Here is a 52,177-nt window from a genome sequence, read left to right as displayed (position 1 = left end):
AATAACTACTGAGCACCCTGGCTCTACACTGGAATTATCCAAGTAAGAGAAGATTTAGAGCATGGCCATAAGCAAACATTGTCTTTCTTTTTGGGGTGGTGCCGGGTGTTTGAGGAAAGTAAGAGGGTTGTTTGAGGAAAGTAAGAGGTGTTTTTGAGGGAAGTAAGATACATATAAGAGTTGTGTTAGAGCAATTTTAGAGCATGGCAATGTGCACTCATTTCCATCATTTTTGGGGTGGTGTGTAAGCATTTGGCTGGTGGCTACTGGGGGCTTGCTCCACCACAATATACCCGTACTCTTGTGCCAAGTAGTACATGTGGATGCATGCACTACCACACCTGGAGAAATAGCCACAGTTGCAGGCAACCAATTGTCCTTCCGTAAGACCCATGGGCCGCACGAGTTCAACAAAATAGCCCCGCAAGCCCAGATTGGAAAATGAGTCAATCCAGAACTTCATAATCCGGTCAGTTAAGCTTATACTATGTATGATTGATTGGAAACAATACTGAACTCATGTAATTGTTGTGCTTGACAACCTCAACCCCGATTTGCTGCAAAAAGCTTTTGGTAAAACCCCTTGCGCAATCCTTGGCCGGCTGTTGAAACTTGTTGGTGCGTTGTTTGAGGAAACCCGTGTTCACCTGGTGATCCTCCCTTCAGTACCAAGGCTCAACATTGTTGCAGAATACCTGAGTAAGCTCATTGATTTGGAGTCGTTTGGTGGGAAATAGGTACTTTTTTTCAATGTTTTGTGCCAGGATTCTGTGTAGTTATCACCAGGAAAAAACAATGATAACTTGCCTACAAGTGAAATGAGAAATTACAAAGCCCCCTTTTTACTTTGCTATGTCACTTGCAGACAAGTGATGATTGTTTTCTCCTGGTGTTATTTGTATTAGTCCCTTTATAGGCAGTCTGAAAGAGAAACAAAAAAGTTGACACTTTCACATGTGTCATCAGAAAAAAAAGACTCACAGCAACGGTGGGCCAGCTACGCTAACCGTAGTGTTAGCGTGGCGTAGCGTAGCAGAATTCCGCTAAATTTTAGCGTAGCGTTAGCGGAATTGCGCCTTTCTGCGCTAACGCTACGCGCAAAGGGTGCGCAGCTAATTTAGCTGTTAGCGTAGCGTTAGCGCAGATGCGCGCAATTGCGCTAACGCTACACACGCAGGGCGCAAAAGAGCGCGCGCTACGGTGCGCCACAGTGCTTTTAGCTGAAAAAAAGGCCTTTTTTTCCGCTAAAAGCGCTGTAGCGCAGCGTAGCGTAGCGTAGTGACTGTAGCGGCGCGCTAACACTAACAAACAATTGGTGCGCTGTTAGCGCCGCTGAAACGTAGCGCAGCGTAGCGGCGCTAACAGCGCGCTAATGCTACTCAAAATGGGCGGGCGCTTTTTGCCGCTACGCTAACGCTAAGTGGCCCTGTAGCGTAGTGTAGCGTAGCGGCCCACCGTTGCTCACATTCTGATAGTACAATGAACAGTATTTTATGTTGCTGTACCAATGATTGTGCACATATTCCGCAAAGGCAGCCTTGATTTGCCCCCATTTGCTCAAGAAGAGCATCATGCGGCCCCTTGGGCAGTTAGCGGCACACAACATTGCTTGGAAGTCCGCGACAGCCTTGGGTGCTTGTTTTCCCAAGTGTATTATTATTTTAGTACGCAAAGCCTTCATAACATGGAACAAGCACCAGTAGTGTCTTGGTGCTTGTTCCCCAAGGTCACCATATGTGAGCTGGACTGCCTTCTTGATTGCAAGCGTGCAATCACTCATGACGGTGTTGTTGAGTATACTACTCAGGTTTTGTATTTTTTTCTGCTTCTCCCATGTCCTGCACCTTTCACACACATGTCACAAGATGTATGTAGTTTATCTGAGGCAGCAGGCGTGGAAGGACCCCTTCCTCATCCTTCCACGGCTCTTGAACACCACCCGGTTCTGTGCCTGCTGTCCTCAGGTCAGTTTCTCATTTCTCTTTCTTGTGTTTCCTTTCTTTTCTCTCTCTCTTGTTTTTCATTCCATATCATTCTGATCTGCAATTTATCCTTCCACAACTATCAAACACCGCCCGGTTCCGTGCCTGCTGTCCTCAGCCCTTTTCACTCTCATCAGGCATGGGGCACAAGTCCAGAGGAATGCCGTAGCCATGATAGGATCTGTTCAACCGGTGGCCAAACTTTTGGCGGCCATGGCATCAGTCTTTTTCAGTCATATTGGAGGATCCAGGATCAAGACCTCATCAAGACTCCCTCAAGAACCCTCAAGATTAATCAGCGTAGCGCGTGTACAAGGCTCAAGGCGTTTCAGGATCTCCTTCCCCCCTTTCCCTGCTTTTTGTCTGTTTTGTCTCTTCCTTCTCTTTCTTGGTTTGTTTGGTTGTGTTCTGTTCTCTTTTCCTTCTTGTTGTTGCGCACACAGAGGCGCGCAGGTGTATGATGAACTGTCCATACATGTCACAGTCCCCAGATTCTGAGTTCATCTTGAACTCAGATGATGGGGCGGCATGGGACTTTGTATGAACCATCTCAGATCACTCATCAAGATTCCAGATTCCAAATTGATTGATCCTACCCCGCAGCTTCTGAGCTTTCTTAGTCTCTCAGCCGCCTCAAGTCATTCCTGAATCCCTTTAAGATCCCATCTTCCAGCCCGTTGTGGTAGCCAGACCGGTACAGGACTTCACGGACAACAAAAATCCTCAAAATAAACTTCGCCTCCTCCATATGAAACCACCCACCCCAGATCCTCAGTCCTCTGCACAGACTCCATTTACTTTACTCCACGCTTTCCTGCTTTACTCTGCCCGCCTCCGCTTCCGCTCTTTTCCACCTCCGCCTCCGCCGCAAGTTTCCCATCCCATTAAATTATTTCCCCTAGTTCTTTCTCTGACATTGTTTTCTCTTTTTTTCCCCACCCCTCCTTTCCCTCTTTTGGTTGTCTCCGCAGATGATCTCCACATCAGGATGTTCCTTTCCCATTTTTAGTTTGATTGCTGAGTGTCGCGCGGTGGTTGCTTTGGTTGTTCTGGTTATTTTACGATGCTTGTTGTTGTCATAGCGGCGGACGTGCGTTGGACAAAAGGTTCAGGCGCACACCACTCATCTTAGACTATAAGTTCAAGCTCCGCTGGGCTTGGAAGAGTCCCCCATGCAATTCCATCACCTTTTTCTGATCCTCTGGCAGTATCCCCAGCATCCTTTCTGATCCCTGGCCAAGTGGCCTGTATCCCTCTTTGAGTTTCATCACCGGCAGTATCCCCGGTCTTCTTTCCATATCTTTCCCTTACTCCGCCGAAGCTCTGTATCTTTCCCTTACTCCACACGCATTCCCTGATCCTCAAACCTTGTTTATCCCGCTCCGCTCTTGGTTGCGGACTCTACTCCGCACTCTTGATTCTTTCTCCTCTTAACACAACCACCAAGGGTATCCATCCCCCTTTCTTTTATCAACAGATTCCCCACCACTCCGCTATCCAGATTTGATCCCTGATTTCTGCTTAATTCAACGGACCGCCACAAGGGCAGCTTTCCAGCACCATCCGCTCACAGCGCTGCCTACGGTCTGACACCGTAGGAGCTCCATACCATCTTTGCCAGACTCCTTTTTCTTCAGATCATCCAACAACAAACCACCGCCGACAAGGATTTACTCCCGTTGTCTCCCAACAAATCCCCCTCCAACTTCTGCTATCTTGATTCCTCATCTCTTTTCCGGACCACCGCAAAGGCAGCACACAGCGCACTCTCCCTTCCAGTAACTGCCAACGGGCCAGCACCAGTCGGAGTTCCACACCGGCTCTCTAGAAATGCAAAGGTGATCAGTATATTGTGTCAATGTTGCAGAGGAGAAATTTATAGTGAACCACTTACATCACAAGGGAGCCGCTTTGGTGTTCAATTCCTGTGAATACTTCCAATACCAATCAATCCTCAGGTTATCAGTGGCAATGTGATGTGTGATCTCAAATCTGGTGTCGCATCTGCTGTCAGCTGGCTACTATGTCAGAGCCACTGTGACATAATATCAAAAGAAAACATAAAAAATCATTACCTATGAAAGAGAAATTATTACTGTCTCTTACAGAAGTAAAAGTTTGAATATTATTTTATATTCTTAATCTACGCCTAAATCAACCTAGGGTACCTCACTTACATGTACCCTTAATTCTCACTGCTTCATTGTGTAATCACCCAATTAGCATTTACAAGGTACCCTGGAATTGAGAAACCTGTATGCTTGTATACATATGTACATATGCTTATAAAAATTCAATAACCATGAAACTGAAGTGTTATGTTTAGTTTAGAAGATAGCCCAACTTAGGTTGAGTTAACTCTAAACCCTAGTGCTGCGCACTACGCCCAAAGACAGCACAGAGCTCTAAACATGAATGAAACCCCAAAAGGGCTGCCTGGACATTACAGCACGCCCACCAGGGAAGTAATGACATCAAGTCTGCCCCTCCACGTGAAACACTACACACATTACATAAGCTGTACATATGTAATGATGTCACATGGATGTAAACAGAATATTCCTGACGCATTGAAACAATTCAATACCTAATGCATTCAGACCAATTGGGAAGCACTGTGGCCCATTTGAATAAATATGAGACATGTAACAGCTCATCTTCCTGGATGATGCAATCCTACCTGTTATGGCACAAGCAGCTCCACCAGAATCTTGAACTGTAGGCGCCCACAAATGGCTAGTACATATTCCCAAAGAAGACTAGCTTCTATGGTGCCATCATCCAGGCTGGAAATACGCCTGAAGGCGCCCCAATTAGGCTAGTAAGGGCCTGTACCATAGGTCATGAAAATTGAAATTTTTCAAATTTATTTCTCCCAAGATTTGTTAGAAACAAAACTGACCCTAGCCAAAATGTAGTCTTGAGCCCAAATATGAAGAATTTCAACAATTGAACCCTCCCCCAGTTTTTACTTTTGGTGTAGAGGGCAACAAAAGTCAGAATTTTTCAAAATTGAAGCCCATGGTACAGGCCCTAAATCTTCCCAAAGAAGAATTAGCCCTTGTAGCGTCCATTGCCTGGCCCAAAAGCGCCCACAAGTTGGCCAGTGGGCCTGTAGCTCCCCCAGGCGCCCCAGAGAGCTGCCACGGGTATTTAAAGGGCCCTCTGGCCGCCCCAAAAGTCCTTTCCACACGCTTTTACATACCTACTATAATTTACCCACCTTCAACACGAGCTCAATAGCCTGTTTCTAGTCTGGTAAGTCCCTTAGTAGTTGTTTTTAGCCCCATTTTTCCGCCAGAAACTGCCCAGTGTCCATTCAGCCTTCAGAATCAACCTCTTCAAGCGCTTCCAACTGCCCAGTTTCTACCCTGAAGAACCTCAAGACTTGAAGGGCTTTTTACTAGTAAGTTTAAACCCCTTCTCTTGAGATTCTCCGCCATTCCTTGCTGGGATTTAAACCACCCCTGTTTACAGGCCCCAGTGTATACTTTTGAGGGATTAAACACCCCTGATTTTATCAGGCCCCTCTTTGATTTAATTACATTTTCTCATATTTTTACGCCATAATTACCAATACATCCATTGGTATTATCCCTTATACTTTTGTCTTAGAGTTTTATACTCTTTTATCTTATTTGCACCACGTGTAGCTAGAAGGATTTGTCCTTGGCATAAAGTTGATGTAGGCTGACATCCGCATCTCCGACCGGAGGCTGCTTTGCGGGAGCTGATTGGAGCTTTGTTGAGCCATGTTGGGGACAGGCAAAGTAGAGTTTAAAATAGTACTTGAATGGTGGGACATGTTTCTTTGGCTGATTTGCAGTTGGGGGCTTGGGTATGATATTGTGAAAGCAGTTTTGCATGGTCCAGCAAGCTGTGGCCTTCATTGCTTCTTTGGTGAAATCGTGGGCATCCCCCATGGTACAGCCAGGAATTTTAAAGCAAAAGGGGTAGCTATCAAAAGCAAGGGTGGCGCTGCCAATCCAATGGACCATTTGCAAGCTACATGGGGGAAGTATGGCACCGTGCAGGACTGGAACCACGGAGGTGGCCAACTCAGGAACAACATCATGATCAACGTCTGCAATAAGAGGATAGTTTTTGGGAGTTGGCTTTGAGGTGTGGGTAATTCCAGCTGAGAAGAGTTGAGCGGCTTCAGGAGATTGAAACATCCGAGTTGTATAGGCAGCTTGATGAGATTGAGCGGTAAAAGGTATGTAGGCTAGATGGGCCGGTAGGTTGAGGTGGGAGGGAGGAATGGTGGAAGGGTGGTGACCGGGATGCGGTGGGGGAGGAGGAGGATGGCGGATCTGAAGGAAAGGGGTGGGATATCAGGGGATGGGGTAGTGGAAGATAGCAAGTGTGTTGAAGTGTGTCAAAGTAATGCAAACAGTTTCCTGATTTGTGAATCAGCCAAAACATTGAAAATAAAACTTGAGAAGCAATTTGGAAAAGGGTATATGGCGATGCCGGATGCATGCTGGGGGGCTCTCTAGTTGTTTGGTCAAAGTAAGTCTGAGCTTCAACAACCTCAACCCTGCTCCTTGGTCCTATCTGTTCAACTCAAGATAGACCCCCCTTTTCTTCGCCTCCACTTGTAGAGCTGAAATCTTAACAGGGAAAAGCGTGTTATCAGCTTTGCAGCTATAATCAGCAGTTAGCTGATTTCTAGCGCAGCGTAGCGGCCCAGTGTTGGTTGATTTGTGAGTGTACATATGATAAATGAAAAATTGTGAAATGGGCTAGATGGGTAACCATAAAGCATACCACACCGTGTGCCGTGTTGGGTGCCTGCTTTTTGGGGGAAAGGTGGTGTGGTACTCGGGTACCGCTGCAAGTACCGCTCAGCAGATATCAAAAATGTTGATCCGCAAGCTCTATGTTCCTCCAGTTGGGTCCCGCGACTCATTGAATCATGATTGGGTCCTGCGACTCAATTAATTATGATTGGGTCCCGCAACTCAATGAGAGTTATGGCACTGTACATGTGGTTGGTGCGCCTGGTAGCGCTGCCACGTCACAACTGCGCATGCGCGCCATAACTCTCATTGAGTCGCGGGACCCAATTGTGAGTTCCACAGTTGTTGCCTCTTGCTCCTCAACCCAGCGGGGATCACCCTTCAACCCACCAGCAATAATGATGGCTCCCAACCGCAAAAGGCAAAAACTGCAATTATCCGGGACATCTCCATCACAAGATAAGACAGACAAAGATGACACTCCAGCCCAACCAGAAAACATCACCTCTAGTGATTGAGTTGGACAACAATTGATCTATGCCTAACACAAAAAAAAAGGGGGTTGATAAACGTACCCGGGTATTTCCGCGTTTGTACCCGGTTTTTGTGTACCCCCTTTTCCGCGTGCGTACCCGGTATTTTTCTGTCATTTCTACGCAACGCAAATAATACCAAAATTCATCTAAAATGATGAACATAATTATCATGCAATCAGAATTTCAAAAAACTCAATTTCCAAAGGATTAATTAATTTGTACCCGGTTTTTTGCGTACCCGCTTTTCTGGGGTAAATACTAAGGGGATAAATTTTTTGTTACATGCCCCAGCCGCACAAAAATTTCAGGGCACTTATAATTTTGGATATTCTAGATTCCCTGAAATTTTTAGGATTTTCAGGGAGTGCGCAGTGGGCTTAGTAGGAAATTTCCCGCTAACTGAATAACTTTTTTGTTACATTTCCAAACAAGCTAAAAATTTCAGGAATATTTAAAATCTGTATAATCTCCGTGTCATGAAATTTTCAGCAATTGTGTGGCATAAAAACATGAGATATAAGGGGTGTGCGGCAGTCTTAAGGGGAACAATCCGGCTAATTGAATAGCTTTTTTGTTACATATCACAGCAGTATAAAAACTTGAGTGAACTTTCAAATATGCATCTTCTCCGTGACCTTGAATTTTTAGCAATGTTGTGGCATCAGAACATGAGTTATATGGGGTGCGCAGTAGTAGGTATTATGACTACCGTGCATCCCTTACATCTCAGGTTATGATGCCACAACATTGCTAAAAATGTCAGGTCACAGATTATATTCACATTTTAAATCTCACTCAAGTTCTTAGACTGCTGTGATATGTAACAAAAAAGCTATTCAATTAGCCAGATTTTCCCCCTTAAGACTGCTGCACACCCCTTATATCTCATGTTTTTATGCCAACCCATTGCTAAAAATTTCAGGACACAGAGAATTATACAGATTTTAAATACTCCTGAAATTTTTAGCTTGTTTGGAAATGTAACAAAAAAGTTATTCAGTTAGCGGGAAATTTCCTACTAAGCCAACCGCGCCCTCCCTGAAAATCCTAAAAATTTCAGGGAATGTAGAATATCCATAATTATAAGTGCCCTGAATTTTTTTTGCGGCTGGGGCATGTAACAAAAAAGTTATTCCCTAAGTATGTACCCCAGAAAAGGGGGTATGCAAAAAATGATTAATTAATTAAAATTGGTTTTTTTGGTATTCTGATTGCATGATAATTTTTTTCATCATTTTAGACAAATTTTGATATTACTTGCGTCGCGTAGAAATGAGTAGAAAAAACCGGGTGCGCACGCGGAAAAGGGGATACGCAAAAACCGGGTACAAACGCGGAAAAACCGGGTACGTTTAGTAACCCCCCAAAAAAATTGCTTGATTGATTTTTTACATAATGGCCTCTCACAAATGGCCCTTGATGTCTTGTGTTGCCCAGGTAAGATTGTGCTCAAGTATCACACCAAAAATTGGGTTTCTTATCGTGATTTCTGTTTATTTATAGCAACAACAGTTGATATGGAGCGTACCTTCAACTTTGGGCGGGAATATGTCTCTTCCAGGAGACACAACCTCCATCCAAAATCAGTAGGTCGAGGCATGGCCTTGTTGTTCTATTCAAAGAACGACAAGATTCCACCTCTTGCTCTTCACAAATACTTAGAAAAGCGCCAAAACAAGTTGAAGACCAGCCTAAAGGAAACTATGGTGACAGTGGAATGATACGCTGTCACCACAGTGATCGCATATAGTAATAAAATATTTGATATTTTTTTTGTCTAAGCGCGTTTGGAGGGGCGCCTGTCTGCTGATACCCGCCCTTATATATGTAGTAATAAAATATTTATCTTTCTGTCTTAAGCGCGTTTTGAGGGGCGGGTATCTGCCCATAACAGCGGGTATCTGCCATTGGATGCGGATGCCCAGAAATGGGGAAAAAACGCTGCGGGTACCCGGATTCAAAGTGATCATCTCTAGATGTAATAGAGTCTTGATTTGTATGTAATTGTTATGTAATAAGGGTAAAAACACAATATAGTGGGGGCTAATACTGTAGAGTGAGCAAGTGTTGTACTGTTATGGGGTAAGCTGAGTGCAAGTAGTTTGCTGAGAGAAATTACAACTGGGGAGGAGGAGAGCCTCCTTAAATAGAAAAGGGTGAGGGATTTTAGCTCCAGGGGAACCAAGGAATGAGGGATTTTAGCTGCCCTGAGCTGTCAAATGAGGGATTTTGGCTGGTGGTACAGCTTAGATGAGGGAATTTAGCCCAATTGACAGGTCACATGATGTGATGATGAGGGAATTTAGCTGGTGAGAGGTTTGAGTTTCATGGACGTATGATTTCATTGGGTCATCTGATCATCTGTACTGCCCTGTCTGTCACCTGCTGTCAAATGATGTCATACAAGGCAATTTAGCTACAGTTGCGCAAGGCATCCTACCGTACAGCCTTGCCCCCAACAAGACATTTCAAACGCGGGCCGGACCTACGACTCCGCATATGAGCATTATGTCATGTAAATGACATTTTTGAGCTCTTTAGAGGTTGTAGATTCCAGTTCTATGAGGGCTAAGGTTTCTGACCAGCCAATTTTTTTCTTTTTGGGGGGGGCCTCACATTACGGACACTGGCCCAAATACATACTGTAAATCCATATTGATGGGCTTACATATGGTAAAGCCATATGTATGTATGTGTTACACCTGTAATACCATAGATTAGACCATCAGAGGACCTCTGATCCCGGTGATGACCGGTCAGCCAGTCATCGCAGAGGCAAGGATGCAACCTCTTGATGACCGGCTGACCAGTCATCAAGAGGGTTTATCCTCTTTGATGTCCAGCTGAGCGGTCATCAACAGGGATACAACCCCTCCCAATGGCCGTCTGTGACCGATCATTGACAGGGATATAACCCCTCTTGATGGCCGGCTGACCGGTCATCAACAGAGATACAACCCCTCTCAATGGCCGGCTGACTGGTCATCAAGAGGTTTTACCCTCTTCGATGACCGGCTGACTGGTCATCAAGAGGTTTTACCCTCTTCAATGACCGGCTGACTGGTCATCAAGAGGTTTCATCCTCTTTGGTGGCCGGCTGACCGGCCATCAAAGAGGATACAACCTCTCAATGACTGGTCAGCCGGTCATTGAAAAGGGTAAAACCTCTTGATGACCAGTCAGCCAGCCACCGAAGAGGATAAAACCTCTTGATGACCGGTCATTGCTGCGGATCTTGGCCAAAAAATACCGGGGAAAATTAAAAACTCAGACCCTGGAATTCCGGACGGGGGTCCCCTGGGGGTATTTCTTGTACGGTAGGATGCCTTGCGCAACTGTAGCCTGATCTGTCAACTGATGTCATGTGCAAGCTGCATAAGGGGTTTTTGCTAGCTTGACACCTGCATGAACTACAGCCCCTATTACACTAGTCTGGATGTGCCTGCATAAGACTGCATCCGCCTGCATAAGACTTATGGTGTTCAAAGTTGGTTTGCATAAGTTTATGCATTCATAAATCATAAAATCATAAAATAGTTTTTGCAGGGGATATGACTGTCTGATTATGTAATACAAAATTTCCTCACCAGAATATTTTTATGATTTTATGATTTATGCATGCATAAAATTATGCAAACCAACTTTGAACACCATAACTGCATAAGCCTGCATCTAGTGTGCATGACACTCCATAGCACTATGTAATGAGTGCAGCTGATGAGGTAATGCACATGTAAAGGGTAGATAAGTTGTCAGAGTGGTCCATGTAACAAATTACATGGTCCTGGGTAAGGGTGATTCAGGTAACGGATTACATGACCTGAGTATGGTGTTTTGTGTGTATGAAACTGACTGATGGTACCTTGAAGGGGTTTGTATCTTCTGATCAAGAGGGGTGTAAGGTGTGTTGTCCATGGTGTCCTGTGTAGTTTCAGTTGTAGAATCCAGTGGTGCCGCCGTTGTAAGACTCGAAAGTGGTAATGAAACCCTTTTGCTGAATGGTGAAGGGTATGATGGAGTTGCAAGCTCTGCCCTTCTGTTATCAGTCAACAAGACCCACCAAGCTCAGCTTGGCAAGTTTTATTAAGTGATAGGTCTGGTCTGTTCCAGATGAAATCTGTTTGACTGGCAACGTGTAAGTGTTTTAATTACTTTGTTATAAGGGTTGAATTATGGTTATAAGGGTTGGGTTATTGTTATAAGGGTTTTAGGATTTGAGTGTGGATGAGTGTTGGGTGACTTGTGAGTTCTGGGTGAGGAACTGGGGAGCAGGCCACTGGGGGTGGAGAGATCTCCTTTTATAGACAAAAGTGGAGCCCCAAAGGGGCTTGTGGGTTAGGGTTTCAGCTAATCTAGACAACAGGGTGAGGGATTTTAGCTGGTGGGAGTAGATACAAATTATGTCATAACCCCTCAGGGGTGCATGGATGGTGTCAGAATATACCACAGAACATTCTAAATACATGATGTCAGAATATAAAACAGAACATACTAACACCAGGGGAGATATGTTCCCACTCCCCAGGGAGTGCCTTACCGTAACTTTTTTCCATAACTGTGCTGGAGGCCTTTGGTAAAGAAATATTGAATAGGTATGAACAAGACTAGAAGTCAGCTTGAAATCAGTTGGAAATCATCCTGAAATAAACCATAACTCGCCAAGGAATAATCCAGAACTCATCTGGAATTCATCCAGAAGTCATCCAAAATATAGGCCTTTCTTGGCTCCATGACCAGTGTGTCCTTTTCATGGGGATGTGAAAGGTGTAGTATGTCATATTGTCCCCCTCATGTACTCGCGTACATCAGGGGGACAATTGGTGTCTCAACACAAAGTTTTTACTTTTCATGTGGCTGTGAAAGGCCCGTCCTGTGATATTTCCACCTCAATGTACGCGCGTACATTAGGGTGACTATTAGCAAAGTGCAAAAAAGCTCACTTGCATGTGCACATGTGGATTTTGAAAAGCAAAAAAAACAAAAAATCACACAATCATTTTTGTGAAGAGGCCAGGATATGTGGCCAAACTGGGGTGGCACTGCAATCCAACCTTGACTTACCTCAGACTTTCACCCCAATACAATAGTTTATCACCATTTTTTTAGCCAAATTCAAATTAATTACAGCATTTCCAAGAAAATGGCTTTCACTAATTTTACTGCAAAATTACCACATTCCAAAATTATAAACCCAATAATACCAAGTTAACTTTTACTTTAATTTTGTACATGAAGGCATATAATGTTAATTACAAGAAACTCATTTTTTTTACAGGAATTACATTCAAGAATGTAAATTTTCTTTCCTATCCTTCAACATCATCAAACAGGAGCAATTGATGAGTTGGACTTGGGTGAAATATCATTTCATCATATTTTTTCCTCTAGTTGTACCTAGAAAACAAAAGAATTCTACACAAAATTGTGTTGACTCCCAAATCAATTCTGACTGCCTTTTGACTCACTTCTACATCCACTTCAATTCATTTAGGGATGAGTTACTGATGCACATCAGGCTCACATCCGACTAAAACTCACATCAAATTCAGCTCTGGCACTCCCTGGGGAGTGGGAACATATCTCCCCTGGTGTAAAGCATGCATAAGGTGACAGTAGACTGCATGAGCTGTCATACAGGGGTAATTAGTGTATACACAAAGTCTGAGGCTGCAGAAACAGTGTAAATGATTTCATACTATGTATATAAAGGAGTGTATGTAGTTAATATGTAATGAGTGTAGCATGACAGGGAGATGTATGTTTGTATCCTATGATATGTATAAGTGTACTACTGTGAAACTTGGGTTGAGGCAGGTGACAGCTGGGTTACTGGGGCTGGCCCTGTGATAGGTGTCCATGAGGTGTAACTTCCACACTAGAGGGTGTCCAGGGATGCTTCCAGTGGGAACTAGGGGTGAAATTGGCCGTAGAATCCATTTCTGGGGTCCATTTGATGGTATCTTGAGGCCTAGTATGAGTAATTATGTGGCATAGAAAAAACTTTTTATTTTTCCACTTTTCCGTCTACCACACCGTATTGGTTGATTTGTGAGTGTACATGTGATAAAATGGAAAATTTTGAAATGGGCTAGATGGGTGACCACAAATGGGCTAGATGGGTGGTTACCCATCTAGCCCATTTCAAAATTAGCATGCCACACCATCAAGAAAGTAAGCTTCATGATTGAGGGGACGGTGTGTTGTCTTGGTGACCACAGCAGTCCCTTATATATGTGTGCGGGTCTACTTGCGCAGTCTCCTTGGGAGGATAAGACTTAGAGTTTTTCTCAAGTCCAAGGTCTGTGGCTAGGGATTGTGGGATGGTCTTCATGATTCCCAAACGGGATACACAAAAATTCTGGTTACAGCATACATATTCAATCTCTTATGTACAGGTGCTGTTTTTTTACGTCTGATAACCATGGAGATGGGGGAATTGTTTAGGCTGGATTCATCCCAGCAGGGATACTTGGTAAAATATGAGGGATATGCATTATACATCATTTTATGTCCTGTAAAATATTTTTGCATGTCCAGAAAATTTCTGTAAATTCTTAACTTTTCTGTAACTGTTGCTGAAAGGAGCAGTCCTGCTGTAAAAATTCTGTAAGGTACAGAAAACTTACAGAAATTCTACATCAAGTTACAGAAAATTTATAGAACAAAAAAAAGTTTATACTGGATATCCCTCATATTTTATCAAGTATCCCCTACTGGATATCAGGCAAGGGTGGTAGTGAAACTGTTTTCTGTGAGGAAAGTTGTTTTCCGTCCAAAAAACAGCTTTTTGAGCGCCTATGGTACAGGCCCTATGTATCCTTGTCCGCAGGGGGCTAGGGTTAGGTCACCAGGAAAATAAAATAGTCAGTTGATGACAAGTGACATCACACCATCTCCAGCCAGTCAGCCACCCACCATCTATCCAATATCTATCCACTATCTACCCCAATCTCCCAACCATCTCCTCAACTTCCAAAATTTACCAAGGAGTTCCTGTTCAGTTTTTGATGAGCCCAACTGATTCTCAGTTCTGTCCAGATCATACTCAGCTTTGGTACTCAGCTCATACTCAGCTTTTTTGCTCAGCTCATACTCACCTTTTTCACGCAGCTCACTCTCAGAATTGGAATAAAGCCTTTTGACCAGTGCTTGCCCAGGTGATGCTCAGCTTTGTACTAGTCCTGGCACAGCTGATGCTCAGCTTTGTACTAGTCCTGGCACAGCTGATGCTCAGCTTTGTACTAGTCCTGGCGCAGCTGATGCTCAGCTTTGTACCAGTCCTTTCTCAGCCTTTTCCTAGTCCTGTCCCAGCTGATAGAGAATGTCAACCGGTACCTGTTGGGGGGTACCCCACACCCTTGGGCAGGTACCGCCCGCACCTGCCCCGCACCCGTCCGGCAGTGCCGGATGCAGTGCCGGGTGCCTGCTTTTTGGCAAAAAGCGGTGCGGTACCTGGGTACCGCTCCAAAGTACCGCCTTTCCCCCGGGGGGGACCAGGCAGACCCCGCCCCTGGTCCACTTTGAATATGGATATGTAGATATGTGATGTTTCTCAGCCACTAACTCCGTCCACCAACCCTCAACCAACGTCATGCCTCGCACCTGCAAACAAACAACATCGACGCAAGACCATTCACCCAAGGAGGAAAACAACCCAAACAGCTCTCAGGCCGCATCAGTGATTTTTCCCGCTAAGAGATTGACTGACAAGGAAGAGCTGAGTACGTTTTTTATCTCAATGATTAAATCCAACCAAGCCTTATTCTAATCCTAAGTTCTTTCCATGTAGAACGAGCTCAGAAGATAGCTGCAAATTCTGTCAGTTCAAGCTACCAGTCATATCATGTACCCAAACTTTCCCGCCAAAAAGACAAGTACGGCCAGAGGATGATTGCATATACTTGCAAAATGTAAGTGAAGATTTTGCAAGTATATGCATATTATTCCAAACTGATGACCAAAACAAAATTCAGATGCGGCTCTAAGATCAACCGACCTACCTCAGATTTGTCTTGTAGCAATCTCGTGAAACACACATCAATTTGCCAACGTAAAGGAAACAAAAAGTTGGCTGATCTAGGATTTACAGCAAGTGGGAACATCCATCCAAAGGAGGTAAGCACTTCCCTATAAAACTCCCTAATCAGAATTTTTAGATTTGAGATTGATCAGAGATTTTTGGATGATCTAGGTGCCCCAGTTGTGTGCCATCTGGTGCGCCAAAGCCGCACGGCCATTTTTGGCCTTGACAGACGCAAGCCATAAAGCTATCCTTCATCATACGGTTGTCAAGAACTTACTGACCCCACGCGGTGCATCGAATGACATCCATATGCTCTACTCGGCTATACAAAAAAACTACCGCGATGTTTTGAATGTTTGTGCTCCCATTTCTTTTCATTTATCTAAATTAACTGACAGGAATGTTTTTAATTTTTGTAGGTGCATAATGGTGCAATTTATTTGGGCGTTGACGAATGGCAATCCCCAAACGGATTTGACATTTTAGGCATTGTCATCTACTGATTAGTCGAAGGATCTGGCCCGGTCAATTCGGAGGCAATGCCGTTAGACTTCATTCGCTTGTCTAAAAGCCACACTAGCAAGTACCTGGCCAACACGGTACGTTTAGTTGTGGAGAAATTTGGAATCAAAGATAAGGTCAGCCAAGATTTACTGGATTGTCTTGTTCTATTGGAATGCTAATATCTTTCTATTGACCAATAACTCTTCTTCAGATATGTGGAATTGTGACCAACAATGCCAAGAATAATGAGGTAATGGTCAGGGAGCTCAAGAAGCTCAAGTGGCATCGCTTTAAAGGTGATGCACAATGGATCAGGTGTTTTGCTCATATACTAAACCTTATTGTCCAAGCTATAATCCGCCCTTTTGGAACTCAGAAAAAGAAAGGCACTACTGATGATCTGGGATCAAACTCTGATGGGAATGATTCAGATGATGACATCGCCAAATCGCAAATTAAATTGTAACTTTCATTTTCAGTTCTTGTATTGTATGATGCTGATTTGTCTCTCAAACGCTAGACTTCCGCGCGGGTACAATGCCATGACCTTGAAAGATTACGAATCCTTCAGCTGTTCTGACTCAAATTCCGAATCTGAAGACGACACCGAATCCCTCGGTGAGGCTGATATCAAAAATGCTAGTGAAGAAGATGAGGATGATTGCTACACATCTGTCTCCTGCAAAAAGAGCCTAGCAAAAGTTTGTATGTTTCAAACTATATGATTTATCCATTTCATTTATTGTTTAATTTACTACAGTTCCGAGTAATCGCTAAGAAATTGAGGTTTTCGCCAAATTCCAAAGCCAAATTTGTCAAGATCTGTCAGGAGAAAGGTTGTGCAACCCCTCACAACATTGAAAGGGATGTGCGAACCTGATGGAATTTGACCAGTGCACAACTAAACAGCATAATTAGATGTGAAGAAGCATTGTAAGTCTTCCTTCCTCCCGGGTTTCATGTGGAAGAACTGACAGTTATATGCATTGATCAAATCACCAAACACCTTTCGACTGTTATCAGCGAGAAGAATTACCCAGCGGCTTTGAGGAACGCCTGCCGACTTGGACTGAAAGTTACAAATAAGTATTATAGTTTGATGGATACATCTCCTCTTTACAGGATAGCAATTTGTATGCATCTTTATCTTCTTAATGAGCAGTTCATTACTGATACATTTTTCCAGTGCTTCACCCGTCGTTCAGAGAAGAGTACTTTAGGTTGGCCAACTGGGAGCCCGAGTGGATCTTGGAAGCCATACGACTAGCGCGGGACATGTGGATATCATTTTACAAGCCAAAACCAATGGCTCCTTCCTCCTCTGCACCTGGACCAAGTGCACCTTCAAACTCCAAGGTAAAAAGACTGGTCTAATCTTTACTGGGCAAGTATAAAATACTGAATAATATTTCTCCACTTCTCACAGCCCAAAACCGGGATGCTTGCCGGACTGGGAGTTGCTGCAGCTGCCCAAGGGAGGGAATCCTCGTCCAACCCATTGGACACGTGGTTCGCAGGTGGACTTGTCCTGAACAGTTTGGACCCGGTGAATCCTCTTGGACCCGGTGAATCCTCTGCAGTGGTGGATCCAGCATAGAGAATGTCAAAACGGACCCGGGTATAAATTACACCGCCGGTACCCGCGTGTTTTTTCCCAAAAACAGGCACCCGGCACCGCATCCGGCACCGCCTGGCGGGTACCAGTGGTCTTTTTGGCGGGTACCGCGGGTACCAACTGGGGTTTTATTTCATCAATGCTTGCGCACAAGTCCGCAGGGACTTCTGGATCACTTGAAATTTTTTTTATGTCATTTCTATCACTTATATAGGGAAAATAATATATAGCTAATTTATTTTATTGAGATTTTAAACATTTGCTAAGATGAATTTTCATCCAAAACTATAATCTTTCTTTTACCTTTCTGCTTGATTTGGTTTTTGTCCTTCATACCTTGTTTCCACTTTTGCAAGGCACCTTCTTCAATCAAGTTGTTCTTGGAGTAAAAGGCGACGGTCATCCCATGAGTTAATGATTGAGCGGCAAGTCTGTGCCTCTTTGACGAGACATAATCGCGCCCAAAGCTAAACGCTCTTTCGACATCAACTGATGTTGCTAAAAATGCAGTAAAAGTGAGTTCGGATGGAGTGACAATTGGGATCAGGTAGATGGCCGGCTCACCAGGACAGCTCAAGACATCCAAAGCCATATGGACTAGGCCGCCGTGGCTGTTCCCAGAAGATTTCTGTTGTATCCACCACTGCAACGGATTCACTGGGTCGGTACCGTTTAGTATAAGTCCTCCCGCTAACCATGCGTCCAATGCGTCAGACGACGAATCCCCCCCTCGGGCAGCGGCAGCCTCTCCCAGGCCGGCAAGCATGCCGGTCTTTGGCTGTGAGGAGACAAGAACTTTTAGTACTTGGTTTGCAAATATAAAAGCAGTTATTTTACCTTTGAGCTTGCAGTCACACTTGGTGCCGAGGAGGAAGGAGCAACTGGTTTCGGCTTGTAAGTTGATACCCACATTTCCCGAGCTAGCCGTATAGCTTCGGCGATCCAGTCAGGCTCCCAGTTGGCCAACTTGAAGTACTCATCTCTAAAAGAGGGGTGCAGCACTGAAAAACGGTTTCAGTAAGAGGAATCTGAAAATAATAAGCAAAATAGACATACATATCGCAATCCTGTAAAGAGGGGATGTATCTGTCAAGCTGTAATATTTGTTCGTTATTTTCAATCCGATTCGGCAGGCATTCCTTAATGCCGCTGGGTATTTTTTATCGCTGATGAAGGTTGATAGATGTTCCGTTATTTGATCGATGTATAGAACTATGTTTGCTAATCGAGTTGATCCGGCAACCAAAAGTTGAAGAGTTATCTCATTGAAAACATTCAGGACCTCGACCAAATTGTGTGCCAAGTTGAAGTCACCTTTGTCCAAGTGATTTTTACAATCTAAACCATGCCGCTTATGACGCTGCCAAACAAGACTTAAAAAGACCAGTTGTTAGTAATTTTACATTACACTGCAGTGGAAAGATGACTTACATGGCATCTTCACACCTGATTATGCTTTTGAGTTGTACATTTGTTGAATTCCAACGAGTTCGAACATCTCTTTCAATGTTATGAGGAGTTGCGCATCCTTTCTCCCGACAGATCTCGACAAACTCAGCTTTTGAGTTTGGTGAAAATCTCAACTTCTTTGAAATCGATCGGAACTATATCACAATAAAGATTCAGGTTGATGAGACAAATGGACCATCTGATTAACAAATATAACACTAACTTTTGCCAATGTCTCTTTGCAGGATTGAGTTGTGTAGCAATCATCGTTGTCTTCATCGCTAGCGAGTTCAATATCGGCCTGGGTGAGCGTTTCGGTCTCGTCTTCATGCTCGTCCTCGCTCTCATATCGGTCTGATCCGCCAATTGATTCAACATCACTAGAATCTTGCGAGGTGTCATGGTGCCCTGGAGAGAGGCTATCGTTTGAAAAGCAAATCAACAATCAACACATTTTCCGATTAAGGAATTCCAGAGATACTTACCATCTAATTTGCCGCTGCGGGGAATCATCATCATCCGATCCTTCTTCATCAAACACAAATGCGCGACCCTTGGCAGTGCCTTTCTCCCGAGTTCCAAACGGGCGGAGTATCGCTTGGACAATTAAGTTGAGGATATGAGCGAAACACCTGATCCACTGAGTGTCGCCTTTAAAGTGAAGCCACTTGAGCTTTTTGATCTCCCTCACCATCACCTTGTTATTTTTGGCATTGTCGCTCACAATACCAAATATCTAAACAAAAAAATGAGTCCGCGCAGAAATTGAAACAGAAAACAAACTTGGCCTACCTTATCTTGAATTCCAAATTTCTTGCAAACTAAACGGACCGTGTTTGCGAGGTACTCACCAGTGTGGCTTTCTGATAAGGTAACAAAGTCTAGAGGCATTGCCTCCAATCGGACATCCCCAGCATCTTCGGCTAATCGATAGACAACGGTACCCAAAACATCGAAACCGTTTGGAGATTGCCATGCGTCAACACCTAAATACAATGCACCTTTGTGTGCCTACAAATATCAAAGGTGTCACAGTCAGTTCATAGAAAGGATATGAGAATTGAGGAACCCACACTCAAAACCTCTCGGTGTTTGTTTTGTATAGTAGAGTAGAGCATATGAATGTCCTTTGAAACAGCCCGCGGGGTCGGTAAGTGCTTGACGACCGTTGGATGAAGTATTGCTTTATGGCTTGCATCTGTCAGCGCTGAAAATGGCCTCGCGGCCTCGGCGCACCATATGGCACATAGCTGGGGCACCTAGATTTTCCAGTAGACTTCTCAAAACCAAGAAAACATGTGGTTAAATTCAAAGGGCTCACCTCCTTTGCATTGATTTGCCCACTTGCAGAAAATCCAAGATCGGCCAGCTTCTGATTTTCTTTGATTTCTTGATGTTTACGTTGACAGATCGAGGTGTGTTTGTTCAGGTTACTACAGGATGAATCTGAGGTAGGACGGTTGATCTTGGTGCCGCATCTGAATGCAGTTCCAGTCATATTCATAAGCAACAAATCAATAAATTGAAGCGATCCAGACTTACATTTTGCAACAATAGGCAATCATCCGCCTGCCATGCTTATCCTTTTGTTCGGAAAGCTGTGGTACGTGATAAAATTGATAGGTTGTACTGATAGCATTCGCAGCGATTCTCTGAGCTCGTTCTGTATGAAGGAACCTATTAATTTAAAATGGTTAGTGATGTGAGTTGAGAAAAAAACTTACTTAGCTCCTCCTCATCAGTCAATGCCTTGGCTGGAGCAGTTCCAGATGAGGGGGGAGGACTGTTGGGGGTGCTGTCGCCTTGGGGTGTATGGTCCTGGGTTGATGGGTGTCTCTTGCGGGGGCGTGCCATGTTGATTTTTCCGGGTTGAGTGGCAGGTTGGATCAACAAAGGACAGGATATGGCTACTCTCCGAAGCGGACCAATAGCCGGGCCTACCCGGTCTCTCCCCCGGGGGTCTGGCGGTACTTGGGGGCGGTACCCGGGTACCGCACCGCTTTTTCCAAAAAAACGGGCACCCGGCACCGCATCCGGCACCGCCTGGCGGGTGCGGGGCGGGTGCGGGCGGTACCCGCCCGCGGGTGCCGGGTACCGGTTGACATTCTCTAATCCAGCAGAAAGCTGCAGGGAACACCCATGGCGGCCTGGTGCATGTGGCTCTGGATGTCTTGAGCTGCCCAGGTGAGTTAACCATCTACCTGATCATAATTTTGACACAATCTGAATAACTTCTACTTGATTTTTTAGCAGCATCGGTTGACTTCGAGAGAGCATTTAGCTTCGGACGCGATTATGTCTCATCAAAGAGGCACAGACTCGCGCACCATTCCTTAACTCATGGCATGACCGTTGCCTTTTACTCGAAGAATAATCTGATCAAGGAAGGTATCTTGCAAGAGTGGAAACAAGAAATCAAAGAGAAAAACCAGACAAAGCAGAAGGGCAAAAGAAAAATCATAGTTGTTGACGATGAAGACTAGTCAAAACCAGCTGCTGAATAGGTCATGTGACATGTACATGCTCAATATTAATACATTTCTTTTTTTTTAAAGTATCTATGAAGTCCCTTAGGACTAAGTGAGAGGTTTTCCAAAAAAAAAGAACGGCAGGTACCGCAGGTACCCCCCAAAAAGACCGCTGGTACCCGTCCGGCGGTGCCGGATGCGGTGCCAGGTGCCTGATTTTGGGAAAAAACGCACAGGTACCGGCGGTGCAACCGGTACCCGGGTCCGTTTTGACATTCTCTACCAGCTGATGCTCAGCTTTGACCCAGTCCTGGGCCATCTGGCCAGCTCATGTTCAGCTTGCTGAGTATCAGCTGAGCCAGGCCAGGGAAAAAGATGGGAATCAGCTTGGACAGGACCAGAGCTGAAAATCAGCTAGGCTAGGGCCAAAGCTGAGTATCAGCTGAGCATCAGCTGTGCCAGGGCCCAAGATGATCATCAGGTGGCCGGTGCCAAAGCTGAGCATCAGGTGGCCGGTGCCAAAGCTGAGCATCAGCTGGGCCAGGTAAAAAACTGAGAATCAGCTGAGCCAGGGTAAAAGCTGAGCATCAGCTGGGCCAGGGCCAAATCTGAGCATCATCTGGTTTTGTCACATTAAGTTCTTTGATCCTGACACCTGTCATGTGAGACCTAGATTTGCTGGTGGAGAGGAGCAGCATTGGAGCAGTGTTGGAGCAGAAAAAAAAGCTGCATCATGTCACTTGCCATCAGGTGACTACTTTTTTTTCCTGGTGGGTAATCCCATAACCCCTTGTGTGAAGACCCATTGTCAGAGGGGGATTCACAAAGCAGCTCAATGCCATCCAATTGAGGCAAGGATTCCTTGGTGAGGCTTGGAGAATGATCCTATCCCGGAAACGGCCTCAGTGTACCTTTCAAAAAGATCTTATCCCGGCAATACCCTTAATTTACCAGTTTTGAAAGGTGACCTCAGTTTCCACACAAAAATAAAGAAGAAAGAAAACTATACAGCCTGGAAATGGCCTCACCCACACTGGCAATGGCGGCCCAACAGTGGGTAGTTATGTTACCGATAACGGTAACGTAACGGTAATGTAACGGTTTTTAAGCCGTTATTGTTACAATTGCTCGTAACGGTGGTGCGCTACGTTATCGCACCACTGCTTGGATCATTTTTTTCTGCTCGTTACGTTATCGGGCCCCGCAGCGCGCCACATGCCAAGCCAATTTCAGCGCCAAAACGGCCTTTGAGGGCTTGTTATCGCGTTATCCAAGCAATAATGTAGCGTAACAGCGCCAGAAAAAGACCCGTTACGCTAACCCTTTGCCACTTAAACGGCCCGTTACTTGTAAGGTAACATGACGCGGTGGATAACGCAGGTAGTTACGTTACGCAAAAAGCGCGGATAACGCAACGTAACGTAACTACCCACCGTCGGGGCCACAGCCTGCCAACAACGCCCAAGAACACAAGCCAACCAAGGGAAAGAGGATGTGGAAGCGCGGGGAAAGGATGGCAAGACTTGGAGAAGTCTGATACAACATGGGCAAGAGCGCTGCTTGAGTAATAAGGTCTACATGTAGGCAGCCAAGAGCGGCTGCTGAGTAGAGAAGCTTGTGTTGGGATAAGACAGATATGGGAGATACAAGAAGAGTAATAGGCAAGAGCAGCTAGGAATAAGATGAGAGCCCAAGAGCGGGCAGAAGAGAGGTCATTAGATGGCCTAAAATAAGGTACCAGAAAAGGGAAGACTGGCAAGTCTTCCCAATGGATTGAGGTGTGGGGCAAAAGTAGAAAAGCACACGGCCTGTACATGGTTGCAGGTCATGCTCTTGCTCAGTGCCAATTGCTTGAAGAGCCAAGTGATCCAGGACAATTTGTACCTGTAGTTCGTTGGAAAGTCGGAGGGAGAGGAATGCTGCCAAAAAAAATTGGTCTGCGTGTGTTGGTCCACTTAATGTTAAACCGCTAATCGACGAGTATTTGTGAGTTATTAAGAGCACATCTATTTACTTCAAGCTTGAGCACAATCGTACCAAAAAAAAATTACAACTTCGATTGATTTTTATTAGTGGCAAGCATCATTGCCAGATCTCGCAGGGCTCTGGCCAGTATCTTGTGCGTCGAGCCTTTGGGAAGTTCATCCAAGAATTCAACTCGAACAACCCACTTATGAATGGAAAGCTGTTCTCGGGTGATGTTTTTGATACTCTCCGCTAATCTTCCTTTATCCTGTCGGCTCAGAGAGTTGACTTTGAGCGCCACGAAAGCCCATGCCTCCTCTCCGATAACTTGCGAATCACCTTGAGCAGGTACACCAATCACTGAGAGCTCGGCAATCAGATCCGAGTGATGCTTGTAGATCAAAGAAGAAATTTCTGAGGGTGATACTTGCTTGCCACGGTTTTTGAATGTGTCTTTGAGACGATCGAAGTAAATTAGTTGCCCCTCGGTGTCAATCCTCATCTACATTCATACGAAATCTGTTAGAGGACGGCGTTCTGGTGAGAAAAGAGAGATAATAAAGAAACTTGCTTTATCGCCAGTTCTCAACCACCCATCCGATGTGAAGGTGGCGCGAGAAGCCTCCGGATCGGCAAGATAGCCTTTCATGATTGTAGGGCCACGCAAACACAACTCCCCAGCCATGTGCTTGGGCATATCTTCGCCCATAGGATTGTTGGAGGATTCTGAAATGATACGCGCTTGGGAGCCAGGCATCAAAAAACCGACGGTTCCCAGACGTGCACGGGTGGCAGGAGTGCCTGTGGGTAAATGCCAAAAGATAGCATCGTGCGCGTTAAGTTCACTAAAAGTATAAGATGTTGTGCGAAGCTGACAAACCGTCCTTTGACCAAGTGGTGATACCCGAGGTAGTCTACCGAATCACAAAAGCGAGTGAGCTCCCGACATTATATTAGTTGTAAAAGGAAATAGATATTGAATACCTCACTCATTCCATATCCATCGATTATAGAAGAGCCGTCGTGTTCAGCAGCCAATGCACCTCGCGACTTGAGCAAGTCAAAAAGTCTTTGTTTTTGACTGGGATTTATGGCAGAGCTGCCCACAAAGACTGAAGTCAGTGAAGATAAGTCAACATTTTCAAGGCGATCGGCCGCCGAGATGATTTGCAGAGCCATTGTAGGTACAAGCCCCATGGTGGTAATGTTATATCTGGTCGTAGTGGAAGGCATGAGTTCAGACCAAGTCATTTCCTCACCTTCTTCGGTCAACTTACTTTGCGATAGCACGAAAAACAGTTTGGACGTTCCAGCTTCTCAAAGTGCATTGTGTGACACCGTCCAAAAGGGGGATGATGACGCTAAGCAAAAACCTATAATGCGAAACATTAGATATTGGTATTAAGCAATTAAGGGTGAGGCTACTCACCCATAAATATGGCTTCGAAGTTGTAGGTTAAAAAATCAGTTCCGTCCAAGCAGATACGGATATTATTCGAAAGGAATCAACTTCACGCACTACACTACGATCAGTTGAGAAATCAGGTTAAAATTAGTTCGAACAAGGCTAGTGTCTTTGAGCGATTCACCACTGCGACATGCTTACTGGGGAGGACTGATAGGAGGACGGTTTTCTTTTTCTGAGAGGATTTAATCAAGGGTTAGGTACCGCGGGAGAAGCGGTAAATTGTCCTAAAAATGTTCTAGCCAAACGATCATCCACTCACTACACCAGGATTTGGACCAGAAGTGAGCGCCCGAGATATAAGCAGTGCACATATGTTTTGATGTGTTATCATTACAGCTATGATAGATTAAGGAGAAGCATGTGTTATTCGATATTCTAGGCTGACCAGTAAGGAATGAAGTAAGGGAAAGTTCAATACCTTTAGGATTTCCGGACGAGCCGCTGGAGAAAACTACTAAGGCAACCTCATGCTTTGGCATGGGATGTTTGCGATCAGTAGCAAACGCAGGAAGTTTCTCTGCAATCACCATGAGATCCGGCAAGGTTTGTCCGTCCCATCCTTCGACGGAATCTGTTAAAATGATGCGTTCCGGAGGATAACCACTTTTTTTGATGATACTTAATTGAGATGGATGCACGAATACGATCTCGCACTGAGCAAGACGGACAAGATAGGCAATTTCTGAGGATGAGGATCCAACGGGTAAAGGTGCCACGGGCAATCCAGCTGCCATGCAGCTGTAAGATACTATAGGAAATGCCTATTCACATTTGAAGACAATTTGTCAAATACCGAAATAAACTATAGGATTCAGCCTCCATTTTGATCAAAAAAAATCAGTTAGCCTGGGCCATATCACATACCGGTATGTTTGGAGCAAGTACACCGATGGTAATAACATCATAGTCAACATTAGCACCTTCCGTATTCCAAGTAGAGCGACGACCGCCGAAAGAATCCACTAAATATTTTGCCAGCGTCTCCGCGTGATTGAGAATTTGTGACAAAGTCCACGCTTCACCCTGTGCGGGCAAAGCAAAATATTAGTCTTCCGAAACGTCAAAATGATCAATGACCTTCAAGTGCTCGATGCTCACACTTTCAACTTCAATGCAGCGGGATTCATGACTTTTTAAAGCTTCCTCCGAAATTGTTGACCTGATGAAATCCCAAATGTTGAGCGGTTTGGCCGGCTGTGGGAGTATAGATCCCCATGGTGACTGGTATATAATTTGGTTGCCCGTGGCTTCCATCGAAAAATGAGACCTTCTGCCCGGCACACTAACGCTAGTTGGGTAAATGAGTTGATCGTAGGATGGGTTCCGGATGGATGATGGTTAATTGCTGATGCTCCAACAGCTAAACGAACGCCTGGTTCAAGAGAATATCGGCACACTTGAGGAAAGTTCAAGCTGGCGATGGATGAGCCTGTGTACCGCTAGTATGTATTTGTACATATCGGATCTGTAGCTTTTCTCCGCGGCTCCAAAACTACAAATATGTATTTACATACACAAGGAAACAGAGGAAACAGTCCTAAACAGTCGCGCACAATTGCTCTTATCCGACGCATGTTGTATTTACTCTAAAAACGGTATGTACGCAGTATACATTTAAATAATTAATACACTAGGGGCTTCGCCGCCGCACCCCCAGGGTGTGGCTTGATCGCGGGGACAGGTGCCTCAACCGGAGAATCCTGCCTGTGTCTGGGGGATTCGGGGGGATGTGGCAACCAAGTGTGAAGTCTCGCAGGTTTCTGAAAAGCGGGAAGTGCGAGAGAACTAAGTTGGGGAATATATTGCACGGCTCGGAGCCTCCTTTTATAGGCGAGGGGTTGGTAGCGAGGCATAGCAAAGAGTAGGGAGGACTCGAGAGGAAAGGGATATGTCCCATGGGATGGGATGATACAAGATACTGGGTAAAGGACGGATAAAGGTAAAGGGGGTGGCCGGACTTGGAGAAGTCCGGTCGCGACTTAGGTCACTAATATACATGCTTCGGAGAAATAAGCTATAACAAGGCGAGAGCGCCGTTTATAGAGATACATATAAGATGTATAGGAATATAGAGCCGAGGACGGCTGAAGATACAGTATGAGTCAGAGAATCCGGTCTTGGATAAGACCGATAAGAAGACCTAGTAAGAGAGCAGCCGAGAGCGGCTGAGAACAAGAGGAGAGCCCGAGAGCGGGCAGAAGAGATGCCTATAATAGGCATAAGATAGTATACCGGGAAAGGGAAGACCGGTGAGTCTTCACACAAGTGGTATAATCTCATGCCTGGAATCATGTTGAAAGCATTGCGGAATGGGAGAGATGATGAGATCCCGAAATGCTTCCGGTTTCCAGCCCGGAATGCATTCGGAGGGATTTCGGGTTGGTTGGGACACGGGATTTCGGCCAGTATTTAGGCCGAAGGGATTCTGAAACCTTATTGAGCTGGTTGGGAATCCGAAATACCTTGAGAAACTCTCCCTGTAAGACTCGGCCAGTTTGCTTTCTGGAGAACCGCCGACCGTCAAACGACGGTCCTCCCGGGCAGGCAGTCCAACCGAAATAATCCCGCTTGCCAATGGAAAGCACACGTGCCACGACGCGCTTCCCCCATGGTGTACACTGTTAAGGGTTGAAGTGTACATTCCGCTCGAAAGTGCCCGCCCGAAAAGCAAAATCGCTTCTTCATATGTCGTGCTAGCTGCTCCCGGGTCTTTTCTCTATCACCTGCTTTACTGGCCACCGGGATAGTAATCTGCTTTCAAAGCGGATGACGGGTATAAGAGCAGGCTGTCACCAGGTACTGCCTTCTTGCCCACCCATCCAACACCCCCCTAGTCCGAACACTACTGAAAGATAAACAAATCACCAGTCTAAACAACGAGCAACGCACTTCCCTCGTGCCCCCTCCTCTTCGCAATCACCCAGCCACTAAAACTTACGCAGACCCCTGAAACCCTCTCCATCCACACGAAGAGTAAGGTCAAGCCTTGCAATGCTTGCCATAACTGCCCTGTTTGTGGCCCTGAACCTCCTCTCAGACACTGACGCCTTGGTTGTCCGTGCCGAACCAAAGCCCACTATTTCAGTTTACTACCCCGTGAGTTGGCTCCATTTCTCCTGGTGCAAAGATCTGAATAATATCCGTCGCTTACCTTCATCTTTTGGTTTTTCAAAAATTGCTTCCAGGGGTACCACTCCACTTTGTTGCCCCCTGACAGCATCCCATGGGATCTATATACCCACCTTGATTACTTCGTTGCCACCACTGGCAGCGAAGCCAGCGAGGACTTGAAGATCGAAAATGAAGAAAACCTCAAGGCTGTCGTTGCTGGCGCCAAGTCACATGGAGTTTCTGTTTCCCTGACTGTCGGTGGCTGGACTGGAAGTAAGTACTTCAGCAAATTGGTCGCTGACGAAGACAGTCGAAAAACGTTCGCGCAAACCTTCTTGCGCGCAGTCAACAAGTACGACTTTGACGGAATTGACATCGATTGGGAGTACCCCGGCGTCCCAGGAAATGACGGCAACATCATATCTAAGGATGACTCGGCGAACTACTTGAAGTTCCTGCAGACACTTCGCCAAGTTTTGGGTCCCAAGGCCCGGATTTCTGCGGCGGTCGCTGTACATGGTTTTATGGGTTCGGACGGCAATTATTTGACCGACCACAAAGCCTTTGCTGAGGTTCTTGATTTCATCACCATCATGGCCTATGACCTCTACAGCCCCTCTGGCGAACTCGCGGGTCCAAATGCCCCAATGTATGACACCTGTAATGACCCCACCGTGAAATTCTCGGTTGATCAAGGGATTAAGACATGGACCTCCTCGGGATTTCCTGCCTCTCAGATCCTGTTAGGACTGCCAGCCTACGGGTATAAGTACACCATGCCAAATTCTGAATTAACACCCACTAACTTCTCAGGCCAAAGCAACGCCACTAGTTTATTTTTCTCCAAGTTTGACAAGTCTGCTGCTCCTGCTGCCCCCGAGAGTCAATCAGCTGGACCCACCACCTGCGGTGGTGAAGAAGACGGTCACACATGGCTCTTTAAAGACCTTGTCAATTGCGGCATGGTCACGTCTGACGGAAGTCAAGGCCTCAAAGGCTTTACTCGTTACTACGATCATTGTTCAAGGACTGTGAGTAATTGCTCCTATAGAAAATACACCATTTGAATCCCTTGGACTCATTTCGTATATGGTTCGCTTTGAATTATCTCAGCCTTTCCTCTTCGACCCATCGAGTAAGACTTTCATTTCTTACGATGACGCGAGGTCCCTAGCCCGCAAGACGCGCTTCGCCAAGTCCAACGGATTGGCCGGAGTCAATGTCTTTGACGCTACAGGAGATACCCAAGCCCGAGTCCTTCTCAAGGCTATCAAATCCTCCTTCTAAACGCAACATCTAATTCTGAAGGAGCTCAATATCCCAAACCTCCTCTAGCCCCATGCTTTAATCTTTTAATTTCTCAGACTTTAAGTACAATAGCTTGCGCATATGTCAGCTGAAGGCCTTTCTTGTCCCTGCAATTTACTAATAAGCTCATCCGCTAATAAAATGGAATAATAGAATTGACTAATAAACTCGACCAACCAAAAAAATAACCCAAAAAAACCAAATGACCCCTGCTGCCTCCGCAAGATTAGTAGGGGGTTTCAAAGTTGGCCATGCATGACTTGCATGTACTTTTGCAAGTTGGTTGTCAAGGCTTTTCCTCAACACCAACATTCAAAAAAACGTTCAAGCCGGTTTGGGGGGTGTAGTACAATGTGACTTGCATGCACTTTTGCAAATCAGTGTTCAAGAATGAACTTGAACACCGACCTGCAAAAGTGCATATGTACAAGTCGGATCTGGCCAACTTTGAAACCCCCTAGTATCCCCGCCACCTGAACAGTTGCATCCATGCAAGTTGTAAGGAAATCCCTGGCGGCTTAACCCCTGCCCTTGCGTGTCAAGTAGCAACAGTGAAACAAATACAATACATGTATCTGTATCTGCCTGTATTTGTATCTGTTTTGCACCCAATACTATTTATTTGTATTGTATTCAAAGACCAATACTATACAAATGTATTCAAACTTTGGTATCTTGTTGCAAATACAGCCCAATACAAGATACTGTATTTTTATCATTTTTGATAGTTTTTCTGTATACAGTCCACAGTGGCCAAAAACAAGAAAATCAAGTTTTAATAATTTATTGATACAATACTATGGCATTGTATCTTCAGGCAGATACAATACATTTGTATTTACAATTTTGTATTTTTCAACAGATACAATACACAAGTATCTGAAGATACTGTATTGTATAGTATCTGTTTCACCGTTGCAAGTCGGGTGCCACCATGCCGTTGCCTAGGGACAAATCTTGAACACCTGATTGCATCATTCTGCCGTCCTCGTCAGAGGCCGGGAAACACGAGGCCGAAAATGAACCATTCCCCCAATAACTGCTAGTACCCCTTAAATTCCGTCCGGCTTGAGATGCTCTACCATGGCTGCATTGGTAACTTCCTGCCTTACACCAGGCCGAACCCCCCCCCCCCCCCCCGTGGGAAGACCAAATTTGACCAAGCTCTTGATTCTGAGCGGACGGGGTACGTTGTACGCGGAGCGCGGAGCGCGACGCAATAGGTCCTCGCCAAGCCAGAATGCTGTCCCATGAAACATGCCTACATGCAAACAAGTTACACCGGCCAGCATGTGCGCCAGTTGCTCGCAAGCAGGTTCTCATTTTCTGCGCCAGATCTGCAACAAGTCGGAGGCTTCAAACTGACTGGATCCGGGAAAAACAGGGACTCTCAATTTGGCGATGAAACTTTTGATTTGCGTAGTTTTGCATAGCTTTTGTCTTACCTCGTCCATTTATGTACTCCGGTGAGCTTGGGAGCCCACGTGCTGTGAAATGATGAAGTTTCCTTTCTGTCACTTAGGCCTATGTCATATCCCGGCCTCCGGTGCATTCAACCCGCTACGAATGACGACTGTGACTGGGGAGCTTGGTGAGATTACGCTAGAGTTAGCGACGAAGACATGTCTATCCGAGTCATGGATAACCAACATGGGATGGTGACCAGACTTGCCAATGGACAACCCACTAGATTGAGAAGAGTACACTCATGAGTCCTCATAAGACCATCTATCCGCTACACAGCAGCACCAATACAACAACTGGGGTGGTGCCGTAAATCCTTCCGGGAAAAGCGAATCCGCTCAGTCCCGAAAGACGACGACAAGGATAGGTTTCATGGTCACAAGTCGCAAATTAAGCATTGGAACCAATCGAAGCATGAGAAGGGCCGGTTTCAGCTACTGTAAATACGGGAGCACCTAGGCTACTGTCGGGATTCATCCGCTGGCAGCTTGCGAGCTCCTTAATCACATAACAAGGATTTCAGGAAACAAACCAAGAGTCCTATCAACAAAAGGTCCACAATCGCCGCCCAAGTCCAAAGAAGATTATCTCCAAAGATGCACACTCCGGCGAGCCTCGACTTTTCGACCCCTGATTCAAAGACGTCCCCAACGAGTAGGTACACAAAGATCAAACAAATTTGCAAAAACCAGCTGAGATTCATTGGACCTGGATTGGTGGCGTCGTAAGTGTTTGTCCCTCTCGATGAACTTGGAGATTGCCCTTGCTTCCAACTCCGCCGGCCCCATTGGCCCCTCGTTTCCTCTAAACATATAAACATTGGATGGTTGTATATACTCTACCTCAATGGCTCAAATGCAGCTCAGACGAGTTCGTTGAAGTCTTACAAGCAAGAGCTTGCTAACGGTCTCTCAATTCTTGAACACAAGCGCTGCAGGTTTTTTCATCACAAGTTTACCCATACTGACGGGCTCTCTATCCTTTTATAGTGTGGCCTACTGTGACCCGGGGAATGTAAATAAATTTTGTTTGAACTTGAGATCTAACACAACGATCAGCATCCCGCCTAGTCACTATCATTTTCTGCTAAAAATCTCACCATCCCTGCCGATTTTGACTGTCTATCGTCGATGTTGCTTCCAACTCAATCGTTTTTTTGCGATGAAAAAAGTGGGCCACCGACTTAGGAGCAGGTTCTTCCCATGGATACGCACATCTTTTCGTAATCCTTTCCGCCTCGGTGATGGCCAGTGTTTTGCAAGTTTTGGCCACTCGTCTAGGATTCATAACGGGTAAAGGTAGGTATTATAGAGCTTGACGTTCACGCCACATTTGTTTTTGATCTTGGCCGTGTGTTGATTTCTTCTCAACGCCTGCCTCTGTAGACTTGGCTCAACATTGTAGGGAAAGGTTTTATGACCGACCGAAACGAAAGCTTCTTTGGAGATGGGGGGTATTATATCCGCTTTACTTCTTGTGTGAAGGGGGGATCATGTAAATACATCCTTACCTACTTCTTGACAGGATCACTGGTCTCGCGACACTAACTCACTCGTTCCTCTTCCCGAATCCTGCCATGAAATGCGAACGAAGTTTTACTGATTTGGCAGAACTTTTGGGATCTGCGATAGCTCTGCACATGTTGAGTTTTGGATCTAACTTCAAATTTCAGGAACCTGTAATCTTCTCTAGCCAATCCCCGAAGTAAACTCACCATCACTTTCTGTTTTCTCCTTCAGGCTTTTTCCTCGCCTACCTCTCTTTGTGGGGGTTTTATTGACTTCGATGGATGTCTTTGTGGTTCTTGCCTTCTTCAGCTCATATCCGGATGTCTCGAACAAGCACCGCAAATCGATGCATTTCTTTGAGGTGTTTGTTGCGCTCCTGATTTTCATCGTCGTGATCTTCTTCATCATTTTACTTGTCTCTGTCAAGCCTCATTGGGGCGATACTTTCGAGGGGTTTATTCCCAATCGGCGGATGATTGTCAACGGTGGATTATATGTATCGGTCAGCCTCATCGGTTTGTCGCAGCTGTCATCACGCCGTCTATGTACACGCCACTTTTTTGATCCCACTGATAACATGGTACTATCACGCGACATTGCGGACAACTTCAATCTGTAGGGGCAACTGTGATGCCTCACTCTATCTTCTTGGGTGCGTTTAATCTTTCCATTGCCAAAAAGAAATAGGTATCAAATAAGCTGGATCAGGACTAACTACCAACTGCCACCAAGAAGGGTCCAAAGTGGCCATCCCTGAGCGCCTGCGTCCTATTCCTGTGCATCCAGGAAATTCAATGCCGGAAACTTCACAAAGCCTCCCTCTCGACGAAATTGACAAACCTTTCGTTGGTGAACATTTCAGTTCAATTAACAAGCCACCTGACCTCGAAAGTCGATGTGAACATGACACTTGTAGCCTGGAAGCCACTGTGGTCTCTGTGAAGCGCACCAAAGCTCATCTTGCACATGCCAGTTTTGACATTGTCGCTTCTCTATTTACCTTGGCTTTGCGTGAGTCCAGGGGATACCAGTCATATCTTTCAGGTTTTGTAAATTGACGAATTTTTATCTTACCATTGGTTGCCCGCGCACACCAAACCACATGAAGCTGTCAATGCATCGATATTGATAGTGGCATCCGCAACCTTCTACTACGGCTCTGATTCTAGTGTTACGAAGAACGAATCACTCGATCTTCAATCCGCTTATGACCTTCTTGGAAGTCAAGTTGGACCGATGGCGGGTTACCTTTTTGCTATTGCACTTCTGATTGCAGGGCAAGCGGCTTCGATTACCGTTACCCTAGCCGGTCAAATTGTTTCGGAGGGCTTTTTAAACTGGCGCACACGGCCCGTAATTCGGCGATTGATCACAAGGATGATTGGAATCGTACCATCTGCAGTTGTGGCGGGGGCTGCCGGCCTTCAAGGCGTCGATCACTTGCTGGTTGGAAGTCAAGTCGGTTTGAGTCTTGTGCTGCCGTAAGTCACACTTAAACCCCCACCTCGTCTTTCAAATAAGCTAATGCATATTCTTGATGGAATGTGGTGCAGTTTTGTTTTGGCTCCACTTATCATATTTACTTCCGATTCGGAAATCATGCGCGTGAAGGGCCACAAGACCGAATTAGTCAGAATCAAACCAAATCAAACCCGTTCTGATTTTGAAGTTCCGGAGAGAATTTTGCCCTACCAAGAAAGAAACAAACAGCACATGAAAAAAGAAGTACTCGGCTCCGCGATCGACCCAACGGTATCCTTTGCGAACGGGCGCGTAATGAAAATCATAACCTGGTTGATTTTCGTTTTATGTTCGGTCTCCAACATATACGCCATCATTCAATTGTCTCAAGGTCAGCAATGAAGAAAAATTGGCTGATTTCACGGCAAAGCCATCACTCTGAAGACGCAATAGGACTGCACAGTTCTGTATAGGTTTTTTTTTTTTTTTTTTTTTGGGGGGGGGGTTGTACACGCTTTGCGGAACATTTTTTGAAGCAATCACTCAAGGCACATCATGGTAATACATATCTATGCTACACGCTCAACCTGGAGGCGTATCTAGTAGTAGGAAGCTTTGTCGAGCTACGAGTAGTAGGAAGCTTTGTCGAGCTACGCAATTCTTCATCTGTATTGAACAATTTCTCCACTTCTCTATTGGATCAATTAATCATTGGAGGACTTCCCATTGTCATTTTGACGTCAGCCTAGATTCCACTCCCAAAAACATTTTCTAATTAACCACATGTTTATCACCAAAAATTACGAAAATGAGATAGGAATTTAGAACTCGACGGGAACCAGATCACTAGTTTTGGAATTTCCAAATAACACCGGGGGCGGTTGTTCGCTATTGACGTATGTATGTAGCCAATGCGACGGTCCTATGGCCTTCCTAGATGAGCAATTTTTGCAATCCAGGGATAATCAATAATGGTGATTCCTGAGACCCTCAGTCCTTCGTATCGATGTGGTGGACTGCCGTGCGGGGAAAGGTGCACCTGGGTGTGTGAGAAGGTGGTCAAATCTGGTCAAATACACTGGGGGCATTCAACGTATATTTAGAGTGATGCGCGCACGAGTGTCCGGGAATTCAGCAGCACTGGTTCTTTTATGCTCAATTCCACAGACTCGGTCCAACGCATGACTCGGCAAGTTGATCATATTGAGGCATATGGAGCCGGGCAGACTCTCATGCGCCGTGCTGCGGACTTGGATCGTTTAGGTTTGGAATTAGATGATGATACTCGGCAACCCTAAGTGTCTTTGTAGTGTTTATGTCTACCTAGCTTGTAGTAGTTTTCATTCATTTTCACTTCATTGTTTTCATCATCAAACTCACTCAAACTTCATCCTCACTCGGTCCTAGGTATGCTCTCGTATCACTCATCTCGTTCCTATGTTCTTGTCTCATTTGTTTTTCTTCTCTCTCAGGTGTGCTTCCACCTCGCCCGTGTCGTCTCTCAGTGTCATCACACTCACAGCTTCTTGCTGCTATAGGTCAGTATATCGTCGTAGTTTTCCATTCATTTTCACTTCATTGTTTTCATCATCAAACTCACTCAAACTTCATCCTCACTCGGTCCTAGGTGTGCTTCCACCTCGCCCGTGTCGTCTCTCAGTGTCATCACACTCACAGCTTCTTGCTGCTATAGGTGTGCTTCCACCTCGCCCGTGTCGTCTCTCAGTGTCATCACACTCACAGCTTCTTGCTGCTATAGTTGCACTCCCCTTTGTCGCGCATTAGGTTATGAGCCCGCGCTCCGTTTAGCTCTCGTAAACTGTCACGCTCAATATGTCTGACAACAAGTCATTTCCGGTCCTCAACGACACCAACTGGGACGCCTGGAAGATCAAGATCCTCGGCTACTGCATGCAGCACAAGTTGGCGAAATATCTCGATGGCTGTGCTATTCCCGAGGACGCGGCACTTCGAGCTGATCACCTCGACAAAGAAGAACAGGTCGCCGGTATCTTATATCAATCTATCGGACAGGTCAATCACCAACGATTTGTCACTGAGTCAAATCGGAAGAAGCCAAATCTCATCTGGGCTCTTCTCGTGGGTTACTACGAGTCTCATTCGGCCCAGAACCAGTCGGTCGTCTATCTCGACTTCTGCACCTTTCCTTACAGGGGCAATGTTACCACATTCATCGACGATCTCAACGCCGGTCTGAGCCGAGTGGCTTCAGTCGGTCTCATCATCGGCAAACCAGAAAAAGCCGATCTCAAGGAGTCTCTGCTCTGCGAAATTATTCTGAACAAACTCCCTGCGGACGACTACAAACACCTCAAGGCGAGTCTATTCAACCAGCGACCAATCAGCATTGAAATGATCAAGACCGCTCTCGAAAACGAACGCACTGGTTCGTTGTCAGTCTCTCATCACACTACCCCGATTGCGGCCGCCCCAATCATCAAGCAAGAATCTGCAATGTCGGCCACCACCACACCTCCATTCTGTGCCCCTGGGACTCACAACCCGGCGACTAAGCACTCGGCAGCTGATTGCAAGGCTCTCAAGAAGAAGAAGAAGCCGACCGCCAAAGCGGCAACCTCTAAACAACCAATCAGCGACGACGACGACGCAGCTGATACCTCTTCAATCAGCACCACGAGCAGTGGACTTCTCTGCATTCGCAAGGCTCTCTCTGCAGTTCAGACTGACGACGTCTGTTTTCTCGACAGTGGAGCTAGTCATCATATGTTTAGCGACAAGTCACGTTTCACCGACTACCGCGAACGTTCAACCCAAATTGCACTTGCCGACGGAAATCACCTTGAGTCCGTAGGTGAAGGTTTTGTTCGATTACTCGCGAACGACGGCACCGACCTCAAGTTGAAAGCTCTCCACGTTCCTGGCTTATCTGGAACTCTCATCAGCTTCGGAAGATTGTTTGAACGCGGCTGCAACGTTGTTCGAACTGGAGCTAGCACGTTTGACTTGGTCCGCAACAACTCAATCATTCTCTCAACGGCAGTAATTGGTGGCGTCTGCAACATCAAGCTCGCTCCTGGAAGTCAAGGTCAGTCACCCTCTGCTCTCGCCAAAACGGCAACATCGACTGACATTAACACCATTCACAGGTCAGCAGGACACCCTCACATCAAGGCTCTAAAGAAGATGTTCCCGGGCATCAAGGCTTCAAAGATTGACTGTGAAGCTTGCTCACTGTCGAAATCTCATCGACTTCCGTTTCCTGGTTCTCTCCCCGAAGCCACTCGACCGCTTGAGTACGTCTACATGGACCTCAGCGGGAGAATCAATCCTAGATCCTTTGGTGGTAAAGAATACTACTTCAAAATCACAGATTATTTTACTCGTTATCGCCACGTCTACTTGTTATCAAAAAAATCTGAAACCTTTTCATTCTTCATGCAATACTATCATGAAGTCACCAATCATCATTCATCAAACATTAAAACTGTAATCTTTGATGGCGGAGGCGAGTTCAATTCAACTGAATTTCTCGACTTCCTCAAAAGCAAAGGGATCACCGTTCAAGTCACGGCTCCTTACACTCCTCAGCAAAACTCCGTCGCTGAGAGAGGAAACCGGTCGACATCAGAGAAAGCAAGATGTCTTCTAAAACAGGCCAAGCTCCCATCTGAGTACTGGGCCGAGGCAGTTTCAACGGCTGTCTTCTTGGAAAACACCACACCAATGCGCAAACTTCGGTGGGAAACTCCGTATAACAAATGGTTTGGCTCATCTTTCAACACCTCACGTCTCAAACCATTCGGCTGTCTAGCGTATGTCAACATTCCGAAACAACTTCGTGACGGAAAATTTGGCGACACTGCCAAGAAGGGCATTCTGGTCGGGTACCAGCTGGGAACGCATAACTGGCGCGTTCTCCTACCAGGAGGAAAAGTGGAGCGCTGTCACGACGTCACATTTGTCGTGACAGAATTCCCAGGAGTCTCCATTTTCTCTCCAGCTGATCCCTCCTACCACTTCGACCCACTCACTCCTTTCGAATTCGACGAATTCGATGAATCTTCACCTTCTCCTCCGTCTCCCTCTCCTGACTCTCTGCTCGACGTTCTCGAATGGCGATCTGCTGAAGATGAACTTGACTTGGATGCACCGCTGATCGATGTCGAATCCTTCTTTGTGGACTCGGACCCAACTGATCGGCTGGCTGCGGCTGATCCTCCGGTTCAAACTCAAGAAGCAAACACCGAATCTTCACGCCAAAATGACTCTTCCAAGCAGCCGAAACCCGGCTATGACATTCGTCTTACGTCCAACATCGCGCCGAAGAACATCAGCTCCGACATCGACACTTCCCACATTCTACACACCAAAAGGAGGGCTAATTTAGCCAGAGCATTAACCGCCTCGGAAATTCCTCGCACTTATCGTGAGGCTATGCTTTCATCGGAAGCTTCGTGCTGGACTCAAGCGGTAGACTCCGAACTAACGGCCATGAAGGACCTCAAGGTGTGGAGCATCGAAGTCATTCCAGGCGACGAGTCGCTTCTGGGTACAGTCTGGGTCTTCCGCAAAAAGAAGAACTCAGAGGGGATCGTCGTGAAGTTCAAAGCTTGACTGTGCGCGCAGGGCTCTCAGCAGAAGGATGGGGTGGGTTTCACTTATGCACCTACCGGACGGTCAACAAGTCTGAGGGCTGCGCTGATTGTCGGCTTGTCACGCGGCTACCACATCCATCAAATGGATGCCAAAAACGCTTTCCTCAACGGAAATCTCAAGGAGTCGGTTTATCTTCGGCCACCACCTGGACTCGACGTACCCAAAGGATATTGCTTGAAGCTTCATAAAGCCATCTACGGCCTCAAGCAAGCTCCGCGGGTTTGGTACGCCGAGCTCAGGGACTTCTTCAGCTCTATCAACTTCTCTCCATCTCCGGCAGATCCTTGTCTGTTCACTTCTCAAGTTCCGGATTGGGAATGCTTCGTTCACGTTTATGTCGATGACATGATTATCATTAGCCACGACGTCAATTGCTTCAAGACTCTTATTTCTGAAAAGTTTAAGATGGAAGACCTCGGGGAAGCGAAGCACATACTCGGTATCAAACTGACCCGGACTTCACCAACTTCACTTCTCTTAAGTCAAGAAGCATATACACAATCCATCCTTGATAACTACAGGATGTCGGATTGTAGAACTACCTCAACGCCGATGGTCGCGAACTCACGGCTAGTGAAATCCTCGGACGAAGACCACAACGCTTTTCGTCAACTCAACGTCAACTATCGTGAAGCACTGGGTCTCCTCAACTATCTCTCCGTCTCGACTCGTCCAGATATCTCCTTTACAGTCTCACAATTATCACAACATCTCGAAAAGCCAGGAATGGCTCACTGGAAAGCTGTCCAGCATCTCCTCCGATATCTGGCGGGAACCAAAAAACACGGAATCCAACTGAAAGGCTCAAGTAACTTGGACAACATCTCAGTCTACACGGATGCTGACTTCGCCAACTGCACTGACGACCGTAGGTCGTACTCCGGCTACGTCACACTCTTTGCCGGTAATCTTCTCTCTTGGCGATCGAAGAAGCAGCAAACTGTATCTACATCAACCACGGAAGCAGAATACCGCGCTCTGTTTGAAGGCGTTCAAGAATCCGTTTGGCTCAAGTACTTGTTCCAGAGTCTATCGGTCCGATTCACCACAAAATTTGAGGTTTTTGTCGACAATCAGAGCGCCATTGCTCTCGCGACTAACCCAATTTTTCAACAACGGTCCAAACACATCGACATCATATATCACTGGCTCCGCGAAGTTCATGACACGGGACTGATTCACATCAATTACATCCCAACTAATCATCAAAAGGCGGACGTGTGCACCAAGGCACTCGGACGGCAAAAACATCAACATATCATTTCCGATCTCAAGATCCAGCGGCAATGAGAGAGGGGGGGTATTGAGGCATATGGAGCCGGGCAGACTCTCATGCGCCGTGCTGCGGACTTGGATCGTTTAGGTTTGGAATTAGATGATGATACTCGGCAACCCTAAGTGTCTTTGTAGTGTTTATGTCTACCTAGCTTGTAGTAGTTTTCATTCATTTTCACTTCATTGTTTTCATCATCAAACTCACTCAAACTTCATCCTCACTCGGTCCTAGGTATGCTCTCGTATCACTCATCTCGTTCCTATGTTCTTGTCTCATTTGTTTTTCTTCTCTCTCAGGTGTGCTTCCACCTCGCCCGTGTCGTCTCTCAGTGTCATCACACTCACAGCTTCTTGCTGCTATAGGTCAGTATATCGTCGTAGTTTTCCATTCATTTTCACTTCATTGTTTTCATCATCAAACTCACTCAAACTTCATCCTCACTCGGTCCTAGGTGTGCTTCCACCTCGCCCGTGTCGTCTCTCAGTGTCATCACACTCACAGCTTCTTGCTGCTATAGGTGTGCTTCCACCTCGCCCGTGTCGTCTCTCAGTGTCATCACACTCACAGCTTCTTGCTGCTATAGTTGCACTCCCCTTTGTCGCGCATTAGATCAGGGACCAAGCTCAACGCCAGAAAAACGCATAGTATTGATAATGTCACACCTGTATTTTAAAATGCGCAAGTAATTGGTTCATGTTCCTCTTGGACTTGGTTCTACACGGTAAACACGCAACACAGACAAGTAATCAAGAATTTACATACTAAAAAACTCAAACAATCCACATCTCTTCCACTTTGTTTACATATATCTGATGTGCATAGAGAGTTGATAGACAACGGATGCGTGAATACTCGTACTTCTTAGCGAACGCTTATGAAGCCTTAAGGCAAGATCAAGTTGAGAATGAGGATGTAGACATGTATTCATGCATCAAATATATAAATAGTATGCTGCTTTTTGAGTATGTAAAACGACATCTATAGATTCAATTACCCTGAATGGGTAAAAAGGGAAACTTTACACGAAGACCACTGATTGAACGCTGGATTAGATACAAAATGCACATTTTTTTTCAGGTCCTGCCTTGAGCTAATTGTACAATAGCATACACGTTAGCAACGCAACAAATGCAGAAGATGAGGAGGACGATGATCTTTGTCGGCAGGTTATTTTCGAACGTAGATTCATTTGAAGGCATGAGCGCACGAGTGCCTTCGTTTTCATTTTCGCCGGGTGGTTTGGTCGGATGTGTGGAAGTGGGAGAGCCGATCGGTGATCTTGAGGGGAGTGCATGGTAATTGGGCATGGTCATCGTCTGTGGATCTGATGTAAAGATAATCAGAGGTAGAACGACAAATCTAAGAAAAATAAAAATGAAGCCCTCAGTTAGCCTTCCCTGATGTTGCCTGCATATCATAAATAAGAGAGACCAACGGTAAAACCATGCTGAGGGCCACTTGACTTCCCACCAAAAGGTCGTCTACTCCCTGCGGCCCCACGGATGCAGCTACAATAGCAGAAGGAACGATTCCGATTAATCTAGTAACTAGTCTGCGGACAACAGGCCGAGTGCGCCATTCGATGAAGCCTTCAGAGACAATCTGGCCAGCCAGGGTGACTGTGATAGAAGCGGCTTGTCCAGCCACTAACAAAGCGATGGCAAATGTATAGCCTGATCCAACTCCAACGCGACTCGTGAGTAGCTGATGAGCTGATGCTAGATCTGCCACCTGCGAGGGGCCGTCCGACCCAGTATAGTAAAACGCAGCAGCTGCGACAATTAGGATAGCCGCATTGATTGCTTTTGTTGTTACCCAAGGGAGGTGGGTTATTAGTTTGTGAAGGAACCAAAATCTGAATCACTTGAGATGATATACAAATAAATGTCAAGGGCTTACGCAAAGCTAGAGTGAAAAGAGAGATGGCTATATCAAAGCTAGCGTGTGCCACATGTGCTTTACAGTGTTCAACCGAACTGACGTAGTCGTTGACGGGCGAGGTCTGTTGCAAACGCAGGCCAGCAGCATGAGCTATTTGGATGGGGGGCAGCTCCGAAGATGTTTGGATAGGCGAGAGATCTCGAGAAGCGCTGGGAACAGGTGATCGCCCTAATTGGGTCTCTTTATCCTCGATAGGCGAAGGCTTCAATCGATCTGAGATGGCAACCTTGGAGCCTGTGCGTTGAGTCGATCCCAAGCTTAGCTATTAGAAACTGGATATTCGAAAAAGCATTGCGGAATAGAAAACAAACACTGCTCTGCTTACCTAGAAATATGGAGTGAGGCATAACAGTGGCACCTGTCAAATGAATGTTTGCCCATCAATCTTCCCACAACATATAAAACCTGTCATTTCCGAGGACCTAGAAGTCACTTACCAACTATACTGACAGCAAGATACAGTCCGCCATTTACAATCATGGCCCGACTGGGTAAGAAGCCTCTGAAGGTATCCCCCCAATCTGGCTGAACGTTAACGATCAAGACTATGAAAGAGACCAGGACGATTAAAACAAGTATTGCGACCGAGAATTCGAAGATGTGCATTGAACGGCGGTTGCGGTTGGAGATTTCAGGATAAGAGTTGAAGAAGGCTAGGACTATGAAGACGTCGGTGGAAGTTAGTAGGACGCCAACCCAGAGCGGCATCCTTGGAATCAACCTAATTCATATGCGGTTATCACTCAGCTCTATGTTCTACTATAATCTTTTCTCTCATAGGAAAAGTGGAGAATGGTATAGCTGAAACAACTCTGACATTTTGAGTGCAATAGCGGAGCCGAGTAGTTCAGCCAAGTCCGTGAATCTTTGGACCATGTGCAGAAAAAAAAAAGCGATAGATTTTAGGGATGAAGTGCAACTTGAGGAAAGATTGGGCAAAGGCATACATGATACCAGCCTCACATACCGCATACAGAGGATATAAACAACACCACCGCCACACTTTTGTGTGTGCTGGGCGATCGTAAAACCTTAGCCTGCAGTGCTGTGCGAGGTCTACAGAGGACCAAGAAATGTATATATAGTAATAATAATGAGTTCACGGTCAGCTATCCAGGGTGAAAATTGCACGTTGAACGGGGAGGTCACAGACTGACCTTTGCCGGTGACATATCCTAAGCGAGTTGCAAGGATCTGGAGGACTATCGCCATCATCGAGGCCGAGAGGATTACGAACAGATGGACATAGCCAAATGTTGAGCCGGCTTCCAGATCAGTTGCCCACTAGAGTATCAGAAGAGTGGATGTTACCCACTAACCAAGTCAGAGAAAGAAGTGCTAGATAGATCAAGAAGTACGTGAAAGAATTCCTTCGATCGGAGCTGTGGATGTACGTACGTTTCCTGGGTCACAATAAGCTACTCTAAAAGAACAAGCAGAAAGAGGACAAGTCAGTACTTCATTCAACCGATTCCTAAGATGGATGGAAAAACAAGGTCTACTTAGATACAAGAACAGGGCAAGAAGAACTGACGCAGCCACTATTCCAGGCCCGATAAATTTGAGTTGGTCGAGGAATATCTTGTTCGCCTTCCAGTCCCTTTTCCGTTTTGGGGCCACTCGGGCAGCAGCTGATGAGGATGGAGCGCCCTGTTCGGTCGGATCGGATGCGTCGATGATAGCCATGCCCGTCTCGAGATGAGAACTAGTGTCGTTTCTTCTCTGGTGGTGATCGTCTATCGACTGGCGTGCTATGTGTTACCCATACGGCTACCGGTGTATGTATCCCAGTCTTCGGTTCGAGGTGTGGTGGTTGCCACTTGGCTGGCCGCTCGGCATGTCCGTGGTCCGGACTCCGCGCGCGCAGGACAAGGTTTGCTGGCTGCGATATCCGGGTCAGGCGGATACACATCATGCCCAGTCTCAAGCTGAGAAAGGCCCCTCAATGCAGCAGTCCTTGTCAAGGATGTACCTGAAAAAGGATGGCAACAGGGCCATGGATGCTCGAATATTCTCACCAAGCCAACTTGACTGAAGTCGGCACTGCTGCTGGCAGCAGAAACGCAGGAATTATCATAGTTTTGCCGCTCCCATCTGTCAGAAGATTGGCAATCTTATGTGGGTTTTTTGGTGCATAGGAGGGATCAGATCAAAGGGAATGGAATGTAAAAAAGGGACTGGGTCATTGGAGAAGCCGAGTTTACCTGGTAGCGTTTATTGAGAACGAAAACCAACTGCCCGCAGCAATGATAATGGGTGGAAGCGAGCATACATCTTTCATCTGAAAAACGAGGACAAAACAGATGGACATGTGGGACAAAGGCGAATACAAATGGTCCGGACAGTGGGGTAGTGTCCTTGCAGGGGGGGAAATTGTGCATTTTTCGTTCTTCTTCATACAAACTTCAAAGTGATATATATATATATATAGATAGATATCTGTGATGGGTCTTCAGCTCGGTCGAGTAGATTTTTCTAATTTTGATGGTTCCGGCAACGGGTCTTCGTTTCGGGCAGCTTCTAAGAGCGGTTTGAGTTGGCGCGAGTCGAGTGCCTCCTGGAAGAGAGATCCGGAGCAGATCAGAGTTGTGAGTAGATTACAGGCAAGAACGTGTTATTTACGTTGAGACAGGCATGGTACTGCAGCCATTTGTGGCCACAGTCCTTCTCGTACTGCTCCTTGCTTCGGGCGAGGACCCGCTTGCGATCACTCGGCGAGTCGTGGCTGGCGGTGAGTGTGAGGTAGTGCTCGAACCATCTGTTGAAGCAGGCGTCGTAGGAGTTTTTCAGCGGCGTGCATCGCGGCTCGAGGGAGTCCATGGTCAGGAGCGGCTCTGGGGTGGGGCCTGTCACGGACCAGAGCGGGTCATGAGCGGGCGGAGGGGAGGGGCGTGACAGCTCGCCTGTCACAGCCCACCCCCGCCACAATTGTATATATAATTGGAAAAAAACTCCTGTTGAACCCAGCAGCCGCCGCCACCTGCAACCGCGATGGCCGCCGACGATGACACGAAACCATCCAAGCAGCAACTCAGCCTGCTCCAGCACCACCACGGAATCAAACACGACCTCGCATGGCCCGGACCGAGAACACCGACGATCGTACTCGACCAGGTCCTACTCCCACTCAGCCCGACCGACGACCCCTTGATACTCAAAGTCTCCCCGCGTCATCCGGGCCACTACTACTCTGCAAGCCCATCCTACCGACAGAAAACGGCCACACAGATCACTCACCAGCCAGACCATCGCCCATCAGCCGCCACAACACGCACATCTGGATCGGACACCATCCAGCACCACCGGCTCATCGAAATCTCCAATCAGGACCCATTAACACGAAGGAACCGCTCCATGGCCAGTCCAGCCACGCCCCCCAAACCAAGAATATGGGACGAAGACAATGCATTCCACGCGTTCCAGGTTGAACATGCCAAGCTGGGCGTCGATCTGACGATCTCCCGGGACGAATCGCCAGCAGAGACGAGCGACGCCCAGCGAACGAGGGCCAACGGACAAAAGAAGCACAAGGTATCGATGGGCCATGTGGAGATCGTGATGAGCGAGCTGGATAAGGCCAGGTTCAAGACCCAACAGAGTCGGAATCGCTTCCAAGTTCGATACTCGAGCGATGGCTATCGTAACTTGGAGATCGAAGAAACCCAGCAAAACGGATCGTCATCAACAACCCCTGCAAACATCTCTCATCATCATCATCATCATCATCATCATCACCAAGAAAACCACAGATCTCCTTCTCCTTCCCCTGGCCCCCTAGAACAACAGAGTCCAGATCCGCAAGAACACGACGCGCTTCCAGACTCTGGATCTGCTAGCTCACACGAGCATTTTAGGACGAGATGTAGATCACCTATCATCCGGCATCAGTCTCACGAATCTATATCCAGCTCATCGAGCAAAGAGCAACCACATTCACCGGCCAACCATGAACCCGAACAACAGACCGAAAGAAGATCCCCCTACGAGGCTGTCGAGCGAGAAGAATTCACATCTAGCTCATCAAGCAAAGAACAATCTGGCTCGCCGTCCAACCATGAGGCAGAACAGGTCGAAAGAGGATCATCTTACGAAGCTGCTAAGCCAGAATATAGCTCGCCTCGCCTGTCCACTGAGAACCGCATCTTCAGCTCACCAAGTAGGCGAGCCCCAAGCTCACCGGCAGCAGATGAGAGCGAAGAGGAAGCAAGATATAAAACCACTAATCAAGAAGAGTTCTCGCCTGAACTACTTGCCGAGAGTCGACTCGAGACGCCGTTTCCGGCGGATGACCATCCCTCACACCTGGAAAACGGCCCATCCAACCTTGTACCCACAAGCACCCTCCCTGATCTGGCCCCTGTACCTTTCATTACTCGTATCAGCCCCGGGGGGTTCCTGCGCGAATCTGAAGAACGGCAGAGCCACGCATCTCCTATCGACCAAGACGCGTCTCGCATCGATCAAGGAGGGTTTCTTCGCGAATCTGAAGAACGGGAGAGCCACGCGTCTCCTATCGACCAAGATGCGACTTGCACCGATCAACGCGTGTCTCGTATCAACCAAGCCGCGTCTTATATCACCCAAGATGAGCCCCGTACTGAGCAAGGCGTGTCTTACATGAGCCCAGACGTCTCTAGAGACGGCAGGGATGTGACGCGCAATCCGATCTCATCACAACCTCAGGTACCTGGAGTGATGGATTCCGACAGTGATCGAGGCGGGCGGTCTGATGAGGAGATTGCGTCGCGCTTATGCTCGGTCGAAAGCGGGTATGATCTCCCAGATGACCGTCATGGTGACCATGGCGAGCAGGAGGAGTATGGCGAAGAGGAGGAGGAGGAGGAGGAGTACGGAGACGGAACGACGACTGAAGAAGAGTCTGTTCGGCCGCCCAGTCCGGCCCACCGATCATCTCCAGACATAGCCGAGAACAGCCAGACCAATCCGATCCCAATCTCCTCGTCGGCCTCTCCCTCGGGTATGTGAATCTGTGCTCTTGAATACCTCTGTTTGGTCTGCTCTCTGAGCCCTGCCCCGTCCTTCTCATTCCTTTTCTCCTCGGGGGAACATCTCAGTTGATCTGCCATCCTGCTTGCCTCAAAGCCCTCACCGTCCACACTCGCTGAGATCCACCGCAGAACTTACTGATTCCGAGCGTTCAGGCACGTCGAGATCAATCTCCAGTCCTCCCCCTTCATTCACACCAAAATTCAGGATGTGCGCTCATACAAATAAGCTGTTCTTTTTATTTAGATCTTCAAAGTGAGAACGAAGATGACGACTGTTCACGGGATTCGAAAGTTTCACACAGAGACTCGCAGCGATCTGAGCGCCATTCTTCTGGCGGTCTAGGTACATTCAAATTACATCCCAGCACCTGCTCTTTCAACTGGTCGCAACAATCCTGACTTGATTTGATGAGTCTCTGTAGACTGGCGGGCGGAGCAGAGCCAAGATGAAGAACGCGAGCGATCCTCGCCTCCGGTAATCAATCATTCTTCCCATCGACCCGAAAGCAGCACCTCGGGATCCCCAGAAATCAGCCGTCTTCCAAGATCCGAAAGTCTTCCTTCAGAAAGTCAAGGTGATTCTCCATGCCAGTATCCCTCCAAGCATTGACACTGACTTGTTTTTTCGGTTTAGATGTTGATCAGTCGGTTAGTCTTGATGACCTCACCATGTTCAAAGCCCAGGGCAATTTAAAACATTTCACCTCGACCCCCCGGGGAGTCTTACACCATCCTGTGCCTTTCCCTGCCGTAAGAAGCCTGACAGCCGGACGGGCACCTTCGAACATTCCCGGACCATCAGCAAGTCCGATTGTTGAAATCGTGTCATCAGATCCCAAGGTAGCCGCCAGAGCAGCCGCCATCCTCAAAGTCCATCACGGCTTCATTCCCAGGGGCTGTAAGGTCGAGAATACCGGCTTGATCGGCGATGATGACTTGGAGAGAGAGATGGAACTAAGCATTCAAAGGGAAGAGGCCGATCGGTCACTCCGTCTCCACGCTTCATCTACTACTACTTCCTCTGCTCACCCTAGCCTATTGAGGACTGTTCAAGCTAAAAGCATGCTCCATCAGCGTCGGACGGATTCCTCGCACGCTTCGACTAACAATCTTTCCACTGAGACCGAACGACAAGAAACACCCGAACCCCATCATCATTCAGGACCTGGCCCGAGTTCAGTACCAAGCACAACCCGACAAAGTAGCTCGAGACGGATGATGCATCACAGCTATTCCAAGAGCTTGAAGGAAGAACTGCAGCAGCTGAATTACCGACCGAACATGCTCTCATGGAGCCAAGCCGATTGGAAGATCCTCGAGTTCTGCTTCAAGAGAATCGAGCGCAAACAGCCCCTCGAAGACTCTGTCAAGCCAGAAGATGTCGTCTTGAAGATGCTAGAGGCCTTGGACCTCAGTCCTCACGACTGTCAATCCGAATGGGAGTGGTACGTTCAACCCCTGCGTGCTATTAAAGAAAGTTTAAACTGATTGTGTGTGGTGTGTGTCATCAAAGGACAAAGATGATTCATCGAGTGATTGCGCTACAGAAACGCAGATCGCTGGATCCTTCCAGACGGAGTCGAGGCTCGTCAGCGACGACGCCAACCTCACATCGGCCGATGGTCACCCGACCGCGCAGTGACCTCAGTCGCCACCAGTCGGGCGCCTCGGGCTCGTCTTCGGGGATACTCAGTGGGGGGCCCGCTGTGCCCAGCTCTGTTAAGGAGGAAGAGGATGTTCCACGGGAAGAGGTGCGGGGGGTGTATCCGTCGCTGGAGCCCGTCCGCCGGGCGTTCTCTCGCAGCCGGTCCAGCACGCCTCTCCCGCCTTGTCCAAAAGACAGGCCTGGCGAGACCGGTGGCGCCCATAGTGTGTCCCCAGCGCCCTCCAAACACCACCCTTCGATCCCCCAAGCGCCCCCCATCTCCGCCCGCTTCCGCCGCCAATCCCTCCGGAACATCGTCGCTTATTGGAGGGCTCGGGGCCCCCGGAGAGTCGGTAAGGGCAAGATCTGGACGGTCGTCGCCGCGTTCGAGGCCCGTTTCGATGCCCTCGCTGCCTCCCTCTTGCCTCCCCCCAGCATTCTCATTACACCCGATACCGACCGGCCATCTTCTTCTCGGCCCAACAAACGTGGCCTCGATAGCTCTGCTCACACTATCAACCCGTCCTCTGCCTCGACCACTACAACTACTACAACTACTTGTTCTTCTTCTAACACTAATACTATGTTCCATCCCTCCTTCGTCAACGACTTCTATTCCGAACACTCTCATCTTCTTCCCACTGCACCCACTCCGCGTTCTTGGAAAAAACAGCGCAAAACATGACCGGCTCTTTTCTTGTCTCACCCAACACCTCTTGTTCGTCTGCTTCTGTTGTCTATCCTGTGTCGGACTCGAAATCTGTTTATTTCATGTTTTAGATGCTGTGTCTTTTTTTGTCATCCTTGGTGTTTTCATGTTGTATACATACGTATCCTTGTTGTACTTCTTTTGTTTGTCGTTTTTTTGCTCTGGTATCTTTTGTGTTGAAACAATCTTTGAAGACAGCCAACCCAGAACTGCCTATGCACTCCTCCAAGCCGTGATTACAATCGGTCTGATCATGACCAGCATAAACACAGGAGGCTATCGTTATACAACCAATTGAACTTGCATAGGTTATTTTCGGAGGTAAACCTGGACCACTAACGCTACGTTTATCACATTTCATGTTTGTATCATCGGAAGCAGTGCCTTCAAAAGAACCTGACCAGCTTGAGAAAGTTACAAAATGTCAATGGCAAATGTGTTATAAAAGTACTTGTGGCGTTAAAACCCCAATGTTGACTGGGTGAATTACGGAAGCCCTGGGCGGCCACGAATCGCGCCACTAGTTTTGCCTAACTTAACACAAGTCCCCCCTGGTGGGAGCGCTGTGGCTGGCGGCGAAGCCGCCCCTCCCTGCGGAGAGCCCTCCGGGCGGGGTCCCCCGGACCCTCCGTTCAAGAGGCTTAGTTAAGCTAGAGTTTTGCACTTTTTCTTTTGTTTTGGACATCGGGTTTCGCAATTTGTATCCGAATATCCAAATTGCAAAACCCAATGTGGCATCTGTGTCAAATACCGACCTCCGGATTGAAATACATATCACATACTTGAAGAAAAAAATCCGAAAAATGATCCACCTGATAAAAATCATTTTGGACATCAAGAAAAATGATCTTTTTCACCATTTGTCACCAGGCAATAAAACTTTGGGGGAGCAAAATGTGCACAACATCATGGAGTTTCTTTGTACATATTTTACAAAATTTTTGGGGCCTTGGGTGCCCCATGAAGTCCTTTTTTGTGACTGACAAGTGTCCACTTCATTGTGCATTCCACATTTTGCACTGTACAGAATCTGAAATTGATAATGTTACAACTATGATTGCAGCTCAACCAGAGGAGTTGAGGATGAGAAAAAATAGTAGAAAGAAGGGGACAGCTTAAGCCATCCCAGAAATGTAAATTATAAAAAAAAAGGTTCAGAAACTCATGTGGGAGATTGGTTTTAAAAAAGTCCCCACCAAAATGCCTAATTCTCTACTGCCGCGGGGTCGACATAGCGCGTAAGTCCCTCCTTCGGAGGTCGCTTCGCTCCCCCGAGGAGGGAATTAGCTAAGTTAGAGGGCTTCCGTAGTGAATGGATGATGCTGGGAAAATTGTTTCCTGCATGAACGGTTTTTGAACATGTTTCAAACTTGTCTTCCACTTACGCGCGAGGTGATGAAACTGGGGAAACCCTTTGAGAAGAAATGGGGATAATTATCATATGTACTAATCCCCAGACCCACTGACTACGGATGCCCAGGGCCCGGGGGGGGCACAAGATGGCACACTACAAAGTGCAAGTGCAACACAACTGCTTGAATCTTGTGACTGTTGGAGCTTCCCTATCTGGCACGCATGGAGGAAGTGCCCCTCGAGCATCAATTAGCCAACTTCTGCCAGCTTGTGGTTCGCGAAGCAATATCCAGTCAAAAAACAAACTACACTTGCTGGAGCTTTGAAACAACCCAAGAGTGGAAGAAACACCAATAACAGTGGTCTCCATGTTTCGTGTGTGTGACAATGGAAGGTGTGTGATGGTGTCCACTGCTCGTATTTGGAAACGCTGCCGAATACAGGTGTTTCAGGACCCCGGAAGGGGGTTTTCAATGTTTCACAGTGGCGGATGACTTTGTCGTGAGCCATTTTGCATGAGCCCCTGGTCATGGAGATACAGAAATAGGAACTCTTCTGCTACTCCAGGGATTGAGGCTGAACCTCGCACTTTCTTTGCCTCCCGCTCACTACACTCGATGTTTCCGAAGCGCCAACGACTGACCGCTCTCATTTTGTGCTGCTTTCAAGCGGCTCACTACATAACAAAGAGTCCTCCCGAGTTCTTTCCACTCAGCGATGAAGCAATACAAGAAGAAGGAGGTATTTCCCTCCGCGCCTATATGATATAAGCATTCGAAATACCCAAATCGTGTGATTGACTGACATTGTCCCTCGGAATAATATAAAGCAACCACTTCCTTCCTAGGGTTTCTTCTAGGCGATATCGATAGTCCATACCCTTCGAGCTCTGGGAGAATTTCATCAGACATACTTTTTGGAATTTCAGATCCCCAACGATCCGCGCTTCCAGCTGGCCAAAAACGTCAGCTAGACATATCTCACCGCGTACCTAAGCTTATAAAGTGAAACGAAGTGATTTTTTGTGATTAAACCCTTTCAGACATAGCGGTTGCGGTCTCTCCAAGTAGTGAACAAAGTATTGGATTTCATGGCATCATTTTTTTTCAAATTTCTACAATTATGCGAACTGACGTTAGAAACACATAGGGCGAGAAAAACTTGGCCGTCAATATAAAGACTTGCTCAAGCTTCTCGACTTCATGTCTGATTTCAACCGGGAGAGACGCGCTGAGTATCAGTTCCTAGCGGAAAAATTTGAAGAAATACAAACGATATGCCGTCTCATAGAAAGTTGTAGGCCAGAACCGCTGTTCAAGCTCGTTGACAAGCATGTGGTGCTTGAACCTCACCAGCCGGTAACAAAAACTTCATACGGTCCCACAACGGTATTGACCGAGGAATTTTCTAAAGGAATGAAGTTCGTATTCTGTTCAGATCAAAGTAGCCATCAATATTGAAAAATTGACCTTTCTGATTGATTAAAACCTCCTTCCAGATTTCATGAGCCATACGACGGATCCCAGGGGACGAGCTCTACGACGCCAATCAGAAATGTAAACACGAAAGAGAACACTCTGGCCGCCGAATTAGCTGCATTTCTCGCGGGGACTGGTCCTGAGCCAGAAACGCTGACAGGGGTGCTTCTAGATGAGGTCATGCATAGGGTTACATGGGATTGGCTCATTACTTTAAATCGACTGTTGCACGACATTATGCCGCTTGAAAAGGCGGAGAGCATACTTCACGAACAACATCCGGATAAAAAAGATTTTTTTTTGCTTTACCTCCAGCGAGCGGTATTCAGGATCGTCGAATTCCTTCACAAGAACAACATGATCCCTCTCGAACATCTCAAGAAATTTTTAGAATTAGAGTCTACAAAAAAATTTGCTAGAATCAATTTCGATGGAGCTGACAGAATAGTAAAAAAGGTGGCTGCTCAATGCCATTCCTGCTTGTGGCTCCTCACCCACTGAGCTTCAGTAATTGTTTTTTGTTG

The 52,177-nt window shown here is 46.6% G+C and overlaps 6 protein-coding genes across 6 annotated transcripts; 3 read left to right on the top strand and 3 right to left on the bottom strand.

Moving 5' to 3' along the window:
* Positions 1 to 23,366: 23,366 nt before the first annotated feature.
* On the bottom strand, positions 23,367 to 26,006 carry PtA15_8A752 (uncharacterized protein; the record flags this gene model as incomplete). The annotated part of the gene is made up of 10 exons (XM_053172214.1): positions 23,367 to 23,786; positions 23,856 to 24,085; positions 24,165 to 24,198; positions 24,269 to 24,497; positions 24,562 to 24,645; positions 24,714 to 24,725; positions 24,891 to 24,924; positions 25,012 to 25,513; positions 25,617 to 25,775; positions 25,851 to 26,006. 10 exons carry the CDS (start codon positions 26,004 to 26,006, stop codon positions 23,367 to 23,369), a joined length of 1,860 nt encoding a protein of 619 aa, XP_053023400.1.
* Positions 26,007 to 27,743: 1,737 nt separating this feature from the next.
* PtA15_8A751 (uncharacterized protein) lies at positions 27,744 to 29,150 on the top strand (the record flags this gene model as incomplete). Its single annotated transcript, XM_053172213.1, has 3 exons — positions 27,744 to 27,848; positions 27,938 to 28,894; positions 28,977 to 29,150. 3 exons carry the CDS (start codon positions 27,744 to 27,746, stop codon positions 29,148 to 29,150), a joined length of 1,236 nt encoding a protein of 411 aa, XP_053023399.1.
* Positions 29,151 to 31,231: 2,081 nt separating this feature from the next.
* PtA15_8A750 (uncharacterized protein) lies at positions 31,232 to 34,006 on the top strand (the record flags this gene model as incomplete). The annotated part of the gene is made up of 10 exons (XM_053172212.1): positions 31,232 to 31,359; positions 31,625 to 31,649; positions 31,807 to 31,933; positions 32,021 to 32,129; positions 32,229 to 32,276; positions 32,375 to 32,658; positions 32,763 to 32,795; positions 32,879 to 33,154; positions 33,252 to 33,624; positions 33,697 to 34,006. The coding sequence occupies 10 exons, from the start codon at positions 31,232 to 31,234 to the stop codon at positions 34,004 to 34,006; spliced, it is 1,713 nt and encodes a 570-aa protein (XP_053023398.1).
* Positions 34,007 to 40,591: 6,585 nt separating this feature from the next.
* PtA15_8A749 (uncharacterized protein) lies at positions 40,592 to 43,145 on the bottom strand (the record flags this gene model as incomplete). The annotated part of the gene is made up of 10 exons (XM_053172210.1): positions 40,592 to 40,877; positions 40,954 to 41,320; positions 41,418 to 41,693; positions 41,785 to 41,817; positions 41,897 to 42,180; positions 42,277 to 42,324; positions 42,407 to 42,515; positions 42,617 to 42,743; positions 42,858 to 42,882; positions 42,994 to 43,145. The coding sequence occupies 10 exons, from the start codon at positions 43,143 to 43,145 to the stop codon at positions 40,592 to 40,594; spliced, it is 1,707 nt and encodes a 568-aa protein (XP_053023397.1).
* Positions 43,146 to 43,911: 766 nt separating this feature from the next.
* PtA15_8A748 (uncharacterized protein) lies at positions 43,912 to 44,279 on the bottom strand (the record flags this gene model as incomplete). The annotated part of the gene is made up of 2 exons (XM_053172209.1): positions 43,912 to 44,016; positions 44,082 to 44,279. The coding sequence occupies 2 exons, from the start codon at positions 44,277 to 44,279 to the stop codon at positions 43,912 to 43,914; spliced, it is 303 nt and encodes a 100-aa protein (XP_053023396.1).
* Positions 44,280 to 44,450: 171 nt separating this feature from the next.
* PtA15_8A747 (uncharacterized protein) lies at positions 44,451 to 48,798 on the top strand (the record flags this gene model as incomplete). The annotated part of the gene is made up of 8 exons (XM_053172208.1): positions 44,451 to 45,136; positions 45,209 to 46,254; positions 46,333 to 46,437; positions 46,535 to 46,621; positions 46,713 to 46,811; positions 46,891 to 47,043; positions 47,103 to 47,913; positions 47,982 to 48,798. 8 exons carry the CDS (start codon positions 44,451 to 44,453, stop codon positions 48,796 to 48,798), a joined length of 3,804 nt encoding a protein of 1,267 aa, XP_053023395.1.
* Between the last annotated feature and the right edge of the window lie 3,379 nt (positions 48,799 to 52,177).

Source organism: Puccinia triticina, chromosome 8A (assembly GCF_026914185.1).
Source record: "Puccinia triticina chromosome 8A, complete sequence".
In the NCBI taxonomy this organism is placed as follows: domain Eukaryota; kingdom Fungi; phylum Basidiomycota; class Pucciniomycetes; order Pucciniales; family Pucciniaceae; genus Puccinia; species Puccinia triticina.
Note: the sequence above shows the minus strand (reverse complement) of the source record. Positions and strands in the feature narration are given on the sequence as shown.